This window comes from Epinephelus moara, chromosome 19 (genome assembly GCF_006386435.1).
Source record: "Epinephelus moara isolate mb chromosome 19, YSFRI_EMoa_1.0, whole genome shotgun sequence".
NCBI lineage: Eukaryota > Metazoa > Chordata > Actinopteri > Perciformes > Serranidae > Epinephelus > Epinephelus moara.
This window is the reverse complement of record NC_065524.1, coordinates 22,612,329-22,684,417: the sequence shown is the minus strand read 5'-3', so window position 1 is coordinate 22,684,417 and position 72,089 is coordinate 22,612,329. Positions and strand designations below refer to the sequence as shown.

General features: G+C 42.1%; 1 protein-coding gene across 15 annotated transcripts; it reads right to left on the bottom strand.

Moving 5' to 3' along the window:
- Window positions 1-19,061: 19,061 nt before the first annotated feature.
- pax2a (paired box 2a) lies at window positions 19,062-48,919 on the bottom strand. 15 transcript variants are annotated; one of them, XM_050071473.1, is made up of 12 exons: window positions 48,302-48,919; window positions 46,673-46,850; window positions 45,379-45,576; window positions 41,780-41,865; window positions 41,502-41,621; window positions 40,548-40,592; window positions 33,357-33,532; window positions 31,206-31,326; window positions 24,693-24,908; window positions 23,590-23,691; window positions 22,035-22,121; window positions 19,062-21,842 (listed from the first exon to the last, which is right to left on the bottom strand). In XM_050071473.1, the coding sequence occupies exons 1-12, from the start codon at window positions 48,342-48,344 to the stop codon at window positions 21,766-21,768; spliced, it is 1,449 nt and encodes a 482-aa protein (XP_049927430.1). In that variant the 5' UTR covers window positions 48,345-48,919; the 3' UTR covers window positions 19,062-21,765. The 15 variants fall into 15 exon arrangements, with proteins under 15 accessions (XP_049927430.1, XP_049927428.1, XP_049927429.1 ...); XM_050071471.1 differs by having other exon boundaries at window positions 19,062-21,823; XM_050071472.1 differs by having other exon boundaries at window positions 19,062-21,823; window positions 46,673-46,838.
- Window positions 48,920-72,089: the final 23,170 nt, after the last annotated feature.

The window sequence follows — 72,089 nt, the reverse complement described above, 5'->3', positions numbered from 1 at the left end:
GTGTGTAAAAACTCCCTCACGGCCTTCTGGAGTCACCCTGAGAGGAGTCAGTGGTCTTTGTGTATTGGCAGCCCCGCTTCCATGTTATAATGATAGGAATGGACGTAGACCATTTAAGTATCAAATCAATAGCAAATTAAATTTTTTAGCAGTGCAAGCTACACTCAGAATCACCTGTAATTATCCCTGACAGACTCTGGTTACGCTACTTTGATGTCACTTTGCTTCCAATACACACACTGCTCAGACCTACTCACAACAGCTGCTAATTATAATTCATATCTAATTAGAATAATGCTTTTTCTATTTTTGCTTTTTTGTTTTTTTCCCTGGCGTATTTTATTGACTAGCTATATGTTCTTTATGGGTGCAGATAAATGGCACATGTATTCAAAACACTACCTGAACACCTGAAGTAGGTTAAGCAGAAACACATGCGTCTAGCCTGGTGGTGTGGTTCGGAAAATGGGCTGGGACCTGATTTAGATAAAAACACGATGACCCACAGGCGCTCCTATAATGAATAGTGTGTCCTCCGAGCCTTTTCGTTTTCCTCCAGCTTACCACATTTGTCATCTTCATATGAATAAACAGGCCTATTTAATCTCCCTGTCCTTTCATGGGATTTTGTGGCACATATACGCTAACAGCAGGCTATGTGTAGCCTACAAACATGCTTGTTTTGTCCTGTTTCCATTGAATGGTTATCAACAGAATCTCCATTGCAAATGAACTGCAGAGAGATGCAGTACCGATCCGTCATTCTCTGAATTTATGTGGAAACTTGTGACAGTGTTTGGAATTAGATCAGACCCCCTACACGTGATCAGTAACACAGTTTTTGTAGCATAAACCTCAGTAACAGCTGTAGCTTAAGCATAGAAAGGCCCAGTAGGTTCAACTAAGGCGGCTGAGACACGCAGGGAGATGGTAGAAGTGTTGATGCTGACCTGTCAGTCTCCCTGTGCTCACTTCTGCAACACATCGACTGTTGATCAAGTGGAAATTAACTGCACCTGAATGACATGCCATGCTGGGAATCTGCACGTTGGCTCTGCCTTTTTAATAGACTTACACCTCATTTGGCCTCTAAAGCCTGTGAAGCCTCCCATGGGATGGCCTGAGGCAAAGACACACACACACACTCACACACAAATGCATGCACATACAGAAAGTCAGAGGGAGGTATGTGAACGCCAGAGGGAAAGACTTAGAAAGATGTGGAGAGAGAAAAGGAAGGTAAAATATAAAAAGCAGAGACAGAAAGAAAGACGATTTACTTGCAAGAGAAAGATCAGGAGGGAGACAGAAATGGAGACGGGGACAGACAAAGAGACAATGGTGTATAAAGGAGAGGACACAGAATGAGCTTGTGCTGTCTATGTTGGGCAACAGCGACAAAGCCTGATTAGGCCATCGCTGCGCAGTCGGGGAGGGAGCGAGGGCTGAACAATGCAGCCCGCTTCCCCTTCATAACAACAGACCTTCCTGTCTGACCCCATAACCTCTGTCACCGGCAATACGTGTCACAGCCGCGACGACACCCTGTCAGACCCACCCCTCCCTCCCTCTCTCCATCACCCACCTCCCTCCCTCCAACCTCAGGTCCGTCAGTCCAACCTTGTCAGCTGATGAACCCCAAATTATTCACTTTTTGAACAGCGGGTGTGATAACAGGAGATCGTACATTCATGGTGTAGGTTGCTCAAAAGGGTGAAGTACGGAGAAGTTTCAATTTCCTCGTTGATATGACCACTATTGGTTGTTTTGGGGTTTTTTTTGGCTTCATATCGGAGTATTTTAAGGTTCAGAGTTAAACTCACTTTGAGAATGAACTAAAACTAACACTGAAGAAAACTGTGTGTCCCTGAAACACACTTAAACCCAAATATAATGAATGCTGGAAATAACTCATTATAACATTATTAGAGCTGCAACGATCATTTATTCATTGGTCAGTTGAGAGAAAATGAATTGGCAGCTAGTTAGTTAATCGGTTAACTTTAACAGCAAATACTACACTCTTTTTTACAGTTCTAGCTTCTTAAATGTTAGCATTTGCTGCTTTTAACCGAGTTATACCGTTGGATATTTAATATATTTTGTATTCAGATTGTTGGCTGGACAGAGCAAGAAATCTAGAGACATCACCTAGAGAAATTGTAACTTGCTAATTACAGGCATTTTAAAGACCAAATGATTAATCACGAAAAAAAAAATCATCATGAATCAATAATGAAAATAATTGTTAGTTGCAGCTCTAAACATTACGACCCAATATATTCACTGTTTCTGCCCCTATAGTATTTCTAGATTGCAAGTTTACTACATTCACCATCTTTACATCATCTTTACAGCTACATGCTTTTTTCATTTTGCTAGAGCCAGAAGAACAAGTCATGCCCTGACTTTTTTTGAGTGAAGGAAGTGCTACTGTTTTGTTTGCAAGTTGTAGTGAAGCGGTCAAGGTGCATGGTGGGTGTAAAAAGTTTAGGATGCTGAAGACTGGGGCCCCTTAATCCTGTGTCTGGTTAAGTTTAGGCAACAAAAGTGCATTGTTTAAAGGTATACTATGCAGGCTTTGTTGATTAGTTTGTAAAAAATATTACCAGCGAAAGTGAAAGTAAAGCCAACCCCAAGTCACTATTTGTTCTTGTTTGCTGCATTTGTTTGGCACTGTGTCTGCTATTTTTTGTAGTCCTCTCTTGGATGTGTGCTGCTTACAGTCTGGCACCTGGTTGCTACCTTTTTATAAAGCTCTGATCTCACCCAGGCACTGTGCCCAGGACCATCCTCAACACAGCAAAATAAGAAAGTAAAAAAGATAGTAAGAAAATACAGGCAGAGGGCAGAGTCTCTGCAGATAAAAACACTGCCACACTCTTGTAGATCACAGGAGATGATTGAGAGGGACTGGATTTGTATGAGTCTATACATTGTTTTTTAGGAACATCCTGCATAGCATACCTATACATTATAAAGAAATATATAATGTATAAATGTGATTTCTGGGAGAATACCTGGGCTGCAACAGCATGAAGTACATTCTCCATACTAATGCTAGTTAATTTCCACCAGTTTGTGTTGTATTCACTCTGTGCAGTTTGATGTAATTCCAGCAGATGGTTACAGCAGAGTTTAAAATCTGCTGCAAAATGGCATCCCTCTATCAGAAGTTAACAGTTAACGATTAAAGCGATTCTCCAGTTAAACCAGATCTAATTAGCTTTTGCCAATTTCCCCCCTCTCGTACCCCTAAACTCTCCATCTGCTGCATTGGAGCTTCTGATAGTGAACTCCACTCCTAGGAAGAGGAGCCTCTGTAAAGCTCTCTCACTGCTTTTTTTTTCAGGAGCTGGTTTGAAGTCATCTTTTGTCTGGTGAGGGGGGGTTATTGTCTACATATTAAGTGAGGTTCTGTAAGGGTTTCAGCAGCATCTTGACTCCCCTAAGCTGAGGAGCAGCTGAGGTTAAGTGGTCTCCTCGCTCATGGCACCCATCTTCTTCTTCACCGTGACAGCTGGGGACCAGACCGTTGCCATAGATACACTCTCCACCCCCAGTCGACTGCTCATTTGAAGTTGCACACACACATATAGATGTATATGTATGCTGCGTACAGTATTAGATAATAGTGACTGATCCTTTTCCAGCCCTGTGATCAGTTTCATGCGTTCTCCTTCTCTTTATATTCTCCTCTTTAAGCAACTTAACTAAAAAGTGAACACTGAACAACATGGATACTGAATCTGAGAGCAGAAAACTCTTTTCCTTTCATGCACTCCAAGGTTTAATTGTTATCTATTAGAACTGATTATGAAAAATGGAAAGTCAGTTTTTGGAACAGTAAAAATAAATTTCAGTCACTGTACATGACTGCATTTCTGTTTGTTTTGCTCAAATTGCAGAACTTTTCACTGAAGGTGGAAGAATTCCAAGAGATAAACCAGTGATCAGGAAAATAATTTCAAATATTATTTTCCAATAACACACTCCACGGGGCAACTTCTTGTGTGCCAGGCTACAAAAGACACAGGTCTTGTTCACTGACTGAACGGACCTGAATTTGCTTTTGTGCAGAAACTTCTCTGGGTGATAAATTCTAAGTTTGAAAGTGTATGAATACTATAGGATCATTTATTTCCAAAGCCAGCATAATTTATGTTTGTCTTCAACTGCATCAAGTATATGTAATTACTTTAAAGTATAAAAGATGATAAACTAAAAAAACATGACCCAGAAAGTAACCATAATTAGTCCTTGAATAACCAAGACTGTTAAAAATGGAAGATAAAATACTCTTACGTTAATACAGACTCACCAGCACAGCTCACTTCAAGCTTCAGACATTATAAAATATGTTGCTTTTCTTGCAGTGACTTAAATTTGCTGCTCACACTGAGGTTGCAAACAGATATATAGATAAATATCTGTATGTGGTAGACCTAAAAGGCCACTCAGCCTCAGTGAGCATTACAAGCATTATTTGTCATATCTTATAAGAAGTCATGTTCTAAATAATTGCTCATGTGTTGACAGATTTAACTCAGAGCATAATGTTTGTGTGGTAAAATTATGTTGTGAATTGCTCTTTTTTTATAATAAAAAAAGAGAAGAATAACAATTAAAAATCCAATTGAGAAACTTCTAGCAACATCATAAACTTAATAGGGTAATAATGAAGGTCAAACAGCCTAATGTATATGTTAGTGTACATAAGCCTTTACACTGATAAGTGGCGGGCTTGTATTCAGTTTTGTACACAAAATTTTGTGATTATTGTACCATGTCTCTGTCTTTACTGAACCTGCTAGCCTTACTAGCTTAATATAGACTTTTCTCAGCATTTTGGTTTAGAGTTTAACTTCAAATTCTATCTCTTTTTATTGCCAAACCAGCTTCCAATGATGTATAAAAGAGTAAGCATAGACTTAGCATGTTAATTATACATATATGAAACATGAGACGAGGTATGCATGTCTTTGTCAGGGTGAACTCCAACACAAAACACAGTTTTGGTCTCTATAGCTAATTTCAAAACTTGTGACAACTGTATGGGGGGTGAATTTTTTTCATAACTCACCGGTTTACATTTTATTAAGGCCCAAAGTTCTGCATATTTAAGTGTGGGGCTGCTTGAGTGACAGGCTGGCTGCGAGGCGTCACCACAATCTGGAGGCCAGATCTACCCCTCGCTCCTCCACAGCTCCACCCTCTCGTCCAAATATGGTAACATCTGGCTCCAAAAAACCAAGGGAGCGATGGCTGCATTGTCGAATTTGAGGCTTCAAAACAGCAGTCCACAAAATAATGGGTGACGTCATGGTCACTCCATCCATTATTTATACAGTGTATGGCTAGCAAACACGTATAGTATGCTGCTTCACATACAAGTGAGTTAAAGAGTGAGTCTGCTGCGTTAACTCTGCCTACCTTCTCTGGTGGAACGACCTGTGCTGGGTGATAGAAAACACGTCACTAACTGTGCGCTGCTTGTGATTTTTCCTGTGAATGTAAACACAGACACCCAGTTGGTAATATGGCAAATGCAAGGGCTTTCATCAGAGGGCCGTGGGCATATTTATCATTATTTAAATGAAAATACTTGAGATTGTTACTTTAAATAATTTGTTTACAATCATTGTCTCGGTGTAAACATATTCCTAATAGATCATTTGCTCTATACTCCTGGTCACTTTAAAAGGTCTCATGCAGGTGGAGCTGCTGGATCCTGATGCTGCTGTGGCTCCTGTGTTGGTGTATCCTGTTTACACTGTCCTGTGAGACCACTTTCTAGGGTCAGACCTTAAGATCAAAAAGGCAAAACTGTTTGGATGGGACAACGAGGAGGCCCCACCCAGGACCCCAGACCAGCAGGCTGAGATTAGAGGACATTTGTTCCACAATATTGCTGCCTCCTGGTTTCCTAAGGCTGGTGCGTTTGCACAGAAGGTGCAGGCAGATATTTGGGCAGCGGCCAAGGCCTTTCCTCGCTAGCGGGCCACCTCGCTAGAGCTGCAGGTGCTGAGAAGGACTCCCCACTGCTTCCTAGTGTGGTCTGCGACCCTACAGGCTGATGGAACAAATGCTGGTCTAGGGAAAATAAACTTATCTCATTTGGATGACAACACATAGCCTCAGGTTACTGTGTTGTGTTGCACCAGTTTTGAGAAACAAGTCGGATGGGGTCAGTGGCTCATCTTGCGCTGTGAAGCAGAGAGACTGATGCAAGTGATAGTAAAGGGTTTGTCTTTGTATTAATATCTGAACTTTTTTGTAAAATCAATATATTGGTGCAGATTGCTAATGCACTAAGACAAATCAAATGAGATATAGTAATGATTTTGTTCTTTGGGAGCCTTTGGTAGGTAACTGGAGGTATTCTCTGCGGAGGGGCTCTCTGCTGGCTGACCTGGCCCTGACCCCTGAGGTGAACCCCATCACACAGAGGTGTTAGCGTGCCACCCAGCGTGATGGATCACCCCTCGGATCCCTGTGATCTAACAATCGCGGCCAATCATCGAGACTCTCACTGTTACTATAATGATTGGCAATGATTCGGGCCTGGAGTATTCAGATGATGGATGGAGGCTCATGCCGGGTCCTGAGAGAGAGCGAGTCAGCCTGGATAGAGCCAGGGCTCAATGTCTATTGACAGCGTTTGGTAGGCTGGGTAGTTGTTCACATCTTTATCATAATGAAGTGGAGATACTTAACCCTGCGGTACGTGGGGGTCTCTTAGTGCCTTAACACTGATGTTTAAGGTGACCCCCCTCAGGGAGACGCCCACACATTGGCCAACCCTTTTTGCCAGATGATATGCTAATTTTTGTGACCTTAGATTGAGCTGGGTTACTCCCACCTCTACTGAAAAAGAGGGTGATGAGCTCAGCACGACATGTAAGGGATTCAGATTTTATTTACATGCCTTTAACTTGGATTTAACGTCGATTTTATCAGTTATTTGAATCATTAAGCAGAACCGCACTTTGATTTTCTAGTACAATATTTCCTAATATATACAGAAGATCAAAGTAACACTAATGTATACAGCACCAGCTCCATTTGTATCGGGAAAAAAAAGCATTTCTGCAGCGATAGAATGTTTGAAGCCGGGTTCTGTACTGTATCTCTATATAATACATGCAGCGTCTATGTCTGGCCTTGGATTTGGGTAAAGGCTGTCACAAGCTCACATGAGTGCATGCATCACGGAGCAGGGGTACTCATCCAAACCCCACCCAAAAACCCACTCCCCCGGTGCGGGGAATTACTGGGCCTCTCCCAGCTCCTGGTAACCCCTTCATTATCCACACACCAATGGGTCCGGATCAGATTCAGCCTTTCTGCAGGGGGGAAAGAAATGGAAATTGGGAGGCAGGGGCTGCAGTCCATGCATCTGAACAATGCCTCAATGTTTAAGAAATGGCCTCATGGATGGGAAGTGATAGGGTTCAGTTGTACTTGGTCTGGAGCTGGCTTCCTTGTTTTAATTTAATGAGAATCTGCTTAAATTGTTCCTCTGAATCTTTGGCTATTTAATTATCGCAAACGTAATTAGCAGGGCAGAGAAATAAATATCTGATGTTATAGTTTGCTTTTCCCATGATCTGTGTTGTCTGTGCTCAGCCCTCTCTCTGTCTTCATCTCCTCTTCTCTCTCTATGTCCTCTATTCATTTTTAAATTAACCTCCTAATGGACCTCATCTGTCCAGAGAGAGCCTATTAACTAAAGCCCTACTCTCATCCAGGGTGACTGCCACAGAGGGCTGCAGACTCCACCCACACGAACCTGTCCCTTACCGCCCGTCAAACGAACAGCCTCGCACATCGGGAAACAAAAATCAAAATGTGGAGGAAACCAAGAGGTAACAAAAGGATTTCATTATATATAATTAATTACCTACCGGCCCTTTTCCGAACCGAAGAATTAGAGGGCTTTAATTGCTTTATCACCTGGGCCTTGTGAGCGCGGCAACTCAGCAATCAGCCTGATTTGTTTTAAATGAGCTGCCATGGGATGAGGTGGACGTTTGATGCACTCTATCTGCCCTCCAGCACCTATAGGTGAAGCAGTGGACTGAAGGGGGTGTAGAGTGAGGCTCCTGAATGGTAAATTGAATGTCTGTGAATGAATGGAAATCAACAGTGTCAGTCCCTGAAGCTCCCTAACATTTTGTGCCGGCCGAAACAGTTTCCAAGAAACAATATGTTAAAGGGGCTCTTTTTTTTTGTCTGTTTCAAAACCCCAACACACAAACTCCCTCAGGATGTGGCGGTAGCCTTGGGATTTGAACACCAGTGTTACTGAAGCAATTAGCATATTCCTGTATTAAAGGAGGGAAGCGTGACAGTGTTTTCCAGGATGTCAGTATGTATCATTAAAAGGCATATTTTAATTAGGGACATGTTAGTTCGTTACACTAAATGGATTAACATTGCTTGTCAAGGGTAGAGATATGTTTTACATTTAAGTCCACTGGGGAACAAGGTCTCAATTTAACAAGACATCTTAAGTTGAGATGGGTCTTGTTAGTGGGGATTCAGAAATGGCACTTAGACAGTTTAATATTTTGAATATGTGTGAAAATGCCGTATCGCTGGGCGGCTGTTTGTGTGTAACTGAGTGTAAGAAGTCAATTATTATATCGCAAAAAGTCTGCAGGCTGTGATCTGGAAACAATACGCTCAGAGGGCAGACAGTTTGCTATCATTTGCAAAGTATATTATTAACAAAAAGACGACTCAGATTGTTTTAGTTTTACATTATCATTTGTAAAACAAACTATCTCAAAGCATGTTTGTCCCTTTCAAAGTTTATGAGGAGAGATTTAAGAGCGGGGAGCTTGACAGCACACTTTCTGACGATGCAGCGAGTATAGGTTCTGCATGACCGTTTGGATCAAAGAGTGGTTATCTCTCCTATTGAGCTGTTCTCACCTCTGTCTTCTCTCATTATGGGGTGGACAACAAGAATTTCCCTCCATTAATCAGAACCCAATTCCCGGGTCAGCCATCACAGAACTCCTAACAAGCCAAAATGCAAAAAGAAGTGTGGAAATAAGTAAAATAAAAACAAGACAAGCATCTCCTGAATGTCATAGATGCCCGAGAATTGATTTCTTCCCTGTTAGTGGGGAAAAATGGGCGAGAAACTACTGCTTAGCCAGAGGTTCTACTAAATTAGATTCACTTTGTGTGTGCAGTCAGCAATCAGTCAGCAAAGTCAACTTGAACTGGTTGTGAAGTAAGCACATATTCATATAAATTGGCTTTTTTCTGCAGTGAATGAAATAATCCCCGACCTGGCCACAGTGGATCGCTCTACATACATTTAGACAACTTGTTTCCATCCATACATGAATAATGGCCTGTATTAGAGAATATATTTCCAGAGTTTCCATAAAGGGTGCGTCAAAGGATTTTGAGACTATCAGGATGGTTATTGGGATGTGAACCCTGCAGCTGTGTTTTTACATTTCTTACACACCTGCTGTGCTAACAACACCCCTGCAAGGATTATCTCCAAGAGGATTTGCAGGCGTATGGTGTAAAAAAAAAACACAAGACGAAAGTGCCTGACGTGCTGTACACTTTCACCAAGTTCCCACTAAAAGATGAGATTAATTCAGACTTGTGCAAATGTAGACATGAGGACTGATACGGAGCATTTCTGAATCAGATGAATGATAAAATACATGCATCCAGGACTTGCTGTGCTCGTTTTCCATGAGTAAAAGATTGTCTTCAGTAGAATATCATGACTCCCCTCCTCTGACTGTCACTTAGCCCCGTCTAGGTATAATGTCCTGCCCTACTTTGCCAGTTCTTGATTAAAATGTTGACTTTTTGCTGGGTAATAACCTGATTAATGTAATTGAATGTAAAAGGGCGTAGCTCAGCAGCACTGCTGATCACTGGAGATGGATTAGGAGAGAAGGCTTTCAAATTGAATACAGTTCTCCCTCCTCAGCTTGTTAATTGTGCCGTTTACCACTACCTGAGTCAGTGACCACTGCTATTTAGTCTCTCTAATGATGATGCACAGTCCGACCCAACCACAGATAATTAAAAAAGCCTTCCCCGCACCAGCCCCCCATCTCTCTCTGTCTTGAGTTTGGTGTTGCATTGACAAGCCGCACTAAGGCTAGATATTGAGCTGTCCGCTTCGCAGAGTCTTGGCTGCAGGACCATGTAGCCTTCTAAATGCTGTTGTGCTGTGTGTTTTCTAGAGGGAAAGTTAGGTATAGATCCTTGGTGTTTGGCTGTGATTGACGGCAGAAAAATGTGAGGTTTCATCATGTTCTTCCTGTGAAAATGGTTTCCTCCCTTTGTCTCACTTATACTAAAACAACTTCATGTGTGCTATCATTAATTCTAGCATCAAAAAGAAAAGAAGCGTCCTTTTAGAAACTTCCAGTTGGATGTGTTTAAGAACTTGAGGTTAATTAAAGATCAACTGTGTGGAATTCAGGGCATTCAGGAGCTGTTTATATCTATATCTAGGTTCTCTCCCACAGAGTCCGCCATGTTGTACAGTATCCCAGAATGGACAAACCAAACACTGACTCTAGATAGGGCCATTCGGTTTTTGTGTTAGCTACCATAGTTCCCTTACACGCTTGCCACATGGGAGAAGTTTAAGTTCTGCAACTTCACCGCTAGATACCACATAATCCTACACACTGGACCTTTTAATCCCCTTCATACAATGCCATAATTATAATCTGCATATTGGTAAATTGTGATGAAATCAGCTAATTTTGTTCATGCAAAGTTACAAAAAATGGTCAACAGGCCCACATTACACTTGGTCAAATGTGTTTTTGTATAGCTTTGTTGCAGTGCAGAAGCTTGCACACCCTGTAAACCCCACATTAAGTTTCATTGGAGGCATTACAAGCAGTGTGCTGACATGGGTTTCTAGTTACAGTGGACAAGTGACATTTATATTTATGGAACTGTACAAAGAAGTACTTAACCTCATTGTCACGACCTCTCTGCACGGTGTTGGCTTTTTGGTCTGCTTTTACTTCTACTCTCTGAAAGAACTCAGTGGAGAATAGCATGGACAATGCTAAATGCTAGATGGTCCTACAGTATGCAATCTTTGTAACTTGTAAGGGCGTAGGCGTCATTTCAATACTGGGGGGAGGGCAAACATGAAATTGGGGGTTGGGGTTTCTCCCTCAGGAAATTTTGAGTTTCAGATATTTAATTTCCTGCATTCTGGTGAATTTTTATGCACCGATTTATGGTGGAATTTTTTTCTAACTTTGTCAAAATAAAAGTCCTCTATTCTTTTCTCGCTTTAGTTGTGGGGGACAAATGCACATGTTGTAAAATCAAAGGGGCCGTGCCCTCTGTATCCTCCCGAAATCTGCCTATGCTAGCTAGCAACACCATTTGTGACTTTCCTTTTGATGTTTAGGCTGCAACTAAAGATTATTTTTGTTACTGATTAATCTAAAGGTGACTTTTATTGATTTTTGATTAATCATTTATTCTGCGAAATCTCAAAAGTCCTGATTACTATTTCTTACAGTCCAGATGATGTCTTGTTTTGTCAATCCAAAAGTTCAAAATCTAAAAATCCAAAATCAGCAAATATTTGGGATTTTTGCCTGAAAAAATATTTAAATATATTATTGAAAATAGCTGCTGATTCATGTTCTGTCAAACAAATTTTTCAAACTCTACTTCATGTTATCCTCAGTTGGATAAAACACAAATTATTGTATAATTTCATTTGAACGGTAGACTCAGTCATCTTTTAAAAACGTCTATTTTGCCTTTGCACCGGGGTTAAGGTTAGGATTAAAAATCAAGACCTGGGTAAGGTACCTTTTTCGTCACACTGTTCCCAGTGTTCACTCGCTTTAACGTAAAACAACATCTTCATCTGCACAGTAATAAATATAACAACTTTTTAAAATATTCCCTGTTAAGTCAGGTTCTACATTAAAGATGCCTTTCTGTGTCTTTTGTCCACATCAGTTTGATTAACTAAATAACTGAGTAACATATAATTCATTAGGAAATCATTCAGTCTATTCCAGTTGAGAGTATTTACCCCTACAAGAAATGTTGACTTCCTTCCAATAAATTTCCTCGATATCATATTCAAACTAATCCTTTTAAATGTACCCTGTTGCAGCAGCTCCAGAATGAGGAGCTTTTTAAGAGGTCTGAGAGGAGGAAAAGCAGTCTGTGAATTTACACCGCTAGCAGTCTGGAGCAAGTGCTAAAATAATTAGGGGAGAGAAATCTTTGGCTTGTGCAAACTTCTTTCCACCATTGCAGAACAAAATAATAAAGAGAATGTGTGTGAGACAAAGGCAAGAGACCCCCACGGTGCCTGGGTCTCTGCTTCCTGTCAGGAGTATTCCTGCGGGGTTTCACATGACAAAACGCAGAAAGTTGTTTTGTCCCTGTGCCTGTCACGATACACCCTCATAACCGCAGCTGTGTGTTTGTGTGCATATGTGTGTATGTGTGTTTGAGTTGTGAGCTTGCACATGTGTGTGTGTGGCTATGCTTTTCTTTTTTTGTGCTGGCATGTTGTCTCGCTGTCTTCCCTGTCAGCTCCTAGCCTGGCACCTGCTCTCATGTTCCTAATTAGTCTCATTTAATTAATTATATTCTACAGCACATCTCCTCTCTGTTCATATGCAGAGTCTTTCTGTAGGTCTCACTCCCGTCCCTCTACTCGTCTAATTCCTTACACTTTATATGCAGGGAACATAAGAGTATTTATGTTGTCTGTTTCAGTAGTGCGGGAGTTTGCCGAGAGGCGGAGGAGGTGGTTTTAATGGTTGAATCAAGCACTTTTTAAATGCTAACCATGATAGCTTTTTTAGTTAAATGGGGAAAAAACACTTCCTTTAGTTCACCGTGTTATCATACTCTCAAAAGCTGCACTTGGTAACTTTTTCCACCTTCTCAAATCTGATGCTAAATGAGCGTTTTTGCCTGCGAGACACGCTGACAACCAGCTGACTCACAGACAGAATCTCTTCAGTAAGCTGCAGGAAAACAAGTCAAGTTTCAAGCGTGGTGAGTAAACAGAAATCAGGAAAGCACTTTACCTGTGACAGTTGGCCTAAGCACCTCTTTCTTCTCTGTTAGCTTTTCTGTTCCATTTGTCAGGTTCACTTGCCTTGTATGCCAGCGTTGTCTATTAGGTGTATTTTCACTGTGCTTAGCACTACAGTAAAGGACTGAATTGAGAGCAATGAAAGAGAGAGTTGAGTTTATTAGCCCCTGGAGTCCCTGGGGTAATTACTCATCATTTGGCCACAACAAATGTGAGTTAATAGTAAGGAATATTAGTTTCAGTGATTGTCGAGATACTATCTGACAATTAAATCATCAAACATGCATCCTAACATCACTTTTATGTTGCATGAGGTGTGATAATACCTTAAAACCAGGTGATACTAAGAAGGGGGCATCCAAGGTACACAAGCCCATCAATGAACGACAGTGGAAACAGCGTTGAATTTCACTTCCTGATGTCAGAGAAGAGGGGCAGCCAGTCGCAGGCAGCCTCCCAGCTGCCCCTCATCCCGTGTTTTCCACTAGAGTATCCTGGGCTTAAAGAAAAGATGCTCTTAATAATTCAGTGCCTTGATGAACACCACCCAACACCGCCACAAAAGACAAGATCAAACTTTTGGCAAAGCTGGCGCCGCAGCGGGCCGATAGTGTTTCCCTGCGTAGCACGCTGTACGTTGACCATATGGACATCATAATCACCCATGGGATGAATCAGCAGATTCTTGATCTGAAGCCCAAAATCACACGACACCTTAATTAGCTGGTGTTGATATCGCCCTTCACAGTGCTAATTTGTCACCGCCAACAAAACAGCTTCTGGCAAGCACGGTTCTGTTGGATTTTGTCGACGCTGCTAAGGAAACAGAGATGGAGCATTTGAGGTGACAAATATTTGAGTTATGGGGGTGAAGTCCTCCCCTGACAGGTAGCTCTACTCCGCAAAGCATTTCTTGTATCAACAAAGATTTCACATTGGGTCATGTTGCACATCAACAGCCAATTATGAGGAAATAAGCACAAGTTTGTCTTGGTGATATCCTGAATAATAATAATATGCAGCCATCATTAAATTATTTGGAACCGTGTTTATTCCCAATGACATGCAGTTCCCAATAAGGTGTAAATAATTGCTGCCCTCCTTGGGAGGCGTAGCCACCATGAAGCAGTGAGTTGAAAAGGTCAGACGTGTTCTGCACGCCAGCTCTAAAGTGGTTTATTAGCATCCCAACGACATATTCAGGAGATCGTCGGAGACATAATTACCTGGATAAGGTACAGATGAATACTGTATTTGGGGGAGAAGGCAAGGTTGGTTGGATATTGGCTTTGTCTCCATTAACCTGGAGCGCGGTGTTAAAGGATCTGTTTGTGGAGAGAAAATGACAGGGAGTCGGGCTGACGGGGCTGGACTGAGACAGTTAAAGGCCCCTCGCTGCATAGGATAATTAATAAATAAAATACCAGGGGAGCCCCTGCCATGCCTTCGTCTATGACAGGGGCTGTCTCCAGTGCGCTAAAGCATTAAATGACCAATTTCTGTCAGACTAACTTCCACCACGCTCTCTCTCCCTCTCCTTTTCTTTCTCCCTCTCCCTTTTTGCTTGCCCTCTCGTCTCCACTACGCTCACCCCTCTCTCCCCCGTTCCCTCCCTCGCTTCCTCGTTTTCTGAAGTGGGGCTACTTTGCTCTCTTTGCACTGAGTTTTTCAGCGACTGATGGCTCTAGTTCATTTCTGCTGAATTAATTGGTCCCTGAATGAATTCTGTTGACAGGGCAATTCATCATGTGTTTGGCCTGACAGTGACTGGGTGTTGGGTAGGGGAGGGGGGTGGAGGCGTCGGGGAGTGTGTGTGTGAGTGTGTATGTGTGTGTGTTGGGGGGGTGAGGCGGTGTGGGGAGCCAGTCAGAGGTGGTGGGGGTTGGTGATTGTGGCCTCCCACTTTTCTTTCTCCCCTCTTTGCCTCATCTCCTCTTCTTCCTCCATCCTGCTGGAGCTGCAGAAGGCTAGATGCTCTTGTTGCACTGTTTCCCCAAAACAGTTGGGACTCAAACAAATCAACCCCCCCCACCTCCTCAGGCTGAGCTTCTGTCAGACAGAAGACCCTCTCTCAGCTTGAAGGGGGCACGCAGGTCAGTGCTACCCCATTTTACACATTTTGGCCTTTTGTTACGCCCCTGCACACTTCCTGCCCAACCTCGAATCCCTCCCCGCCACTTGATGTGTGCACACAAACACCATCTCTCGCCCCACAGCTCCTCAGCCCTTTTGGAGAGTGACATAATCAGGTAGCGAGGCATATTTAGTGCTTAATTACACAATGTGTCGCACAATGGCCATTCAAAACGATAATTTAGCTCCTGAAGGGGAATCGCTCTGCACTGCTGACTGATCTAACTGGGATGGGAATGGTATAATAGCATATAGTTGGCAGATGAGGCCTGGGTTGAGAAAAAGCAGCAATTGCATTTCTCCAGACAGCTCTCCGACTGCTCATTATTCTAATTGCGAACTATGCTACAGTACAGGATGCACACACAGAGCCTGAGCATCCTTTGAGCTTGAACATGGAGGAAACCTCTTTAGGCTGTGTTGAGTCAATCAATGCTCACTCATTACAAACATCACAAAGTCATGTTCTTGTCGCCTGGATGGTCTCACCCGCCGACAGTGAAAATAACCTCATAATCATCGTTCTGTCAGGATCAGGATCATCAGAGACTGGGCTTGAACTCTCCGACTCCCCTGCCACACTGAAATAATCTTAGTATGAGATGATGATTTATTTCCACAAGGACATTTTCACAAACCTTTATTTTAATTTTCAATTTCGTTCATCCTTGGACCAGGATGATAAACACGCTGTTGCTTCCTCAGGGACACTTCAAGACTTTTATATCTATTTGAAGCATATTCACTTTCAAGATATAAGCAACATGAGAAATAACTCTTTTCAACACGTCAAGTAGCTTCACATTATACCTCTGGACTGCTGTAGTGCTTCCTCTCCTCATCCCAAATCCATTTGGGATTAACAGAGTTAACGAAGGCGGCGTTGTGAACAATACTGCGCCCGTGCAGCCACTAATTAAAGCCGCTTCTAATGAGGGCTCGTTGATTGACACAGCAGGGTTGGCCTCTCCCCTCACCAGCATCAACTATGACAGCCACATGATGAGGCTGATGACAGGCTCCCATGCAGGCAGATGACAGGACGTCACTGCTAGACCACCACCACTCCTCGTCTCTGAACAATACCGCGCTCGTGTCACACCTCGAGCGAGATTCACCGAGTCTTGCTCTCTGGTCAACTTGAGGATGTTTACACAGAGACAGATCATGATGTATTGAATTATTGGTGTTTTCGCTGTACTTTGTCACTGTTTATTCTGTTTGAAGGAAACGTCCTGTCAGTTACTCGTGAAAAAAAGGAATACACCAATACCCTGGTACAACTAGTCCTGCAATCAAAAGTTAAGTTACATAAGTATCATCAGCAAATTGTACAACTGTATTTTAAGTATCAAAAGTAAAGGTACTTAGCCCTTGTGGCTAATAAATGATCATATGTCACATTATTGGATTGTTAATATTAATGCATCAGTGCAAGTAGCATTTTATTGTTGTAGCTCGTCCAGGTGCAGCTAGTCTTAACTGCTTTAAACTGAATACCAGTGTTGGTGAAGCTACTTTGAAAGCAGAGCTTTGCAAGCTACCAGTTACCAAACATGGGAAGAAGTTAAACCATGGCAACAACTACAGGGAGAAAGTTTGGTTACCTAAAGCTTCTTGGAAAAAGTAGCTCAAACTACTTCATAAAGAGAATGATCAAATTGATCGCAAAATGTAATACAGAATAGTCACATGCCAGCATTAAATGCCACTCAGCTCATTGCAAAAAGTGGCCACTTTTTCAGAGGTCATATATAAACCAAGAAATTGAAACACCGCTCTTTTCATGGGGAAGTTCGGAAACGTTAGCTTTCGTATACAATGTCCATCATCAGTGCTTATTGCACCAAGCAGGGTCACTCAGTTAGCATAGTTAACTTCTTAAATAGCATGCAAGAATATGTCTTAATAAATAGGAATAATCAATATTTAATTGTGGTAAAAGGCTCAATTACAGTACAGAAGCAATGGTGAAATAAAATAAAAATGGCCCAAAATTGTTAACTAAACAGAGATTAGCAAAAAAAGTTATTTAACTACTGAAATCACAATGTATATATGAATATACAACATGAATGTTGTTAAACAACTAGGGAGCTACTGCAAAAGTAATCCCCAACACTGCTGTATACTCTGGTAGTTCAGTCCAGTGGTTTCCCATTGACAGAGTAACACGATAAATGTGGGAAAGATGGGAAATAAGAAAAATCAAAGTTCAGTTACACAACTTTGTATACATTTTGGAATTGTTCCCCGATGTTTGCTTTTTGTGAAATTAATCTCTTTGGGCTTTGAGCAGTTATTTAAATAAAACCATCTAAAAAGTTTAGAAGGGAAATGTCTCCTTGTCCTGACGACATCTGGAATGTGACAAGGGACACTGCTTGTATTGTATTATCAGCCTTTCATGTTTTTAATGGAAAATCTTAATGAAGAATTACTAGTGAGTACAGCGATCAGATAAATGTAGTAGAGTAGGAATGGAAAGTAGCATTAAAGGGAAAAACACCTGAGCACAAATACCTAAGGAATTGTGCTAAAGTTGAATAAATGTACTTTCCACCACTGATGTAAGCTATCAATCTTATTTGAGATCCTTACATAGAAGTGAAATTTTAAAAATATATGTAGAATTTAATGCAATAAATTGCTGTCTGAATGAAACTTTGCAAGGGATTGCTTCAGACTGTGTCCACCAGCTCTTTACAGTGGGCTTATTTCACTGTATATATTACCAGTGACAGACATGAATCATGCCAAAGAGGCCTAGCTGTAGGGCATCACCAAGCCAAGTTGACAATGAGGGTGAAGTGTTTGAGTAAATCTTGCGCGAGGCCCATTGGCCCCCGTGGCAGGGCCCCTCCGCACGGGGTTTTGAGAAGCCCCGAGGATGACAGGTGCTTTTCGTAATGCCTAACTGATGAGAGCCAATCAGTGCGCCCCATTCTGCTGGTGTGTGTCTCTTCTCCTGTTGTTGTCATCTGGCCCACTAAAGTAAAGATGAGCTTGACTGACAGATGCATCCGGGTTCACAGTTTATTGGTTTCTACGAGAGAGCCAGATATGCCAATTTAGACAGGGTAGTGACAAAAAAGTTCCCATCTAAATGGAATAATTTTACCACTGGGAATTCTCAGCTGGGAGAGGAAGGAGTGTTAGTGTGTGTGTGTGTGTGTGTGTGCTTTATCTTTTAACAAGGCCTGAATGACAAACACATAGGACAGTTAGGGGGCTGACAGAAACAGCAGCTTTTGATGCTTCACAGGGGATCCATGAAATAAACAATAGGCAGAGGAAGCAGGGAAATTGAATTACAACAATTGTGTGCTTCAGAGTAGAGAGTGTAGAGAGGAGGTGAGGCAGCAGCAGTGTGGTATAGCAGGATGAAACCGATGCATCATTAAATATACTGGAGTCAGAAGCCGGGGCAACGCTCTCCTGCCTTCCCAACTGTCCTGCTTCTTTGTCTCACCCTCCTGTCTCCCTTCCTTTTTTCTTTTTTTTACTTTCTCTCTTTCTCCATCTGTCCTGCACTCACACAAACACATGCGTTAACATAATGCTCCTTTTATCGTACTACTTTTAACAGGAGTCATAATGTGTATGATTTCTCCAGACATCCACACTGATACGCACAAACAACGTGCTCTGCATCTATCATGTGTTTCATATTTGAGAGCTGTAACCCGTATGAGTGCCTCTTGTAGTCCTGACTGTTCATAAAACCAAACATCAATATACGAGCAGCAGGAACGCTCCCCGGGAACCTTGAACCCTGAATCATTTTCTTATGGGGTTAATAATGAGGGGACACCGAGTCAACGACTGACATATAAAAGAATTTATTTCTCATGTGCACAAAAAGAATTGGAACAGAACTGAAACAGAACAATGATTGAGGCCACGAGGCTTTCTGTATAGATTTTCATCAGAAATCCTTTTTTTATGTCCATGACACATCTCCTGTATCATCTTTACAACAGCAGAAGACCCATTCCTTCAGAGGTGCTCCGCTTCCTAAAGCAAAGACTCCGCCTGAATGACGGTGGCTTGCACTCTGCGCCAGTGTTTCATTTTCCGATATGTCTAGCTACATGTAGACAGAAATAGGCAAATCCCAAGTGCAATTTGTAGAGGATAGCTTCTCCTGAAGAGCAGGACCGCAGTCTGTTTCTCTGTTATCCGGTGCCCTCGGCAACGACAGTTAACCCTGGTACCAGATGATGTATTTGCTTGCGTGGATTTAAAGTAAACTTTATCTTGGATGCTAAAGAGTCGTATTAGTAGAGAGAGTGGAGGGAAGGAGGGAGGAGAGATGGGTGACTGGTAATAAGTGTGGATGTGTTTCTATACATGGAGGCACAGATGACTGTAATTTGGATTAACATAATGAGCACAACATCTACTAACAGCAAACAGGACAATATCTTTGATTGTTGCCAAGGACTTCAGTTTGATCGCGTCGTTATTTAAGGGAATTTGTGGAGCAAAAGTGAAATGAGAGAGAAACCATTTCACACTGGAGGTCTTTTTTGTACTTGTTAACTTTTATGCCGTTCTCCATGGGGAGTACTTAATCTGAGCCCAACAACAAAAGATGATACAGAAAGCCATTTAACTCATTGCATAGTGACATAAAACATCATCATGACATTATCATGAAAACAAAATAAATGACAAAGACAACCTATGTGATGTTAGCATCTGAAACCTGCTGCTACAGCACATGTAGCCACAGGTTATACAGTTGTTGTGCCTTTTTTCCTCAGAGCACAACATTACATTAAGACACAAATGTAATGCATGTTTTTTTTTCAGTCTGTATATCTACAAAGGGAGCCAGTACATTAGTATGATACTGCAATGGTGTGTGTGATATTATTTACAGAGAAGAATTGTCTTCACATTATTCACAAATCATTCTACAAAGCAGCATTTTGTTGCAACCGATGGAGTATTGAGTCACTGACCTTTTTCGTTACAGTCACCGCGTTGTTCGCCTGTCGAAAAGTCACGACGCACATGTTCAGTGTCGACTACTTATTTAAAAGATAATACTGCTTTATTTATGCATACATATACTGTAAATAAAATATTAAATATCAAACTAAGTCTTTGGCAAATGTAGTTAAAAGTACATTCACAAAATATTTTCCAAAAAGCAAAACTGAATCAGTATTTCCTTTCAGTCCCTATGGAGAGTAGAACATAAATCAAGGAGGGTGGTGAGAATGTGTTCGTAAAGGCAATTAATTTCGTGGAACAGGCATGAATTTACGTTGAAAAAACAGGTTTGTAAGGCAATTGTTGAAGCTAATTTACAGTTGGATCGCTCAACTGCGTACAGCTTTCTAAACTGTGTAGGCATCTAGTGGTATGACTAAGTAGCTGAATGGATTATAACCCAGGAGAATTTGTCGATGTAGCCATAGGGCTATGGCTTACAGCCTCCTCACACAAAAACATGTCTGTCTGCTTTGTGTTCTTGCACCTACACTATCCAACATAACTGGTAGGTTAATTAATTTTAAGTGAATGTACCAAATAAATTAAATAAGCTGAGGTTATAGTGCAAAAAAAGAGCAAAGGACGATCATGCATGGACACGGACATGACTGGAAAATGAGGGCAATGTGACAACTACTCTGAAGGAATCTTTGATAGCCTTTTTTTACATTAAAAAATAGTGACAAGAAAAAAAATAATTTAAAGTATTTAAAATTCTGGCGAGGCCGTTTTTTTGTGGTCACCATGTTTTTAATACTTTGCAAAATGATTTACATTTTTACATCTGATTGTTTGCCACAGGGAGCGTGATGTTGCCATTGGTCTATATAGGGTCAGTAAACGTTGTAGGACATGCTGTGTTTATCCGATAATGTGGGTGGGACAGGAGAAATGGGAGCAGAAGACGTAGTCAAAGCACCAGAGTAAAGCCCGCCCTACAGCGCGGAGCCAGTATCTCATTAAGTGTCAAAGAGGCCCCGCAACACTGGTTCAAGCCGCTGCATCATCAAGCTATGGGACCATTGTCATCTCCCCTGGACTTCTCTCTTTAGAGCAGAAAAATACTGCAGTTCATCACATAAAAGGAATGTGAGGATCCATGAATAAAATAACAACAACAACAACAGCAACAAAGAAACAAAAATAAAAACCCACAACATTTTTTTCCACATGGTATTCTTCACACTGTTTTTCTTCAATTTATATTTTATAATATATATATTTATATAATCTCTTAAAGTCATTCTGGAAATGTTCGGGCCTGTGAGAGAGTGAGGGCATGATGGGTGAGTTCTGAACGCCCGCGGGCCCTTTTGACCCAAAAGTGTGTGACGCTGAAGCTGGGCTAGGTGCACCGGCGTCGACCTCGCCGATCCTTCCTCCACATCACGTAACATCACGGGGGGTGGGGGGTGGGGGGTTTCCTTTAGGCTTCCACCTCGCTTCCCTTTGACCTCAGTGTTTCTCAGACGGGGACAATATGGAGGCCGAAGCCCTGGCCCTGCAGTTTGAGCTGGTCTCCATGGTAACTAGTGGCGGTCGTAGGCAGTGGCAGCAGTGGGAGGTGCGGAGCCACGGGATGCGGCACTATAATAATAAGGGGAACCTGAAAGTTAACAGAAGAACGAGCCGTTGGAAACCACGAGGTTGACAGTCATGTAAGATGCATGTGTGTAAAACTCCAAGCACAGAGAGCACATGGAGCCTGGAGATTTTTATTACTGTTTATGAATATGATTTTAATTTGGAAGTTTATTAATGTTACAGTATGTTTCTGACATAAGAGAAAGTCCCTTACTTAGTAATGCTGGATTGCTGAACCGCCATGCTTCGTTGTAAGTGGTGTATTGTGGATGAGAGTAGGGGTTTCCGGAAAAGTCCCCTCCTGGAGAACAGATCAATAAAAACAAACATTAGCAAAGAGCTAACAAACTGAAATGACTGACAGCTTTTGTAAAATTTTAAGCTGTTAAAAAAATGTCTTTATACCAAGTTACATCACAGTTACATTACAATCTAGTGACATGTTTGCTGCACTTTTTATCCCGGCTGCTTGTACAGCTTGTCTCCGCAGTCCCTTCAGGTGAATTGATTGTTTTATTAATCCTCTGTTAGTCTTTAGGATTTCCTCTTTTCTCTCCTTAAGTGAGTGCTTTTCCCCCTCGCGTTTAAGCGACAATGCTCCGCTTCAAAACTCCCTAATAGGTTCTCTGAGGCTCTCATTCGCTCTTTGTCCTCCCTGTGCAGGTCGTGGTGGTGTAAAGGACGGGAGGCTGAGGGGATGTCAGAGAGCGATGCTGTGGGTCCACAGGTTTCCTTCTTTTACGAGACTATAAAGGCTGGGTTTTATATGAAGCTGCTGAAGAATGGCCTTTGCTTTAACAGTGTTTGGGGCCGATCACTAAATCTTAGTCATTCGGCACCAGGTGGAAAAAAAACTGCAACCTCTGGATTAAGGTAGCAGTGCTTATGTGCTTGTGTGAGTATATCCATAAGCACTCTCCAGTGGGATATAATCCAATAATGCATAAGTAATTTTCTGAATTTCTAATAGCAGCTTTTACCCGCATGTATATCCTAAAATGTTACCTGAGTTCACTTGTAAATACTGCTCGCCTGCTGTGATTATTGGTCAGTGTGAGAGGTACATGTCTCTGAGCAATAAAAGGAATTGTGTTTTCAGTTGTTTGGAGGAGAGATCTACACACGCTGGCAGCTATAGCATCCCCACTGCTGGTCGTGTAACTCGAGCTCATCCCTGAGAGAGATAGTGATTTAAATATTTACAGGCCCTCCACGCCTCTGTGTTTTGACCCTTAACTGTTTGCTGTGAACCTGAACTGCAGGTTAAGTAGAGGGGAAAGAGATACGCTCTGCAGCCCTGGGTGTCCGGGGAGGCGAGGAGAGGAGCAAAAGCAGTGTTTATCGACGGGGCTGGTGAGAGTGCGCTGTGTGGACACGGCGAGGGTAATGAGCGCTGGGAGCTGGAGTGTAACTGAGAGGAACTGTCCTATCACACGGCCACTGATTGTGGTGATCGCCTATCGAGTTCATCTAATGTCCTCGTCCGCAGACGCTAACCACACGCTAACCGCAGTCTAACAAAGCTATAACAAGCTCACTTCAATCCTTTGGGTCAAGAGCAACGCTTTAAGGTTTCTTTAGTCTCTCAAATAGCAAATGTGTTTTTGTGTGTGTTACATGTATACTGTTAAAGACGTCGCAGGAAAGCATTACCACTTGTTTAGCTTAAAGTGACCTCAACAAGATCAACTGAAGGGGACTACCTACTGAAAATAAAACCCGTAAAAGTAAAATTAATGGCATCATAAAAAGGGAGTAGTGCCACCTACCAGGAACCATTCCAGCGAGTGTGGAGGTGGGGTAGCTGCCTTGTCCTGTGGGGGGGACATGAGGCGGGTAGCCAGGTAAGGTGGTGCTGGCCATGTCTCGACCTGCAGACACACAGAAGCAAAATCCTTACAAGGATGTTCGAACACACAAAAGCTGAATGTGAATGTATTTTTTCTATTTTTACTTGATGGTAAAGCTTAAACACATACATCATTTTCCAACCTGCTTCATAGCGGAAAATGATTTCTCCGTAAATGCTGCAATTATGATATTTCATAAATGAGAAACACACTAAAATCACCGAAGTGAAGCCATGCATATAGTCACCAAGAACTGTGAGCAATAACAAGCCGCTGTCTGTCATAATGCACCACGCCATTTAATTTCTAACAGTATGCAAAATCGCTTTGCAATAATCTGAAGAAAAATAGATGCAAATGTTGCCGCACGTTTCATGAAACTGCATGATGTCCTCCATTTTTTAAACTTCTTATCCAGTCGGGTGTTGCAGGGAGCTGGAGCATGCACTGGGCAGTAAAGTTATCATCTTATCAGAGACTACAACTCCTATAACATTAATACACCAACGTTCTATGCAGCTTTTAAAACTGGCAGGAGCATTGGGCCAATGAGAGCTCTCTCTGCTCCACATTCAGTCCTGTAATTAACAGTGACAGTATCGGGCCTGGGCTGGATGAGGGGGCACCCAGGACAGGGTCCAAAACAGCATCAGCCCTACATCTCTGCCTCTGCATCCCCCCCTTTTGGCCTCCTCTGGCCCCTCAGACTTTGCGCCTGTCACGAGGCTGGAGGGACCTGGAGGCCTTTTGTTAACCCGAGAGACGAGCAAGGGGTCAGAGCTGGAGAAAAGCAGGGTGGAGAGGGGGACAGAGCAGTCGCCGTTAATGAGGGGCAAACAGTCAGTTTTGCCAGTGTGTACAAAACAGTAGCGCCACAAAGCATGATGGGATTGATGGCTTTGCAGCGTGAGAGCTTTGATTCAGTGTGTATTTGATAAATGAGCACAGAGGTAAATCAGCTGAAGAGGGTGAGCTTGATTGGGTTTTGATCTGGTTACAGGGCCTTATGGGTAAAGATGTACCTGCTATAAAGGGCTGGCTGGCATACTGGCTGTAGCAGGGGCCGTGGGCATGGGCAGGGTAGCTGGGAGTAGAGGCATCTACAGAGAGGCCGGACTGGTGGGGCAAGATGTCGGCTAGAGCAGAGTCCCCAACAGAGGAGGGGGTGAAGGGGGCAAAGGATGCCTCATGGGGCTCTCGCTTTACACACATGGAGGGTGGATGTGATGGGTGAGAGTCTGCCAGGTGGGAAAAAAAGAAAAAGAAAAACTAGATATGATGCAACTCCACACATACTGTACATGCATTCACCTCAGTCATTCAGATGTATGATGGGTTTGTTGTATAGCTTTCTGAATTTCCAAATAACCAAAGCTTCTTTGCAGACGTAGAAACAAATCTCGTGTTGCAGCAGACGTTTTTAGATTTGCCATGCATGTAGCCGAACACACCACAACAGGATATCCTTAGCAGGTTTGTAGTATGAATTTAAGGGAGCCTAAAAGATGAGGAACACTACAAAAGGTGCTACTTTACATTAACTTCCAACTCAACTCCAGACATTTCATATGAATACTGAATAGATAAGCAGTTGATTTGTTCATTTACATAGCATATAATAATAATCTCATATGCACCCAGCAGTAATTCATTCAACTAAGTGGAAACATACACCAGTGAAATGTTGCAACAACACATCGCGCCTGATCAATCAAGCTCAAATGCGTAAAAAATTTCCCCAAGGTTTTGGGGAAAACAAACAACATAATCTCACGGCTGCTTTCTCACAACAAAATCACTCCCACAAATAACCAAACAATCGGCTCGCAGACAGTTCAAAACTCCACACTTTGATCTAATTTGGCTGATGAGTCTTGGCATCTTTCATTTCACCGGCTCTGCCTCTTGAACCTATGCAATCAATGTGAGCTCTGTCTCCGGCCGCTCCACGTCTGCCGCAGAGCCCGCTCTGTTCGCTGGGGCCTGTAGGGAGAGATGGCTCTTTCCCGACACCATGATAGCCTCATTAGCTGCTTCCCCCATCATTGTTATTTTACAACAGGACTGTGTGTTGCGATTCCTCATTAAGATAAGGGCTGTTCTATGGAAGGGGGATGCAACCCTGTCAGCCCCATGAACCTAATGCCAGGGAACATAACTGACTGCTTTCCCATAGAAATCTGCAGCAGGTTCTCCAAATCTCTTTGTCTTTGTGACAGCTGGAAATGTGGATTTAGACCGAGGTACTGCAATTACACACTTTCATCTTAGTGAGACAAATAGCATCGCTGTGGAGTGAGCAGTGCAACGTTTAACAATGTAAGTTTTTAATTTATGATCAAATCATTAAAGAGAGTGGTTGCCCGAATCTCTGGCACGAATAGAAATATTCTAATGAGTGGGCTTTGCATTTAATTGGATGGACCTAAAGTTTGTCACATGCACTGTACAAGTATGTCATGGATTTATTGGAAACAAGGTACGATTGCAATTGGCTAGCACTCAGTTCAGTTCTTCAGTTAATTATATCTAACATGTGCTCTGTTAAAGTATTTAAAGTTAAAACAGCTCTCAAAAGTTCAGTTTGCCAGTTAGGTGGATTTGGTTGCAAAACAACCCCAATCGACCTCTAGAAAACAGGCCTTTGTTGGATTAGCCTCTGTCAGAAATGCCATAAAAGCACTGTATTCAACATACACCTTGATCAGCAGCATTTCGGTTTTTACTCATGAGCACAGAGAGCCTAAACGAGTAAAAAACATATGCTAGAAAAGACATAATCCACAAGTAATAAAACATAATCCAATGACTACGTGTCACGATTTAGAAAAGTGGATTGTGTGTTTGTTAGTGAACCTTGCTCATGCAGGTACAGTATATTATTGTTCTATGGAACACTTACTTTTTGTAGAGTTGCCAAAAATATTGATTTATCTCTACATGTTGATTCCCCTATAACAGCTGTACTTTCTCGCTCTCTCTTAATGTTCATGACAGTCATTCTGCTGTTCTCTGCTACTAACTAAGAAAAGATTAGTAATTGCTGCCATGTTATAGTCTTGTTATATTTATCTTATGATAAAAAATTTAATTGTATGCCCTCAATGTCAGTTTTTCCCCTCGTATTGAAAATATTATCCAAGATCAACATTTTTCAAGGTACTGAATCGAAATTCCAGTATCGTGACAACACATCATGGCCCACCTAACTATTGGGACATTAATCTGAACTTAAGTAAAAGACTGAAGGTGCCAAACATGAAGCCCAGGCCACGTCTGTTTACACTGTATGTATCTGAGACTTCCTGCATACCACTGTAGGCTTCTGTTTTCTCAGCGCCTGAGCAACCGTTGTCAAACAGACAGTGGTTACGACGCAACAACAACCGATACAAGCGCTGCGTTCAAGACCACTGAACTCTGAAACTAATCAGACATGGTGTTGCTTATTGTCCTGGAGACGAGGCAGAGCCCGGGTAAAGGGAGCCTGTCAAATCACAGGCCCTGATGATGGAGATGGAAGATAAACTCAGGGTCCTTGGGGACTCTTCTCCCCAGCAAACACTGCAAGAGCGGAGACGCTATAGAGTTCTCCAACATCTGTCTCTGCTCCACCACTGATACCACGTCTACAGAACCCATCAACCATAGAAATGGACTGTTAAGAACCTACAACGGTCCTCGGAGTGATGCGTCCAGATATAGCTACAACAGCCCGCTCTCAAGTGAGCATTTCATCTTTAAATGCACACCGAGGAACTTCGCGGCGAGAACCATTTACTGGCAGAACTCATGTTTTCAAAGGCTGACACTCAGTCGACAGAGAACTTTTTCATTCCTACAGAATGAATCAAGATCACAGTGAAACTTGTGTCGGCAGGTCAAAGTCCTCCAGAGTAGAGTCTATGGAGGATTAAATGTTAAATTCACGTTTGCAAGTACAGCCTCCTGCATGTAGAGGTGGTCAATTATAACCACTTCAGAAAACAACAGCAGAGTGAATATCAAAGGCCGCATCCAGTTGTGTGTAAAGACTATTTGCAGGGCCAAATAGCTTGAATTCCCCATCCACAGGTTTAAAGTCATTCATTATCAAATGTGTGCTCAAAGGTTAGCGTGCTATTGTGGGGGGTGATATAAACATTAATTTCCAAGCTCGGGGCTGCAGGCGTTAACTGAGCTGAGACACACCGTTTGTCACCAGGCCACACACCAGGCACCGCAGGTTAGGTGGCTGCTTGTTGTTTGCCGCCCAGCAGAGTATGGCAGGTACTGCCAAGTCATAAAATGGGCTCAGAGTGTGGTGTACGTTTCAGCTGAAATTAATCTGAAATAAAACAGGGTTTTCTTTCCACCTCATCTGTACAGCTTTATCATTATTCACTCACAGGGAGAGAGAGAAATAGATAGGTAAGATGGCAGATAAAAAGAAAGATGGAAAAGCATTGGATCTTCGCATCTGCTAGAATTTTAGTAGGTCAGAGGGGTGCCCATTTACACCCAGCCTCCCCACAGGCTGTGGTGAGAGTGATTATGGAGCCCAGCCTTCACTGAGACAACTGTACTCTCATTGGGTGTAACCCTATTTAAGTACTGATAAGTAGCTGCAATATCATGCTATGATTTGTTTCATAAATTAAGCTTGTGTCGGGATTAAAACAGCCAAAGTCATAATGGACCAGATCCTTTACGTTGCATAGAAAACTGTGCAGATACGTAAATGCTAGATCAGAGCTAGAGACCAGGGGTTAATCCTGACATGTTGTTCTAACCATGGATGCACTGAACAGTGCACAGTGTTCTTCCTCTGGATGCACACACACAAACACATACTCCAAAGCTTACATAAAAACCAGAAACAAAGTTCCCTGTTTACTTTTTACCCAGTCGAATATGCACAGTAAAAGTATAATCCAGTTTAATATAATCTACTTGCCAAATTAGCAAGAGGTTGCATTTGTTATAGGAGAAGATAATTTCCATTCAAATAATTATTGACGACTTAATTATATTTTTTAATAAAGACGGTAACATTACAATGATTTTCATCCACATGTTTAACATCTAAAGACAGCCATGTGCATGGAGAAGAAACCTTTTCTAAATGAGTGGTGCTTTTTACTGAGTCCCAGCGGTGCGTTTCAGTGCCCTGAATCTCTCTCTGACTTGGCTGCCGCCCTCCTTCCTACAGTAGGTAACCGTCTCTTTCACACATCAGGGTAAACAGAGGACACAAAAGATGGCCGACATTGCTTTCGCTGTAGCGCCCTTGGAACGCAAAACTGAGCACTTCATTAATCATTCATCTTTAATAGATTATGCAAATTCCAGGACATAAAAATCAACAAGATCAATAACTGTATGAATTTTAATTGGGAGCAGAAAACATTTAAAGAATGAATATAATCTTGCAGCTCCATCCAGTATGAGAGCATAATTTATTGATAATTGGATCCCAGCCTAAGTGAGGAAGGTAATTTAGCATTTTTCAGCCTTGGCATACATTCCTATTTACAGGGTTTGCTAATGGCAGAAAAAATAATATTATGCAGTAACAACCTACACCCAATCAAAGGCTTCATGCATTACTTTGCATAGTCGTTAAAATTAAGTAATAAAAGCTTACTGGATATTACTTCTGAGTTTAATTTGCTGCTCAAAATACTCAGACGCATTTTATAATGCTCACGCTAAAGTGTGTTGTCATATTCCACTCTTACAAAAGTTTTCTTATTTCGCCTGCTCATTATGCAATCTGTGGCCCTCACATGTATCGCTTTAGGAGGCCCCTGGCCCCCAGGTGGCTTGAAGGCCACCTGCTATGAGTGTGCTCCCCAGAGCGAGACCGCTTTCATAGGAGGAGCCCAGCATAAAAGACAAAAACACACCTTTCTTCTCCTGAGGCCCAACTTTCTGGGGCAAATCTACCTCCCACATATTCAGGAATAAAAAAAGGGTCTTTCTTTTCCCATAGCTCTGTGTCTGGGTCCGGGGCTGGACTGTAGGGATCATTTGAGAAGGGCCACTGCAGTTTTCAATCACGCTGTCCTCCTCTTTACTTACTCTCTCTCACATACACACACGCACACACACAGTGGACTCATTGACTTTGATGCCCACTGCATAATTATGGGTGTTTTATTAAAAGACTGGCATATTACTCTCCAGTCAGTGTGGCCATCAGTAAACCTAACCTCTCCTGGGAAAGAGCCTCAGCAGCTACATTGAAATAACACTTCAATTAACCAGGCGGCCATCAACCTCGACAGCAGGGCAAAAGAAGCCATAGTGCAATACAGGGTGGGTCAGTGTGGGTTATATGATACAGATAGTTAATACGACATGATATTCAATACACCGCACCTGCCATTACCTGTTGGCTCCCAGTGGAAGTTACTATTGAAAACAGCAGCAGTTGGAAAAAAAACTGTAATTTCAGAGTTTCTTTCAGTGCCTCATCTGTATCTGGGTCTCTCTCTCTCCACAGCATGAGGCAGCCAGCCAGCCACGGTACTATTCCAGCCGCTGTCAATCAACAGGCTATCATAGCCTTTGATGACAACGTCGTGTCGCGGCGAGAACAGCAGCTGTCTCTTATGAGAAGTGCTCCCAGTCAATCTGTTAGCGGGCCAATCCGGGCCAACACAATAGCCAGTTAGGAGCAGCGTGTGAAAGGCCTGTAGGATTTAATGGGCTCAGATGATATATCGCCTCGCTCTGTCCCTCAGAAATAAATACACAGAGTGCTTCAAAAAGTGGGCTCAAAAGAGCTTTTTCATTTGGTGATAAGAATTTAATATGGCTGGAAAATGTGCGCGCCATAAGGAAGTGCCAGTCAAAGTCTTGATTACTCAATAATGATGCAATATCAAGATGATTTTTTACAATACTCCGTCAAAGTTGGCCAACTTTGAGGAATCGTTATAGAAAGTTAATTTAAATCAGTGGAGTTCTACGTTTTAATACTTTAATCCAGGAGGATAACAGCTCAGAAGCGATAGCACAAACAACTGATTATCAGTGTAATCAGTTAGTATTATTAAGTGAATTAAAGTGTAATCTGGGTGTAAAACGATAGTATGCAGTGTATTTTCAGTAAGTTCAGGTACATTATAGCTTCCTTTGTCAGCTGCTCCCATCTTTAACAGCTGCAACAGTGTGCACATGTGGCCTCTAGTGATTATGGGATTGAATTAGACTGATTTGTTTTAGCGCAGGAAGATGAGGAATGAGTAAAATTTGGGAAACAGTTCATCAGATTCACTTGGCTGGTGAGATGGGGCGGATAGGAATTCAGAAAAATGAGTTAGAGTGTGTTAAAATTTACTATAATCATGACTCTGATATGCTTGGTTTTACTTAAAAAAAAGGTTTTGAGAGCAGTTAGGAGGACGCCATGGAACAATATGGCAGAGCTAAATACACTGTGTTTGTGTTCTCAGCGCCAAGTTCGACCACCTCGCTGCAGATGTCTTCGACCTGCTGCAGCTGTGTGTATTCTTTTAGGGATCAATCTAGCGTGAGTCAGATTGTACCTGTCACAACAGAGTAGCTCTGGGAGACACTGGAGGCGAGGTCGGAGCTGGCGCTGGTGGAGAGGCTCGGCTTCACGTCATCCAGGCCAGCGTTCAGGGATGGGAGGGAGTACTCATTCGCCTGTAGACAAATACACAACAAATGCAAAAATATGTCAGTGGAGAAATGTGAACGTGAGACAAGCACTTCAGACTTTTATAAAAAAAAAATATTCTCACTTTCCACCAGATTGTGTCATGATCTGGTTAATATTGCTCAAACACTTCATCCAAGCGCACTTTGGGTGTGAGATTTAGAGCAGCTTTCGCAGTTCTGTATGAAATATGTCTGAAGGAAACCCCTAGTGTATCAGAGGAAGCTGTCTGTGATCCTCTCACTGTGTTTTCTTCTGAATATTTCCTGTGAATTCTGTGAGCAACGCGCCCCCCCCCCCCCCCCTTCCTCACCAACCCGTCCCGACCCTGCTCCCCATGCTTTACCAAGACCTATGATGTATGCATGCATTAGGGCTTGTCTGAGGAGAAGGCAGAAAGAGAGAGAGGGATGAGAGAGGGATTGGGAGAGGAGTGAAAGGACGGGGTGTCAGCTGGCTCTTTGTGCTCCACTGCAGTCATCCCTGTGACCAGTCAAGGGAGGAGACATTCAGGGCTTTGTTACAGGAGAGACATGTGGTGTGGTTTTTTAAAGGGGAGTACAACCTCAAAATCAACCTTTGTGTTTCGCCTCTAGGATGAACACATAAAACTGGGTTAATAAAATGCTAAAATAGCGTGTGTTGTTTTACGCCTTTCATACTTTTATTAGTATTTTTTACTTACATTGGAGGGTTTCATTACATATCTTTTCAGCTGTGATACTGTGCAGCTGCAGCCATCTTTCATGTTTTACTATTTCTCGTTCAAAAACTTCCTGCAAGGGTCAACTACCAGTGGTCTTGAAGTGTTTATTCGTTTTAATCTCAGGTTCAGACTCTGCTAGCAGCTGTGATGAGCCCTGTTTGTTAATGAGATGACACTTCCTGACCTGACTCTTCTTCTTTGAAAGGATAAGTGTGTGTGCACACATTTGTGTCTGCGAGTGTTTGTGTCAGAGTGCGTGTGTGCATCTGTTTGTCTCAATGGGACTGGGGGTCCCACAGGGGCGAGCTGGTGACCCCAGTCTTGTCTGCCTCTATCCCAGATAAACTCTAATTGTCTGCTTACAACTGTTCCCTGGCACTAGGCTGGATGTTCCTCTCTATTCCGCTGGGCCTCAGCAGCACAAGAGCCATTTTGTCATGCAGATGGGCTGTGGGCAGGGCTGGGCAGGGCTGGGCGGAGGGCGAGTGGCAAGCACAGAGGGGCCTGAATGACCTGACCACATGGCTGCCAGAAGTGTGGGAGGGATGAGGCCTATTCAGCCTGGCCTCTTCAAAATGGCTTTTTAATGCCCTGACGCAGACACCAGACAAGCCCCTAATAGCCTAATATCCCACCTTTTCACCAGTTTAAGAAAAGGAGGGGGTGTTGGATACGGGGAGAGAAAAAAAGGAGGTGCACAGAAAGAGTGGAAAGCAGCCTGATTAATATTACATTAAATTAAAACTGATTTTTCTGGACCATTCTGATGCCGTTTTTCTCCCCCCTCCTCCACCTTCCTCGCGCCTTTTTAATACCTTCTCCTCCACTCTTTGTGATTGCAAGTCATTTCCAATTCGTTTTGGTATTGATCTTGCCGTAGAAATCACTTTGGTAATTAGCTGCATTAGGGGCTGTATAGCAGGCTGAGGGGCTGTCCCTCTGATTTATCGCCGCTGTAATTCCCCGCGATCGCGCAGAGATGAAAATGAACTCAATTAGGGCACTGCTAAGGCTGCATGGGCACCCACATAGAGTTCCAATGGAAAAATTAATAGTCTCTTGTTGTTTAACAGTCTAATGAATGTAAATAAAGGTTATCCGCTGTAATAGGCTCTAGGCTTGCAGGTGAAGTTGCACAGTGCTTTTTGTCACCTATGTCAGTGTGCGTACCAGTTTATTCTCTATATAATGCTAAAAATCAATGTTAATTATTCTATTGTTGGCTACTACAACTTAAGGACAAGAAACTAGTATTTCACCGCAGGCTGGGCTGTAAAATTCAATGTGTAGAAAGAAATCTGTGTGGCCAACCTGTTCAGGTTTGATGTGTTCTGAAGTGGGGAAGACATCAGGGTAAGAAGGACGTTCAAACACACGGTCCAGGGCCTCCAGCTGCTGTTGGGTGAAGGCGTCCGCTCGCAGGTGCTTCCTTAAACTCTCCACACTGCCCTGAGAATCGCTGCCCGGGCCTGAGCCATCAGAGCCATCTAGAGAAAGAGGGAGAGGAAGAAGGGAAGGGCGACAACACACTGCATCAGGGCATAGCTCCAGTCTTTTCACCTGATATTATTCTAGCAGGCTAGCAATGTGAGATAAGCATTTTTTCTTTTAGCTCAACGGGTGTGAGAGTGATGGCATGAGGAGCAGTAGTAAATTCAGGGAGACCCACCAGCATGTCTGCTTTTTATCTCCCTCCCTGTTTTTCACTGTCTCTCTCTTTCCCTCTCTTCCCCTCACACACATACACTCACTCAAGCAGCTCCCTGCCTCCCCCCCACCTCTCCTCGTGGCCACCATCAGCACGGTCATCATGTGATAGGTCTATGGTAATTGATGGATTACCTTCAGTGCAAATATATACTTGTAAGGGAGAGCGTGTATTTCAGGAGGAGAAAGTAGGGCTGGCGATTACATACAGAGCCTCTCATTCTGCCAGCGGGAAATGGAGGGCCATTATTTAACTGTACTATTTCCTCCTGAACATATTACCCTTCCCTCTCTCTGTCTCTCTTTCTCTCCCTCCATCCCCCACATATTGCCTGTCTTCTGGAAAACAGAATGGAGTGGGGACGGTACTCAGGGCCGAATGAGGACGGGGCGTTGAGGGCAAGCGTATGCATTTCCTCACTCGGTCACACTCTATATAAACAAATGAGCCTATGCTTCCCTCGTTCTCCTGATCTCTGACCCTATCAACTCGGCCAGGGAGCCCACCGCTGCCGCTGCAGCTCTCCCTCTGCTCGCTCATCAAGTCCTGAACACTGAAAGGGGGGGAAAAAAAAATCTGCAGCTAAAACCTCCAGCCAGCATCCCAGGAACCTCCAGTCGACTGCCTGCCTCCCGCCTCCCTCCCTTCCTCCCTATACCCCGCCGCCAACAGCGGATGAGGGCTTTAGCTCCCATACAAATCTGTCATTCTAAATTTGCAGCAGATTATGTTCTCTCCTGGGCGAGCCAGCGGTGATATATGATATGCAAGGCCGCTATTGATTGCCTGATCCGCCAGCAGAGGAGGGAGGCGAAATGAACTTGGAATGAACATCATGCCTCAACTCATTGTGCGTATAATACTCTACTTAATCCCACATTTTTCTGTGCTATGGAATTCAATTGATCAATCATGTTCCACTGATGGTACCATTTCAGGGGCGTTATTGCCATTCTGCTCGGCTGCTTGACCTTTTTTCAATGGCTGAGGCCAGAGGATGAACCCGACTCGCACCAAGAAATAGATCCATGGAGAGAATGGAATAGAGGACTGCAATTGGGTATGAGTGTGTGTAGATGGGAGCCTGTGTGTACATGTGTGTTTCACTGCTAAAATATATTGACTTAAGCTTTGTGTAACATTTATGAAGGAATCAGTTTTTTCTCTTGCCACATGTGTTTTTCCTACCATCAGTTAACAGAATATTTTAGCACAGGCTTTTTTTTTCTTCCCCCGAACAGCTCCCTTGGGTGGAGGGTCGGGGTTGCAGCATTAGTGTTGCTGTATGAAACTCAATTGTTGTCTGTGGTACAGAAGAAAATGGAGTCATTAATTACCTCGTATCAGCTGGTCTGAGAAAAGAGGCAAGCTCGATCAATAGCAAGTGTTTGTCATTCACTATGGAGGAGCATGCTTATACTCAGCACACCCTCACACACACTTCATCAGGCCCTCTGAACTGGCTGTAAAAGGACGTAAATTACCATCATAGAGTAGTTTTTGGTGCAATTTCTGTGCTCTAAATGTAAACAAAAGCCTCACTAGCACAATTAAAAACCCAATTTTGGAACCTGCTAAATGATTGGCAGGTATTTTAACAATAACAACAACAACTAAATCCATATTAGAAACACTTTGTGGTGTCGTTAAAGGTTTGTTTACACCAGTAATGGTTTAAAAAGAGGCCTAATTTTTATTCGTGTTTGGGTTTTTTCCATCTCTAACTCCTCAGCTATGTATGCTAATATATTTCAAATTTATGTGGTCAAAAGAATTACTGATTTGGCCTTTAAATCGAAATAATACTAAATCATTTATTTTCAGAAATCGCCATTAGAGGTTCATGTTTGACATATATCATAAGATAGCTGCAATAAATCAGATTCATCCTTTGACAGTCAGCGTGTCAAGTGGAGTGTGAAGCCCGACTGTCAGATCGTGTCTGTGTGTGTGCGCGGGCGTCTGTGTGTGTGTGTGTGTGTGTGTGTGTCTCATTGACTTGCTTCATTTTCTCAATGTTTCTTCAACCCCTTTGGGTGTCTCAGCAGGTATTCTCTTATCACTCCCACAGCACCAGCTGACTGCATCTCTTCGTTTTAACACCGAAGTGTGAGCAGACAAACCAAGATAAAAACAAGACTCTCCAACGGTGACATTCACACATCAACCCCGAAGCGATGCACTTTCTGGTTAATACTTTCTTTGATCAGCTCGAGCAGACTGACGCTGTTTGACCTTGTTGCGTCCAAAAGTTTTAGTTTTCATAATGAATGTGTTCAAACATTTTAAGTGGACTTTGTATCAGAGCTTCGAAGACAAACTCAACCAACATAAAACTGCTCTTTTTTTTAGCAATACTGTGATCAAAGAATCCTTTCCCAACTAATATTCACACTCATGCAGTTTCAGCCAGTTTGTACACACACAAATGTACAGCGTTAACCAATGACAGTAGCTACTGTGAGACAGACCACAATGGCATCAAAAGCTGTTCTGTTTTGCTTTGTCTCTAAGGGGGATGTTAACGTCCTGCGGTGGCATGGTGGCACTTTATGTCCTTCTTTCATCTCCCCTGTCCCCCTGATAAGATAACTCAGCAGAGAGTAAAGGTGGGGGCTCGTTTGAAAGGCAAATGAATTCCTACACACCGCCTGGCTCTCTCCGTAAATCAATGACACGGGCTTTCCTAGATCAGAGGCTGCGAGTCCTCTGCTGATAGGTGAAATGATGCTATCGCAAATTGTGGATCATTTGTTGATGTTTTTAAAAATGCAGTTATGCTTGAAAAAAAAATAAAAGAGGGAGAGAGAGAGTGCGCAAACAAACTGGTATACCCAGAGGGTGAACACTCCTTCCCTGTAAGCTAGCTATATTTATGAAACCTCTGAAGCGGAAAGGAGAGAGGTGGGTGGGGTGGGGGAGAGAGAGGGAGAGAGGCAGCAACACTGCCATGGCTGTTAAGATCCTGTTATGTTGTGGCGTGTTTAAGAGCTTTATTAATTCGATTTAGCACCACCAACCAGTGTACTGACTGTCAGCAGGCATAGTGATGCTCATTTGATATTTGCACTCACTGCCAGCACTGAGGCTGCGGTGATAGTATTTTGAAGCACACTAGTTATTTTATTTACTTTCATTTAAATTCTGAGATGCAGGCCAAAGCAGAAAGTTTATAATAAATAAATAAGAGCATGCAACTGTTTGGATACAGTTTAGGAGTTTATAGCATTAATAAGAGGGCGGCTGTAGATCAGGTGGTGGAGCGAGTTGGCCTTTAGTTGTAAGGTTGGTGATGTGATTCCTGGCTACTTCTGTCCGCGTGTAGAAGTGACACTAAGCTGCTCCTGATGTGGGTTTATGGGGGAGAAAAAAAGGGTCAATTTGGACAAAATTGTTTGCAAAATAAATGTTAAGTTATAATTGCACGCTGCATAAAAGTCACTGCAAAAATTGTTGTGTTATCAAATCAAAATATGTCTGTGCATTGAGGCTATTGCAATATACTCTTAAAACTGCTGCACCACAAACTGTATTTTAAAAAAAAAAATTACTTTAGTTTGCAGTGGAAACAAGTCTAAATAATCTTTTTTACCCCTCATATTAAAAATTAAGTCATTTAAGGCTCAATTATAAGGGTATCTTTGCAGTCTCTCTCTTCAGTCTGACTCTATTCCCATCTCTTGTTTTCCTTTGTCCTCTGCTTTCATCTCTACCCTCCTCTGGACCAGTCTGCCGTTTAGCGTTGCCACCCTGTGTGGCGAGTATTTGTGGAAATGCAATTAACGTATCCCCTCTTTTCTCTTGCCTTTTTCTCCCTCCTCAAGCTGAGTAATGCATCGCTCCATTAATTCTCGGCATCGCTGTCCGTAATTGACTTTTCTCTGACATGATTCCTCTCCATTGAGTGAATTCCCTCTCCTTATATTTTTTTGTGACGGATCTCATTGTATATTGTTTACAACTATACGTGGGGTCTCGCACAGCCATGTTGCTGAATGCAAATGGTTAACCCCGCAAGACTTGGGAAGGAGAGGGGGACGATAAGAGGAGAAATGAAATGTTGAAGGGAAAGAATGACAGAGATAGAGCAGAGGAGGAGGAGGGGGAGAAATGCAGTGTGGACCCTTTTGTGTCCTCCTCTACTGTCGGGGCCCTAACAGCTTCTTGTCTCTATGTTACGCTCTGTGGCCCCTCTCAAACCTGGGCTTTTCTCTCTCACACACACCCCATCAGGGCCATCATGGTGCTCATGATTCCATTTATTTCTGTCTCGCTCTGGATGCATTTATTTTCTAAAGTGATCCTCTATTGACTCATTGTCATGGACTGGCTTGACTAGCCAACCAGTGTAGGCCCAGGTTCAAATCCATACACTAACTGATTCAAACTCCACAAATGGGTCATATGTGTTAAAAGATACACACCGGACAATCTCCAAAAGGGCCAAATATCAAATGTGAACAAATCAAAACAGTGACTGTATTCATTTTTCCTCAAGCTATTGAACAAGGCTGATATGACTCTGGCTGCTTGCGTGCGATCGTTCTTTTATGTCATGAATGAACAACGTGCTAGGCCATATTTTTTTTTCCTCCGCGCTCACACACTCATCAGCTCCTTCTACACTCATCCCACACCCACGCTACAATCACAAGTTATGACCTTTGCTTTCTCTATCTAATTTATCACTGTGGCTCCCTACTGCCTGTCCTCCCCAGAGCTCCACTGGGCTCCATCCAGGACACGGTAAGCCAACGGTGAGGGAAACATACAGTTAGGTCACATCAACCTGCGTGCATACAGCAGCAAGGTCAGGAGTAACCTGTCAGTGTGCGCTAAGAAAACAGTGGATTTACATAAAAGCTGCAGCTCTAACACAAAACAGCATTTTCCTGCTCTAAAGGGAACAAATTAGAGCAGGTATGTCGCACATGATAATTAGCTCAGAATCATCTTCGAGAAACGACTGGAATGCCCAAACTTTTTAAATGAGTGCATGGACTTCTCGCACTGTAATACACAATTGACAATCACACAGCAGTTGTCATCCAATCCTCTCTGTCTTTTCTTGGCTTCCACTTCCACCATAGGTTTAAATGACTGAGTGAGAGCATGCTGTACAACAGGCTAATTTCCCCACTTCACTATTAATGCATTTGGCAGGAACAACATTCCATTTCCTGTAATGAGATACACAAATAAATCTGGCTATGGATAGATTCGGGGTGGGGTGGCGGTGGTGGTGGTGGTGATGGTGGTGGGAGGAGGAGTGGGGTTTGTTGGGGGGGGCAAAGGAGGGGGCGCATTGAGACGCATTCTCCCAGCACTGGCATAATTGGTATCGCTGCTTGCAGACATGCAAACCAATCTCTCCACAGATAGGGCTGAGACTCTCTCTTTTTCCCCCTTAAGGCTATTTCTTTTGTCTTTTCGATAGCTTGCACATCCAAGATAGAGGGAGGGGAGAGGGGGGGAGATGTTAATTTGTGAATTAATAGCTTTTCTCTGCAGAATTGCAAATTCTTTTAAATGTCACTATGTTCAGTGTGTGAGGAGCATCTGAAGCCACAGAGTTACAAACAGACCCACTTAAAGGCACACATTTCCGTGCATACAGCAGGTGTGTGTACATGCACGCACAAATCCTAAAACTAATTCTTGCTCAACTCTCATTGAAGATGCCAGGACCTCCTTCTTCCCTCCTCCCCTTCATAAAACCACTTTTTTTTCTCCCTCTCTCTCATTCCGCCGCTCCTCCATCTCTCTTTTACCTCCTCCCATCTTCACTCGAAGGCGTCCAGTGTAACATGCTACTTTTAATTTGCAATAACACATGACAAGGACAGATTAATGGCTCTTATGGCACCTCTGTCCCTGAAGCTCGTCTTACGGGGACCCGGTGTACATAACGCGTGTCACACTACATTATCTCTACAGCCCTCCAGTAATGGGGACCTTTTTCTTCCTCAAAGGGCAACCGCTGACTTCAGCCACACCGGGATCACACACGTCCCACCACCATCACAACACCAGCAGAACAAGGACTGTGCAGTGCTTTTTTTCCATGTTCATCGTGGTCAAATTATCACAATATAGGCACAAACATGAGACGCTTTCAAGCTTAGAATCTTTGATTAGTTTACAGACATGCAACAGAGTCTTGTGAGTCATTTGTAGAATATTAAACAACATGAAAACTCTTTGCTGCGCTAAAACTCCCCTTGTTTAAATGTATATATTCACTTATTTACTAGTATTCAGTGACAAGGTAACTTTCTGTTTGACATAGTCTTAGCTAGCTCAGGATGGTCCATCTGCAGCTTTACTTTTTAAAACAACAATGCTGAAATAATTCTAAAAATATGGGCAATTGAAAATTAAATATATATCACAAAGGCTGTAGAGGGTCTCTTGACACAACAGTCCAAATTAAGGGAAAATTAAATAAATACATTTTATCTTACAATAAACTGTATCTTGTTGTTGTTAAATTAACAGCCATCTTTGCCTGAAAACAATTCTAAACAAGCTACACTGTGCATTACTGTATATTGAATTGCATGCCATTACATGGAAAATATGATTTTCCACAGTCACTTTAGCTTAATTTATTTTAATTTCTCAGGAGATTATTTATTGGAAAAACCTTTCCCCCGCCTCGTCCCCATAAACTCATACCCCTGGAAGAGCAAATAATAATAGATAAAAAAACAAAAACAAAGCAGTAATTGAGAGGAAAGTATTGTGATCTGATTGACCAAAGCAAAAGAGAAGGTTGTCTAACTTCAACTTACAATGTCCTATTTTCCTTCCATCCAAGTGGTTGCCACTCCAGAGAACTAAAGAGACAGAAACATAAAAGAAGGAAGTGGCCTGTTTTGATGAGTGCTCTTTGAGATCATTTTCAACCATTTCATCCCATCAGCCACCTCAAAGCAGTACACACACACACACATACATACACACACACAAACACACACAGGCACACGCGCAGCCCCCTCCCTGCCTCCACCGGTCTGTTCCTACACCTGTTCAGGCCTCCACCGGGGACATGTTAATTCATAGGCATTAAAAAAGCCAATTGTTTGCAAAACCGATAATCTATTAGCCCTGAGGCGGTGTGTGTCCACTCTCTTGCCTTGCCTAGGAATGAGAAATTCTGGCTTGGACCGGATAGGCTTCCACTTAATCTCTGAACATATCTAGGTCTGTTTTCTTGCCCTGATAGTAAAGTATACAGTCTTACAAAAATACTGTATTATTACATGTTTTAATGCTGTTTAGAATAAAATAGAATGCAGTAAAAAAAAAAGGTATGTATAGTATATTAAATGTCTGGTGTTTAACTGATAGTATCAAAGACAGAGCTTCTTTTTCTGCGTTTTGTTACGTTATAAAGGAGCAGCAGCCCTGATGCCTTGCCAAGGGGGATTAGAGTTGTATGACAGCTATATGGGATATCTACAGTACGTCTGAGCATGGTATAAAATTGAGATGCAGCTCTGTAGGCGTATGGTAAAAACGCAGGGCATCAAAAAGCTGATTGAATCGCAACACTCTCTCAACACTTGCCCTGCCTGATATACAACATAACAAGTCACTGGAGACAGCACACAGAAACACACTTGGCTGCAGCGCTGTCATAAATGCCATCTTCTTCACACACAGGAGAGAAAAAGAAACGTAGGAGACGAGTGATGGAGAGAATTAAAAGGATGGGAAACAAAAGGATCTTGTGTTTCCCTTACCATCGTCTCGTTTCCTCTTCTCGCCGTTGGAGCGGGGGATACCCAGAATGCCGTTGATGGAGTAGGATCCTACGGGATCGTTGGAGGCGCTGGTCACAGGGGGCGAGGCGGTGCTGGGCACTGATGGAAAAAGCTGAGTTAGTGTGTGTCTCATTTATGTGTGTTGAATCAGGTGTGTGTGGAAAGAAGCATGTATGTGTTGAGGTTTAGGTGTTTCCCTGCAGTTTCTGGCTCATTTGACTGCGCTGTAATCTGTGTGTAGCCTCATTCACGCTCACCTATGGTGTGGCCGGGCGTGGAGAGCGGCGTAACAGATCCGTCAGGGGACGGGTGGAATTGCTGCTGGACTTTGGTGCGGATAATCCTGGTAAAGTGAACAACAGACACGGATCAATCAATACTGCTTCCAGAGCATGGAGATTTCACACCAGCCCAGCCGCCCCGGGACACTTAAACACGGTACATCACGTCCACTTACGCTCGTGCATGTACAAGTGCTCCATCGTTTGGGGGCGCTTGTATCCTCATATTCAGGCCCCTGTCACAAAATAGCCAATCTCAGGGCTTTAGGGGCAATCTCTGTGCTCCTGTGTGAGGCTGAATAGGGGCTGCCCCCTGAGATTGTGGATTCAATCTAGCTGGATTCTGAGGTTAGAAATATGATAAAGTCCCCATACCAGTAAGATGTGATGTGGCGGGAAAGTCTTCATTGCACTTTGGTCTGAATGATCTTGCAAACAAAGCATGAAATCACATCAATTCACCTCAATGATCAGCTTCACTGGCTCTACCTGGCCAACTCTAATAATCTCCCTCTCCTGCTCCCCACTCCCTCTTTTCTCCCCGCTCTCTCTTTACTCTCTCCATCTCTCAAACCTGATCTTTCACTCCTCCCTCTCCAGAATCTCATCCCCTTTTCTCATTTCTACTCCACTGTCAATGTGCTCTCCATTTTACTGTACTTTGTCTGTCTTCCAAACCCCTCACTCCCCCACTTTCTTTCCGTCTTCCTACCCTCACTCCTCTCCATTTAATTTCTTTATTCCTCCCTGTATTCTCTGTCAGCTCTCCGGTGTCTGTTGTAGTTTTTTGGTCTTGTTGTTGCTCAGTGTAGCACACAGGAAACCTCCAGGCTCACTGAGGATCAGAGCCTATTGATTGGGACTCCGGGATAGAAAAAGTTGACGACGAATGGCGGAGAGGAACAGCAAATGCAAATGGTGATCTATAAATTATATGTGACAGGAAAGCAATAGTGTCTTATTGGCCCAACCTGAGACCGCGCTGCCACATCCGATGTATGTGGTGCACTTTGAAATAAATAAGTAAAAAATAAAAGAAAGCATCGCAATAATCTTAAACTTTGAAGACGACAAAAAATGAGGCCTCAGAGACGATGCTACACTTGTTAAATTGAGGATTGTTGTAAAGGTACAGTGGGATTTACACAAGCGCAGCTTTAGCTCTTATGGGACATGATCGCATTACATTAAACCATGACTATGGTAATCTTTTGATTGACAGACGAACGTGAGATCATTGAATAACAGGCAGCGTTGTGTACCAACAGAAATCCCACATGGAAGCCCTCTCGCTCGAGAGGTGTGACAAAAACAGACTTTTACAGACTGCAGATGAGGCGTTCAAATGTGCATGCAGCACCAAGCAACGAGCTATCAAATGTGAATCAGGCAGCGATGGGGTTAACTTCCTCGGGGGCAAAAAAAATGTACATCAGACTCTTTTCATTCCCCTCACTATCTCATGTGTCCTCCATACTCTCTCCTTCAGGCAGGGCAACAAAGGCTAGCAGCCTCCTCCAGAAAACACACATCAATATTTTATTTGAATTTCTAACATCTCACCACAACAGTTATCTGACCTCATGACTCGAGGGAGCCTCATAAATTCAAGGACTTTGTTTCAAGTCTATGTTGTTGATATTGAATAAGCAATTTGGATGGGTGAATTAACGACTTTGGTGTTTGGGCGTTGTAAAAAAAGAAAAAATCCCCAAAGAAAGATTAAAATGTGGATCAATATGATTGAAAGCCGCTTAGGACCTTATGGGTACTCCTCTGTCCACTGGGCATGTTGCAGCGGGTGGAAACTCCTCTCTGCGGCAACAAAACAAAGTGCAACCCAGTCTCTGTGTAATCTTTAATAATTCATGCAGGAAAAATGTGTTTAAAGCCAGGACATCCTCTTTAGTCAACAGAGCAGAGGTCAGCCCCTTAACCACAGAGACCACCAGGGGTCTACTGTCTCCTCTCTCTCTGCCTGCCTCTTATTCTTCTCTTCATATCTTTCCCAGTCCTTCCTTTAATAACACCAATAAGAAACAAAAGTAGCTGTAGACATTTAAAACAGCCTGTAATGGGAACATTTTAGTCACTTGAGTTAAGGTTAGACTTTATAAACATTTCAAAAATACTCATACATTTTTACATGCTGCAACATCAATATCAATTAACCTTTCTCCACTACTAATATATGTTTTCAGGAATACATCTCAAAAGTAAAACCTACTGAGCGTTACTGTGATTTGTGATGCCATTTTTTAAGAATATAAAAAAGCAGTTTGGTGCCACAAGCTCATGATGTTAATAATTAATATGCAGGCCAACTTAGTTTCACAGGACAACATTTCTTCTAATAGTGCTGTTCCACTCAGCTCAAACACCAAGCAGATGGTCAGAAATGCTTTCTAATAGTTACCCATAAAACACAGCCTCCACACACCCTTAAATACATTTTCCTTTGGTTATAGGAACAACAGGTGAAAACAGAAACCGGCGCCAAAAGACCTGTTGAAACCACCATTTCCATACCAACCTGATTTGGTAATTATTCTTTCTCTTTTTTTTTATTTTAGTAAAGATTCATCCATCTCCTGCATTTAGCTGGATGTGTTATGAGACTCTCTTCAGCTCATTAAAATGTAATGCCGATGACCAGCTCTCTGGAACAGTGCCTCCTAACCAAAGTTCATCACTCGCAGGCACTATGGGGCTTTTTTTTTTTTTACTTTGCACACATGCAGTGGAGCTTTTCACCCGGCGTCCTCTGTCTAAAGACACTTTGTCCACTGCTGTCCCGCTTCATGTGGAAAGGTGAAGGTGTAGGGTGTCTGCTGCTTTAGCTGCTTCAGTGGAACAGGAACTCTTTTATAGTGCATTTACCCATAAGTCAACACTGGTAGGACAGGGGATTTTCTGTGGTCTGTAATTTTATAAACGCATCTTATTCTACTAATACTGTAATTAAAACTAATTATAATTAATAATAAGATGAATATAATATTAATATAATGCGTGATTAAAACCGGAATAATTTCAAATTGTCCAACCACACTATAGGAGCCTGAATGTGTTGTCGCCCCACACTAACCTCGGTGTTGGAAAACAGAGCAATTGCTTGGCAATAAAGGCATGCTGCTGCCGCCTCTGTCGCAGTGTGGTCCGCGTATTGAACGACTTTGTTGGGTATTTCCCTCCGCCTCTGGATCTGGTTACGCGGTATTGATCGGTTTTTATCGAGACAGATGTGATTCTTCGTGGCCCCAGCCTCAGCTCCCGTGCTGGCTGTGTTGTGGAGGGCCGCACAGGAGATTGAATTGCACATGTGAGACCACCCCGGATAGGCTCGGCTGGGGCTGACTATAGCTCAGGCTTATGTGTGGGGATAAAATTTGCTAATTTCAGAGCTGATTCATCCCATTTACGCATGGATTTCGTTGGCTCATTTAAACATCTCTGCACACGTTTAGAGAGCATATTAAAAAGCTTTATGTTTGTGCGTAATTTTACGCGCTTTGGAACAATGCGCCATGCTTTTAAGGATTTAAATAAAATGAAAAACTGTTATTTCCACCTACCTGTTGATGGATGAAACGCTGGGGACGGTGTCGTTGTCGCAGACGCCCTCAGCCAGTAGTCGGTCCCTTATCTCCCAAGCGAACATGGTTGGATTCTGGCGCTTATAGTCAGCAATTTTATCCACCACTTTCGGAGTTGCAACCTTTGGTTTGGAGCCACCAATGACTCCGGGTTTAATACTGCCGGTTTCATAGTACCTGCATGGGGACAGAGTGAGTGTTCCTGAATGGATCCCTCCTTAATTTAAAAAAAAAAAATCCAGTCTGATTGATGGGAAAGGTGGCTTAAATATCGTATGTGTGGAAACAAATCTCCGCCGACCTTCTGCAGTTACACTTAGGGTTTAAAAAAAAAACCTACAAATATGATGGCGACTTTATTGTAATAATTGGCGTGGAAGTGTGCTGTTATATGGGCCTAATTGAGTGTCAGCTGGAAGGTGAACAGAGCGGGTTTTCAACGAAAAAGCAGTGTAATTAAAATCACACAATATAAGCAGTGAGACGGACAGAACAAAGGACAGTTTAGCTGTAAAAGCACAGTTTGGACCTCATTTCCAGTCTCCATGAGCTTACAGTAGCATGCACGACATGCCACCATGACCTATAGGTAAATGTTGGTGACAAACATTCAGTGTGTGTGAAATGAAATACCTCTGAAATGCCTTCTGATAGCTGAAAAAAATATATTTCAAAATATTATCTCACAGCATTTGTGCTCTGAAGTTTAAAAAAAATGATGTAGAGCTAATTTATCAGGTTTAAAGTTTTACACTGATGGAAAAATATAGGAACGTAACGTGTGTGTTTATGGTATTTTTTCTGCTGGATTATGACACTCAAATGTGAGTTTATGTTGGCCGTGGAGTGTGTGGGTTTTCTTAATCTGCTTGTAATATTCCAACTCGTGTCTGTGGACCTGAAAAGTCAGTTTCCAAGTGACCTCATACTTTACACACTTTCTTTATCACAGTCTCCTATAATATTAATACAGCCTCATATTCCTCGGAGATATTTTTTATCCTTAATGCTCAGCTGTAAAACTCTCCTCCTAAAATTTATTTCATGATTATGATGCTTTTATCTTGCAAGGCTGCAGGTGATGGATAGAAAATCTCGGACGCAGAACTGCTGTGTTCAAGCAGAAAAAAAGAGAGGAAGAAAGAAAAAAAAATGACCTGCCTATATAACCGATGACTGAGGCTGAAATAGAGCTGGGTGCGCATATACGAGCTATAGAAGATTGATGTTTGACACACATAGGGCTCTGTTGGTAGTGGATCCCCCCTTTTACCTGCCGAGGATTTTGCTGACACAGCCGTGACTGACCCGTAGCTGTCTGGAGATGTCGCAGGGCCGGACGCCCTGGTGGGCCAGCTCCACGATCCGCTGCCTCACCACGTCCGGGAGGGGTCTGCCGTTCACAAACACCCCGCCGAGCTGGTTCACACCGCCGTGCCCTGCGTGGGACACAACAGCAGCACAGGGGGAGCATAACATTACATACCTGGAGAGGACACGCTCTCTGTGCGTGGCTGTTCATTTTGGCTGCTTTTATTTTCTGGGATGCTTTATTTTTAGTCTAAAATATTAAATCATATTAACTCACATATATGCAGTGTAATGTGCATGCATACACACGCGTAAAGGCACACACGCACGCACATTGTAATTTTTTTTAGCAGTCTTTGTTGCTGCAAAAATTCTGAAATAGCTTTTATTAGTAAAGGAATTTTAAATAATATTAACAACAACAACAATAATAATAATGTAGGGCACCACATAATAAATAAATGGAAGCAGCCTGATTGTAGAATTTAAGCAGGATTGTGTTGCTTTTAAATATATTATTCCAAAAATAAAAATTAAATACACAATATTAAATATAAAAATATTTAAAAACATCCCACTTGCTTTTTTAATAGCACAAAAATTAAAAAATAAAACTCCCCCCTCCCTGCACATTGGCAATAGGCAATATTTTCCAGGAGCACCTCCTCCACTGCAGCCTAACACATGTCGCAGATATTATGTTTCAACCTGTTTAATTTTCCTCGCACAATTATTGTAAATAATTAAAATGAGCTTTGATAACTCATATTACAAACGCGGATGGTGCGAATGAGGAGGAATAAATAATTTACACGCAGCCCGGGTCTTCTTTTACCCATATCGTATGGAGAGGAAAAACATGAGGGAAAATGAACAGTTGGAACCAACCGCGTCAGTTTTTATTCTCAAGCACCGAAATCTAAAGTGAGAGATGGTGAATAAAGTGACACGTTTTTAAGTCTATTTACACACAACGTGCCCCTTGTTGTGTCTCTAAGGTTGCTGTCATTTCACAGGTAATAAAAGCTTTGTATTTAAATTGAGGAGTTTCTGTTTTGTAAAATGTAAATGCTCACAGGAGGCTACATTTTCTCATTTTTATGATCCTCTGAGTCAATAAAGCTTTATTTAAAAAGTCCTGAAAAAATACAAAACCCCAAACTCTTTAGTGAACCATGTGCTCTTAAAAATAAGTCAAAATATGTATGTTTTAAAACATTTTTTGCAGCCAGCCTATAGGGTTTTCTCTGCGTTTTATTCTATTTTTATTATTAAGACAGTTAACAAAATATTTTAAATGACTCCTCTGACAAAACTTTGCCACTGTTTTTAAGGTTTTGCAAAAATGATTAAAGATACATTCATTTTAAATATTGAAAGCTGTGTTTATCTGCAGTACAGTAATAAAAGGATGGCATATAAGGAGCATTTAATGACTATTTAAAAAAAAATAAAATAATTTACAGCACCTTTAAAAATCTTTAACAGCGTGTTTCCTAATAAGACTGCAGTCATTGCACACATCTAATTCGTGCAGGGATTAAAGTCACACCACAGAAATGCTGTCTGCAAACTACTTCAGTATACTCACGGTGCATCGCCGAGAAGGGGTCTGCTTTGCAGTGAATATCCATGGGATAGCAAAGGAAAGAAAGGTAATCGACTGAGGTCGCCGTTTCGCCTCGGTGATGCAGCTTTAAAGGAGTAAAAAACAACAACAAGGATTTGTAAATTTGGTGCAAAACAGTCCGTGTGCGAGGAGTCCGCGGGGCTGCAGCCGGTGGTCAACTTCTTGTTACGATGCTAAGTTTTCCTCCTGTTTCAAGTCTGAACTCAAAAGTCTCGCAGAGAGGAGCTGTCAGGTGCAGAGCATGACCCACGCGTGTGCAGAGCGCACCAGTCGCAGCAACATTGACTCAAACCGGGTCAGTGTTTGTGTTTAAAGGACATCATGAGGAAAGCAAGAAAAGAAAGAAAAAGAGTCTCCACGGGGTCCGCTCGGGAATCGGCGGCCGCAAAATCCCTCTCCTCTGGCGGCGTGGAGCACAGGCAGGCTCTGTGGTTTAATCAGATAGGGGCGGAGATGACAACAACATGGACACGGCGAAGTACAGAGCAGTGCGTCCCCCTCTCCTCCGGAATGGGCTGTGCCTGAGCGAAGCTTTGGGCTGAGAATGAAACCCCTCTCCTTGTGTGTCTGTTTCTAAAAGCTGCAGTCCCACAGATCACCCCACCACCACCACCCCCTCCACCCTCCTCCTCCTACCTCCATCCCACAGATCCCCTCGCATAGAGATGGATGACTTGTCAGACAAAGGCAATAGATTCCAACACTTTGTGATTCGCCCACGTAAAAACCTGCAGCTCAAATGAGGAGGTCCCTGCATCCGACAGCCAGGAAGGGGAGGGAGACGAAATGGGAAATGATGAGACTTTGGGGTGAAGAATCAAGGAAATTAAAGGCAGGGGGTAGAAGAGAGGTAAAGCACTGTCAGGCTGCTGTATGTTGTTTAAAGCGACGCCTCTCAAATGTTTTCATATGAAGGACTCCCGGCAGAAACACATGATGGGACTGAGACTCACATGGGAAGATTTTTTCTTACTGGCACTCAATTTTTAAAGAATTATTGAAGAGCCTAAAACAAAATATTTAAAATAATCCAAATGATAAATTCTCTATACTTTCTTCTAATTTAATTATAATAAAATTGAGCTATTTCTCATTTTGCATTTTGCAAACACCCACATAATAACCTACTTTGTGAGCCCCTGGATCAAAGTGTAAAATCTCAGTATCACAGCTTAGTTATTTTGTGCAAACATCAGTAGAAATAGGAAAAGTTTTTGCATTAAAATCTACTTAATTTTGGAAAATATGTCATATTTTTACATGCATTTTTCTAGCTTTCTGTAGCACTCTTTACAAGTCTTTGCATGTTCTGAGTTCAGCATCATGACACAAAACTAATTTCCAGTTACCAAACAAACTGTTCCTCATGTCCTGGCTGCATTTAGCTGTTTGTGGTCAGCCAGGATGTGTGTGTGCACGGTGCAGCTCGCAGCCTGCAGAGGGAGAGTCAGTCAGTAGGCCATCATCATCATCATGATCATCATCATCATGCACTCACCGCGCCTGTGTGCTGCATCGCTCTGTAGATGGCGCTCATACAGTAGGTTACACAGCCCGCTGTGCTCGTGCAGGCAGTGAGGAAGGGAGGCAAGGCAGGTAGGCTGATGCTGCCGGGGCTGGTGGGGTCAAAGGTTGGGGGTAAACCTACTGTAGCTGTATTATGCGCCTGTTAATCTCTTCCGGTAAGAACTCAATCTGAGAGGAAACAAAGAGCAAAATAATCAGAGCAGATTCATAGATTTAAAAGTGCTTAAATTGGATGTAGCATGAGGTTAACAATAACTTCTGCATGTCTGTAGCTGTGGGCTGTTTTGCTGAAGTAGCCTAGCTGCAGTTTTTTTCCTGCATAATAATAAAAAATATTTCTTTGCACTGATGGTATCTGCACAGTGTTTGTGAAGAGTGGTGGTATATGATGCGTAAAACTGCAACCTGCTGTAATTTACTTCAATTAAATATATAAGATATTACTTTACTTTAAAAATAATAATAATGATAATAATGATGATGTTATTTAAAGGGGTTTGTGGACTCCATGGGCTCCGTGTTGCGTCCAGCTGCCCTCTGGACAAGTTTGAGGACGATTCCTCTTTTTGTTTCTGCTTTTTTTGGGGAGGGAGCTTCTGGTACAATATGTAGCACCATGGGCTGTAATTTCACACGTCAGTGCACTTTTGCCCTAAAGCTGCTGCTATTTCCCCCACAACACCCCGATTTGCCCCCCGTACCTCTCCCTGCACTGCCACGATGACGTGCCCGTGTCACGGCGCTACAGCAAAACAAACGGCGTGATAATTAAGAAACTGTTAGTCCTGACTTCACCCCGTTTTAAAAGCGCAGCCACCGAGGACCTAATGCGATTATTGTTTTCGATTTTTTTTTTTTTGCCTGCATTATACAATAAAGAGCCTCGGCATAATTGTCACTATAAAAAACAGTTGTAATATATTTCAGACACTAGAAATAATTACAAAAAGGTTCCAGCTTTCCAAACATAGTGTTGTTTTTAATTGATATCAGAGGTGAAATTTAGGCCTGTGTTCTCACTCATGTTTCCTTTAAAAAAAATAAATGTAAATATTAAGTAATATAATAATAAAGCATTTGTTTTTGGTATTTTAATATGGATATTGAGGTGGAGAGACAGCAGACAGGGCGGGAGGGGAGGATGATGAATTTCCTCGGAGGACAAAACAAATCCTTTTCTTCCGTTTTGTGAAACATATGGCCTGTAACGCGCGTCCACGTCAACAATCGATACTGCTGTTTTTTATCCTGCTGCTGTGTCTTTACTGCGTGTTGGAGACGGTGCAGGGGTGCACAGGCACTTTCATGTCAGCATCACAACCTCACCAACCTCCATTAATTAAAAAATATATGAGGAGATAATGCAAATATATGCTTGTAAATGTGGAAGTTGCAATTAGAGAGTAAAATAAAATATTGATTTTATTTTATTTTTAAACATTTTTTTTTACATTTTGCTTGACCTGGAATATTTTTGAGGTCCCCTAAGGTCCTCTGACCCCAGTTTTGGAGACACTGCAAACTCACTGCAAGTTCAAAGTTTAACTCTGAGTGTGTGAGGCTTACAAACCAAAGTTTCCTCCTGTGCATGCATTTGTGCATAAATGTTGTATTATTGAGGTGTCATTTTAATAATAGTTTACTTATTTATTATTACAAATATGAGCTTTAAATATATGCAAACAATTTTTGTATAGTACTTATAGACGCCATTATCTCATTGAGAACACGCCCAGGTGTCAGTGAAGTAAACACTCACCTGCTTTAGGTGTGATGCATCAAACACTCTCAGCTCTTGTGCTTATAAAAGCTAATTCTGACAACACTGTAATTCAGCACACATCTCCCCTGGATCTATTTTTCCCTATTAGTCAAAACATCCGCATGATATCGGGAGTCACTTGTAATACCCCACAATGATTTGGTGTCTCCTGACACCCACAGCCATATGGGTAGGCTATGCCAAACTGCAGGATATCAGCTGCGTCCTTAGATTGCTTATTCATGTGCTTTATAACGGGAGCAGATGGATATCAATTTGACTCTATCCTCGACACCATCGCAGATTGATTTTGTACTTGCTTTTAATTTTGCCATAATTAATTAGATCATTACAACTGTTTTCCATTGATCTTCCCATCTAAACCCAAAATTGAGAGGTGAATTAGATTGTGATCTATGTTTTTCAATTACAGCCTCGAGCTTAGGTGGTGTTGATAGACTATTGAGCAATTATTTGCAACAACAACTATAATAATAATAATAATAATAATAATAATAATAATAACATCAAAATAGAATTTCTTGAATTAAAATCTGACATTATCCAATAATCAAAACGAAGTAGAAATGCATGAAGTCTCTGCACACTATCGAAGAAAAAGGACATTATTTTTAAAAAGAAAAGAAAAAAATATAAAATAAAAATCCACACACGAGCAGGGAGCCTCCTCACAGTTTTGTCCCACACAGTGCAACCATCACACCTGCAAACAAACACTGACATTAGTATGAGGCAGAGGGAGAAATTCTTACCTGGTCGACCAGCGCTGTGAGGCATGGCTCTCCCCTTGTCTAATGGTGCGTCTCCCCGATGCAGCCCAGTAGATCTGTCCGGCCTCCTGCGCTCCCTCCCCGGCTGGGCGTCGTGCTTCTCCCCGCTGGTTGTCAGAATCTTTGACCGATCATCCAAAACTAAACGGTTTAGGCGACAACAAAAAGCGGAAGCAACCCTGCTCCAATGAACTAGGGATTGATAAAGGAAGAAGAAAAAATAGAAATAGAAATCAAAGAATACAGAGCGTTGCAGGTGCTGAATTAAAGGGAAGTGTAAAACTTGCTTATATTGGGGTTTAAAACTGGAGTTTAGGATTCAGACAGGCAGCAGCTGGAGCAGTGTCTCACTCAGCACCGTGGGTATACATTAAAATACAATATATTTCGCACTCACTGGTATTTAATTTATTTTTCAAAACTTGTCATCACTTGCTTTTTCTTTTAAAAGTCTAGTTTATTTACAGTGAATTTATTGAGTTGGATTAAAATGCTGTGAATTTGTTTATGACAGTTTTTGTAACATAAATAATACATGCATGAAATTATCAGAGAATAGACGTGGTGAAGTTTAGAAGCCCCCAAAAATGTCCCACCCCCATGCACACTCAAAATCGATGATAATAATAATTTATTAAAACGAGAAATTATAGCAGAGTTAATGACACGTTCACGTGCAGGGTTATAACAGCTCTGAATACTGGTAAACATTCACAAAATAACAATGAGTCTCTCTCCCTCTCTTTCAAACAGACAGAGACACACACACACACACACACACACACACACACACACACACACACACACACACACTGGTGGTGGAGGTGGGGGCAGAGAGGAAAAAACATCATTACAAAAGTGAGAATCAGGATTCAATTAATACTTATTTATTAATTTTCAGAATTTAATTCAAGTGCACTTTGTCACTCAGTGGTCCGATCACATCTCTTATTTTGAGATTATACATTTATTTATTTTCCATCTTATCAAACACCTTGACCGCTGCCTCTGAAACACTTATCTCCAAGTGCTCCCCTCAAGAGATCCAGTCCAGTCAGATATCACACAGATACATAAACTTCACACTGGAAACTTTCTCTGTGTGTTTAACAGTGTGAGGGAATACAAAAAAAAAGTATAAGGGAGAGTATAAAACTTAGTAACTGGAACATTAACAGATGAATAACCAGTAAAAATGCAATATTACAATATCCACAAGAACGACAGAGCGTGGTAAAGCTATAAAATTCAACATTAAAAGATTATAGCTTCTCTATCGGCTATTTAACAAACATTTTGTATTATAAGACTCTTTACAGTGCTTGAAGTTCAGAAATGGTAATAAGGCTGCCACTGGACCAAGGACCAGTAATGGATATTATGGAACACTTTATATCTAAGATACTCAGCTTAAAAAGAGCTGCTCCTTACTTACTCCTCACGGAAATGGCATTTAAACAGCAGCTTACTTTGCAACTCTGAGTGCTGTCTGTGTTTGAAAACATGAGATTTTCACAAGGTTTTTATGACATTTAAACGCCTAATCATGTCTAGAAAATATATTAGTGCATCTAAAATGAATGTAAATGCATAAACATGGGCCAAAACAGTGAGTTTTACATGTGTGTCTCGATCATTTATGAAGTACAAAATTGTCAACTTCTCCATAATAATGCACAAGACAACATGTTTAATTTATGCCAATTCACAAACTTGGACCTACACATACACACACATGCACATGCACACACACACACACACACACACACACACACACACACACAACTGCATTGTTTTTACAGTGTTACTGTTTATTGCGATGAGTATTAAAATTACATTTCCAGCAGTAAGAGCTGACTCTGCCTTGGTAATCTCCACATTAATGATCTTAATAAGTGTTTCTTTCCCTCTATCTGTTCAGGCGACACACTTGGGGTCTGCAGGAAACATCCGAATGGGAGGAACCCAAATCGAGGAGCTTAAATGGCCATAAAGCTGTGTGGGCTGTCAGTAATGGAACCTAAGCTCTTCTCAGAGCCACACACCACATTTACGGGTTATGACCGGAGTCTGCAGGAGAGGCAGATTGAAAATTGAGGGAGAGGAGTGATTTTGGTTGGACGGCGTTGTGGGGGGAGAGAGATCTTATGGCATAGTCCATTAGACTGGTCAATGGTATCTACTCTGTCCAAGATTGCCAGGGGGGCTGAAAGGGAGGGAGTGTGTGTGTGTGTGTGTGTGTGTGTGGGGGGGGGGTTAATGTTGAAGTATGTATCTCCAAACCCTCTCTTCCTGTCTCCTCTCCACGGACAGCCAAAGTTCTCACCCGCACTTCCACCCTTCATCCTCCAAAACCCACATGCCACACCACCTCCGCCCCTCCTCTCCCCTTTTTAAAAATAGTGTCCCACTTGCTCATGGGCTGAACATTAAATAAACCTCCCTCCTTCACCCTTCGTGCCCCCCATCTCTCCCTGGCACCACCCCCCTCTCCTCACTCGGAGGCCACTGTAACTTGGCTGTGCCCATCATTTATCACACGGTACACACCAGGGCTGAGGTGTGATGCGTTTGAGCTTTTTTTTTACCTAAACAGTATATGAATTTTCAAATCTGTATCACATTTCTTTTCCTCTGATGGGAAATGGACGGCCAAACTAAGACAACAACGGGACAATATGTTTCCTGCCTGGTGTCTGGATGGTTTGTTGGAAATCTGGGCTGAGCGACAGCCAGTATCATCATCATCAACTCTTGCCAGCTTTTCATATTTAAAGCCAGCAAGGGTTTAATTACCAAATGATGACAGTGTCATATGGTACCATGATGGCACAGAACGAGGGTGTGTAATGTGCATACGTGTGTGTGTGTCTCTCTCCCTCTGTCTCTGTTGTGCGCATTTGTTTGTGGCAAATGTGAACACCTTTGTGTGTTAACATCATGATAGCAGGTAGCTGAGGGGCTTGAACAGGGAGACAGACAGCGGGCAGGAGGTGTTGTGGGAGGGGGAAAAAAACACACAGTAAAACATCTGTAATTTGTAATTCTCTAGTATTCAATGGCTGCTCATGGATTAAAGATTAAAATCTATTGTCTTGACAGATGGGAGAGAGAGGGTAAGGAGAGGGGGACACTCATGCACATCCCATTTCCATTTGTATATGAGCAGCACAGTTTGGCTAATCACAGTGGAAAAATAAGCTGTCTGCTTGCCTCACTCTGGGCAATGCCACCATGAGCCTTCATTCCAGCTGTGGAGACATTAGAGACAGCGGACTCGTTCTGTTGTGATGGGACTGTGTCAGCCTGCAAAGAGTATTTGTTTATTAATATTCCTGTGGGAATAAAGCGCAGAGACGCACTGTGATCAGCAGATAGGAATGGCAGTACAATACAATAACTCCCATCTTCCCAAAACATTAAACCAGCTGTGAGGAAATGAGCTACCAAGGTGCTGTGGATTACATCAAAAGAGAGCGCTGTAGTCAGATGTCAAGGCCCAGCAATGCAGCAAGAAAGGTGACCGTCAAACTGTGGGTTGTTAATGTGAATATGATTTTTTTTGTGTGTGTGTGTGTGTGTGTGTGTGTGTGTGTGTGTGTGAATTAAATTTGTCATTGGCTTGTTTGAAATGTTAATTTTGCACAGAAAGAGCACAAGACGCTGCATGGGTGAATTTCTTGTTTAGTTTGTGTGGTCTGCACTGAGAGGGCTGTGTATGTGTGTGTGTGTGTGTGTGTGTGTATGTGTGTGTGTGTAGGGGGGTAATGGTCTGGTCAGTGGAGTGAAGCAGACCACCTGAGAGTTGTTTTTGGGCATTAGTGTGTGTTCTTTCTCTCTCTCTTTCTGTGTGTGTGTGTGTGTGTGTGTGTGTGTGTGTGTGATATATGACACTGGCCATCTGAAGGAGGTGCCTTGCTCTCCCTCTCCAAGCTGCATGAAAGGGAGCTGAGAAGCCTGATGAATTAAAGCCTCTCTTCAATAAAACATCAGAGTCTTTCAGTAACACACGCTTGAGATGCCCCAGTAATTGACTTTTGGACTTTAGGATTTACATGAACCCTCCAAAAGCAGCTTACCTGTGCAGTGATGCCCCTTGAGTCCGCATCCATTCCCTGCTGATGTGGATTTCCATAAACTCATGCAATCTTTTTTTTTTCCTTCCATCTCTGATAAATGCAAAACTATCCACTGTAGATAATTTGAGGGATTTATTGAAGTGTTTGAATTTATTCATCTTGAATACGAAATCTTGCCAAATAAATCTTAATCCATCAATATTTGGCACATTCTAATGTAGTCGGCCTACAGATTGCACTCAATGGCTGTTTGCTCATTTATAGAATTACCATAAGTATGAACATTGCTCCGATTTTATTTATCTACTTGAGGCGATTCTATACTTGCAGTACAGTCTGTTTGTATATTAATGTCAGACGTCATTCAAAGGTAGAAAATGATCATGTTTGGCTGCATAAAAGCTGCCATTTTTAGCCAAATTGACACAAGAAAAATACAACGTATGTCATAAAAAACATCTTATTGGAGCAGAAAATAAGACACACACTCATGCTGGACAAGTGCAGTATATTGGGTGTCAAACACACACATTTGTGACTGTCTGTCAGACCAAACATTATTCATTGCAGTCGGTCAAAGTAGCCCAAGAGGCTTTGGTACCTTTTTGTTCTCTCACAGCCAGAACCCAGAAGCTATTAAAGAGGGCAGGGCTGGTGCGATGTACGATTTATTGGTCCATTCCTCACAAGTGCCAAGTAACATTTGCTCCTTATATCTTTCACCATATATGAAATGTGAATTCTGGGCAGAAATGGGAGACTAGAATTTTAATATTACACATTAGAACGTAGAAATCTGCGTGTTGGAGAGATGCAAAGTTGTGAATTTACTCCTCGTCTCACACAGCACATAATAAACTCTTTAACAAGATGGGGAAAGTAAGAATGAAGGGAGATCTATGGGAGGGGCAGAGGAGCTTGGCAGATTTAATTAATTACTGCATATTAAAATGTTTGTTTACAGAAGTGAGCAGCTACAAGAGGTCCGATGTTAATTAATTTAAGGCGTACTTCCCCCCAGCCTCAGCGATGTGTCACAAGCTGCAGAGCTACTCCCTTTGGCAGGGACTCTGCGTCTCATTGGATATCCATCAATTGCTGTGAGGTGTGTAAGAAACAAAGATGCACGCCGCACAAATTAGACTCAATGTTAACATTATTGCATATTAAGATTTCTAATTAGCAAGCAGAAGGAAAAGGTGAAGTGAGGAATATGTGGCGCATGGATGGCCGTTCAGGAAACGCAGCAGCTGAGGCATGGATGTTTATCTGTGGAGTATCTACATTATTTTCTGTTTCACTATTGAAATTACTGGTCCGTGCTAAGCAGCCCAGACGCTCATGTCCAAAGCATTTGTTGACAGGTTCAGCGACTGGACAAAGTCAGACTGCTTAACACGTGTGCTGCTTCTGTCTGGTCTCCAGAGGTTCCTCTTCGGACAATGATGTATCTGACTCCCCTCCGAGGTCAGCTGGACTGAGTCCAGAACATCACCTGCAATCAATAGTGTGGGTAAAGCAGGCCCAACTGAACGCATGTGAGGGCAAAGACTCCACTCAGAAGCCCACTGTGGGAAAAAAGGCCTGCATGGCCCATTGCCTTGCTAAAACCAAACCACAGCCAGGTTTGGACGCCTGACACACTGGTGTCTTTAGGATAGAGGTGGAAAGATGGTGAAAATAGAGACAGAGACAGACAGAAAAGTGTCTCCCAGAGGTAAATTTTGCTGTTCACAATCTTCTTTTCTTTGTCTCATCAGAAATAAATCAGCTTTTTTTTTAAAAATTATTATTACATTCTGATCTGTTTATCCTAACCACCCTCTTAGGATACATAAGGAACAAAAATCAGCAGGAGTTTTTTTGGTGTGCTCAAAGGCTTCTCAGAGGTTTCTCAACTCTGAGAACAGATAAAATACACTGAGTTGAGACTTGAATTTGATCACTGTGACAAAATTCTGAAATTGTGCAGGCTCATTTATAAGACAATCAAGTTTTCTTCTGGATTTTACTGTTATTTCAAGGGCTGATTATTTCAGACAAATAAAGATTATTGCAGTGAGAAAGAGAAAAAGAGCATTTTATGATATGAAATTAGGATCAAGCTGAGACAAGAGGAAGGCAGCTTCTCAGGGGCTGAATTTAAGAAGCATGAGAAAATGGTCAAAATCTCATATTAGTCTTACTGAGCTCAGTTATGTCTGGGAGAATCAGGCTGGACTGGGGTGTTTTTGAAAAAAAAAATTAAAAAAATTACTGACAAGTTTATATGAGAGGTGAGAAACAAAATCAAAATACACTTTAAAGGTTCAGTGTGTAAGATTTAGGGGGATTTAGTGACACCTACGGGTGAGAATGACAGATTGCAACCAGCTGAAACTTCTGGTTAAAATTCCTTCAGTGTTCATTGGTCAGGAGGTTTTTACAGTGAGCCAAATTATCTGCAGAGGTCTCTTCCTCTCCAAAACAAACAGACCACGTAATTTAACGTAGTAGAAATACTGAATAAAGCAGTTTCCCGTTACAAAACAGTGTTTCTTCAGTGCTGTTTGGCATGTTAGCACCTGCTAACGTATGCTCAGTTTTTTCACCAGTAGCTTAAGATCTAGACGTTCAGGAGCATCTCACCAGGCCTGGGTCGCCAATTTCCCATCTCCAAAATGTTTGTAAGCATGGGTCAAAGTTTATCACATCAAGTCTATTTTATTAGATGTGTGGGAAGTGGCGTACGCCTCTTTCAGGTCTCATTTTGTGCATATGCAGTGTTTATAAATGAGACCCCTGGTGCTTTAAACTGGTAGAAACACTGAATAAAGCAGCTTCACATTAAAAAACAACAACAATGCTTGTCCAATGCTCTCATTGAGAAATGGATTCTAAGTATGGTGGCCGATGCAAAAATGCAAAAATGTGAATGGCTCTATCTAGAGCCAGTGTTTGGTTTGTCTGTTCTGGGCTACTGTTGAAACATGGTGGTGTAACATGGTGATCTCCATAGATGATGACCCGCTCCTCACGTAGATACAAATCACTCATTCTAAGTTAAGGGAAACACAACAATTCATATTCTTATACTAAAGAAAACATACTCTTTATATTATATTCCATTTCTGCCAATATATGCCCCTAAATCCTACACACTAAATCTTTAAAAACTGGCTTTTAAAATATCAGTATCTAATAACAGTGACTGTATATTTGTTGCAGAGGGCTACATGAGGACACATCGAGCACACCATGAGGGAGAGAGACCCAGAGAGGGGTGTTCATTGAGGTGAAGAATGGCTGTATTTGTGAGGATGCGTGTAATTATTTCACTTCTTAGAGTCATTATTGGCCCTGCTTGCTGTACTGTCAGCGGCTAAGAACCTTACATCTACACGCGGAGCACCAGTGTAATGTTCCACTGTGGCAATCTAACATGTGTTTCCCTCAAATTGCTCTCTTACCTCTGATCATGATTATCAGACCAGAGCTCCAAATAAGGGCAAACACCTCCTCCATCTTATATAAATAGGGAACAAGACAAAACGTGGTTAGAAACACTGTGAGACATGATTTCAATTTTAATGATGAAGACCCTGAAAATAGTGGTGGAAGGAAGTGAAAATTTCAGCTGTATTATTAATGACATACATTATTATTTTTGTACTTATCTGCATCTCATCTTCATTTTTCCTTAGTAGTGTCTTAAAGGAACAGTGTGTAAGAGTTAGTGGCATCTAGTGGTGAGGACTGAAGACTGCAATCAGCTGAAACTTCTCCAGTTTAGAATTCCTCTCAAATCGCTTGTCCCCAGCCTTCACTGTCAATATAGAAAATACTACATCCAGGTTTACTGTACTTGAGAGGTCAAGTGTCCTTTTATTTGGAAGCACGTGAAACCCAAATCAGTGGGATGCCAAACCTTCAAAAAAAAACAAAAAAACAGAAAGACAAGAATCCAGCCAGGCGGTTTGAAATTATTCTGTACAACAATACCACCTCTTTCTTGCTCACTTTCTCACACGCAGACACACACACACACACCTTTTCCTGCAAAGAATGTGACAAAGAAAAACTAACCCATTTATCCAATATAGACTCGTGTTGCTTCTGCTCAAACAGCCATGGTGTATTTTTTATTCTTAACTCTCAGCTGCCGACAGAGCTGCGACTGCTTCCTCAATCAAGACCTTCGAGTGCCTCAGTGCAGACTCCACCGCTGAAGATACTGACGCCTGGGACACACACAGGCTCAGGAAAGTGGCAGATGCTCTGCTGTGCATGGTGTGTATGTGTGTGTGTATGTGTGTGTGTGTTTGTGTGAACTCCTACTGTAAGTGGGATTTGAAGAATTGGCACAGTCATCTGAGCAGCGCTCCGCATCTCTCACAAACAAATGAAGGCCCAGAGCCTCAAAGTGAGATTGATATCTCTTTCTGAACTTCACAGGGAATATTCTGAATATGGAGAGGGGTTCCTCAATCCCAGGGGATCCAAAGGGCGCCTCTCCTCTTTTCCCACCTCCACGCCAACAATAACAGGAAAAAATGGCCCGGGTACATCTTTTGTGTTCATCAATATTCACTCATTCATCGTGTGTCCTGGCAGCTGAAATGTCGACAAGCACGGCACAATGGATGGGCCAGAAATCCACTTTGTCGCAGCGCGGAGGATGTCTGAAATTGAGTTTGGAATTAAAATAGAACAATCCCCAATTTTTCTGGACCGGAGGCAGAGCCATACATTTCACTTAGCGACTGAAAACTTTTCAATTTGTGCGGCGGGTCTTCAACAGAACCCAGCCATTAAATAGGTCAAGGATGGATGTACCCAGGCTACATTGCTCTCTGAGTCAAACAAAGAAAGTTGGGAGCACGTTTGCAAAACATCATTTGTTTCACACAGAAGGAAATGCTTGCAACTAGGGGTTTATACACATAAGCAAATAATGCATTAGATAGATGTATGAGTTAGAGGGTTTTTTTTAAAAGCAAGAATAAACACTGTGCAGGAACAGCAGCTAACTCCTTTCAAAGCCGGCTAGCTTTTACTGGAAAATCCAAACGCCACAACACATATTTCCAGTGCAATGTGTAGTCACAGGAAACCTGGGGTGGGATTCATCATGACCAAATATAACGATTATCACCACATGATGACTTTGACAAAGCTGGCCCTGATCTGAGTCACTGACCTGGTCCTGCATGGGTCACAAACTAAGCAAAAGTTTACGACACAGAGGCAGCGGACCTCTGAACATGTCTCTGTTAAAACCTGTCTCCGAGAAATGTGGCGATATCTATGAGGATCAATACGACATGCTGATATGTTTTTAATCATGCACAGTTGATGCTGATTTGTCATTTTCATGGTGGATGCACATAGTTGCTCAAAGCACATGTCCATTCACAGGGTCACCGATTTCTACTGTTTCAATATTAATTAACCACCGTTTTTTCTCCCACTACCATGATTTTTTATCACAATTATCTTATCTTTAAAATCTGATTTTAATAACTGACACATACTTGTAAATAATTGCTGGAACTCCAACTACTGTATTTATAGTTGCAGACATATGCTTGTGCCCACCTTTATAACACTGAGAACATGTACAACTGAAGCTAATCCCCTTTTGCCCCCTTTTAATCCCACCCTCCCAAAGCCACTTCATAATGATCTCCCTCTGAAAGGTAAATCAATTATATAACGACGACAAAAGAACCGTTTTGTCATAAAATGGTAATTAGTTTGGGTCCTGACCTCCCTCTTGGCACCTCGACTCCCCCAGCTGAGGACCGGGGCAGGTCCGCAGTCCACACTTAACGACAGGCAGGCGTAACACACTGGCTGAGCATTGTGGGGTCTTTGTCTTCATTCAGGGGGAGATGAAGTTCTCGCCGCCACGTTTATCAATCATGGAGGGGCTCCAGCTGTTCCACGGGCTTCGGCCTGGCGTCAACAGCCGGCCTTACAAATTGTCTGTGAATAGCAAGGAAAAGGGACCCCCACCACACACACACATACACACACACCCCACCATGCGCACACAAACAACATTAGCATCAACATGCATGCACAGCCATAATATATACTCATGCACAGAGCAGCATCACATGTACACAACCGCACCATTCACTTTGATTTAACACACCACTACAAATTCATACAAAAGCTCTCATCGCACGTGCAGATGCACCAAAATAACATAATGCCTCCTATTGTTCACGTCTGGTGACAAATGTTTCTCTACAGCCTTTTCACAGACACGACCAACCCTGCCGTCTGCTCGGCGCAATTACAAGATGGATTAACAGCTCTTTCTAACACTGTCATCATCACCTTGCATGCCTTGGAGGAATCTGAGGATGCTGCATTCCTGGATGAGAATCACGTCCAATTACAGCTTAATGAATGAAGGAGAGACATATACTACTGAACAAACCAGGCATACTGAAGCCACCCTGTATTAACTTACAGTGTAGTTTTGAGGGCATTTATCTGTCTATAGATCCTAAGTATCGATGGCACAGTGTGTCAAAGATCAACTAGCCTGCAAAATCAAATCCTGCGAGTAAAGAATTGTTATTGTGTGTTTGCATGAATGATTTGTTGGCTCTCACTGAAGTGAAAAGTTACACGTGTCAAAGATATAGATAGATGAACATATGAATTAGTTGTTCTCCAAGGTCAAATAGTGATTGCGTTGTTACTCTCACACGCCACGGTGTCAAAGCGATCTGCACTCTCACTTTTTCATCATATTCTGCACATCAACAAAACAGCAAGAGTATGAAGTGAAGGAGACAAAGAGAGAAAGAGAAAATGAGAGAGAGAGAAGAAGAAGAAAGAAGGAGAAAGAGAGAGGGATACAAATTGATCGTTTGGTGGCGAGATCAGTCATAGTCATCCTGGGCGGATGGATGAATGTCTTTGATGGCCACTGCAGGTTCAGGCAGGGAGAGTGTCTGAAAACAAGAGAAATTGGTTTGGGCCCTCGGGAGGGGAATCAATGTGTGAGGGGCATGTAAGTGCTGTAGTGTTGCTCTGTGCAGGGCTATGGGGGTTGTCCAAAGTTTGAGGGGTCTTGAATGTGACGGCTGAATTCTCTTTTGAAATGTCCGTGTTTGTTTGCTTTTTTACAAAGAGAAACTTTTTGAGTTGAAATGTGAAGACTTTTAGGGTCAGTTTCAAAATTTGTATGTGTAATTGGGACGTCTCCAGGCAGATTTATAACATTTAGACATTCCTATTTTATATCAGAAATCTGCTGTGTATGCCATAGAGGCTGTTCCTGTAGGCTGTATTTAACTCTCCAAAATAAACTGTACAAAAGCTAACAGTAACTGAATGAAAATATTATTCTGTAGTTACAAAGAACAACACTACAGCTATAGCAAACAATTTAATGCTGAACCATGATCAAGCCAAGAAGTAGTGAACCTCATGTACTTAATTAACATTAAATTCATAGTTTTTAAAGGTGCAGTAGGTGATTTTGGAGTAAGATTATTTATTATTCCCAGGTCAGCAAATAATGATGCTTTGGGTTGGTAGCTGGACCAAACCACCAACCCAAAGCATCAGTATTTGATGACCTGGCAATGAGCGTCAACAATTAACTATCTTTTTCCAGAACTGCATACTGCACCTTTAATACAAAGGTGAGTGTCTCCTTTTGGTGTCCACATATCCAAAGAATTGTGGAATTGTGGAAAGATTGTGGACGCATTGTTGCATAACCTAATAGCTAGTAGGCCTTTACATTTGATAGGGCTGTTTTTTTTATCAAAGAGAGTTCAAATAATTGAGGACAAGCATGTAAAGCTGGACATATTTGTGACCTAATTCAAATGCAACCCTCATTCTAAACTGTGGCAGACGTGCGTTGGACCCTATTTTTGCTAAGGGGGTCTGGTCAGTATAAATGTGTGTGCATGACTATAGGCTATATATGCACATGCTAACACACTTTTCTTTAGCAAGGCAGCACTTTTGCACATTACTCCGCACATTGTTTGGTGATTATTGGTTCAGCATGGCTTGCTAGGGTGTAGGTTTTGTTTTGTTTTAACACTGGGCGGACACATATGAACATTTTTAAAACTTTTTACCAATTTGTGCCTTTTCTGCATCATTTCATGGTATAAATGTCTTTAATTTGGTCTAAATAAAGGTCCTCTGCTACTTTCGTGTTTTTATTGGGGGGATAAATGCACGTTTTAAATATTGAAAGGAACGGGTCCCCTGCATCCCCCTGAAATCCACAGCTATGTAACAATGATGACAGTTTCCAAAGCATGACCAACTGCATTAATACACTGAATTTTGAATTCAGTTAGATTGAAACAGATTGGGGGTGGTAATTTTATCGTTATTTGACAAAACACATTTTTTGTGATAACATTACAAAATATAGCATCACCACCTTTTGTATGTTAGTTATAAATGCAATAAACTATATTTTTGAGAGCAAGACAAGTTTTTTTTAAGTGTAATATCCATCCTTTTATAGTATTTATTTTAGTTTCATATTTATTTATTAAACAGTGCTTGTTGTCTGTCTTAATTTGTCTCATTACTTACATTTATTGTACTGGCCAGAAGTAGCACTCCTAATTTTGCTGTACTTGTACAATTACAATAAATAAAACATTTTCTTCTCTTATAACAAATATGCATCTCTAATGTATCATCTAAATATATCTAAGGGCTATTCAAGTATAACATAGACATTGGAGTTCACATTAACTTTCACTCCTCTGACACCTGCTGTCCAGCAGGCCCGAGGAGGTCAGCAGCTGGCACAGTCACCATATTTCATTTTTTTCTTTCATGGAAAATCTTGCAGCTCCAAATGATGTCCCTTCATCTCCTTCAGGTTGTGGGGCTGCAGTTTTTAATCTTTGACCAGAGGTAGTGGGCGAGGAGTTGGTGGGGCAGTGTTGCACTAAGAGTGAAAGAGCCAAAATATAATCTATCTATATCTATCTGAAGGAAGTGCAGCTGTACTCACAGGCTTTTTCACACTAATGGCAGCCAGTGTCTCGTTCACAGTGGCAGTAATAGAGTTTTATTAACTGATTAGTCTCTATTTTCAGGGTGGAAACAAGAATCAAAATCTCATGCTACTTAATGGGGCCATTGTGACTTGAATAGTTATATGTGTTGGATTATGATTTTTCTGCCAGACAGTCTCTTTGAACGATGATGCAACCGACTGTCACGTCGACTGCGCTCTGGTAATGAGTCATATGACAACTCCTGGGGTTTCTCCTAACTATCCAGGCAAATGTCAGCAGTCTACCCCCCATTCCCTTTGATGACCTATTAAATATTATGAGGACCCCCTCCTGCGTGCACTGTAGTCTCACTCATATCAAGATGGTGTTTAATGCCCATGAGACAAACAACAGACAGATTAAAGCTATTATACCCTGCTGCACTCCCACATTCACCCTCTGCAAAGTGGAGTTGTGATGAGTTGTTTAATAGTTTTGTGGCTTAAAACCAGTTTATGCAGTAAAGCACGATGTTGGGTTATAAACGACGTCTGAGAATTTATTGTACAGCGATCTCTCAAAACAAAAAGAGATCTACTGACCTCTGCAGCAGCAGTTCCATCTCACAGCGCGCCGCTCTTAGAGGACTTACCTCCCTCTGATCCAGCAGTTGTTATTAATAAAGCTACTGAAACCTAATCAACTTCAAATACTGCTTGTCAGAGAGACAATATATTAAGACAAATGATGATTTTATTCTCAGCCAAGTGACAGGCTTCAGATTCCTCGAACATGGTCATTTTCTGGCCTGTGAGTCAAGTATAAGGACCTAATTATATGACGATCTGAGCAAAAATAACTTCTCATTTTCAAGAATAATGGGAAAGAAATGTTATAGATTAATGGCACTATTTATCTTTTTTAAATTTCTGTCTTTCTCTGGTGATGGCAGCGCTCCCCAAGGAAAATATTCATAAAATGAAATTGAAGTCATAACTTAATAGGTTATTAAAATTTTTGAATGCATATCACTTCTCCTTTTGCGGCGCTGTAAATTTAAATTGAAGTTTGTGGCGTTCGGAGACACCGGCAGGAGTTTTTTATGGTGGCACAAGAGAGGGAGGACATGCATCTCTGTCAGTGGGGTATTTGCTATTCTAATTTTATGGCAGGCCAGATTATCAGGCAGGAATGTCAGTGTGCGCAGGCAGACTGCTGACAACACCTCAGCCCTCAGCCATGTGTTTCCATTAGAGAGAGCCAGCGTCCAGGGGTTTGTTCCCTCTATTATTTTCTATTTCTGTCTTTTATCTTGATTTAAACTGAGACTTTCTGCATATTCCTCTCCTGTCATTTCTCGCCCTCTCTCGCCTCCACCCCTCGCACTTAGACTCCTGCTCTCTTTCTTCCCCCTTTCCCTCCCTCCTGATCTGCTATTTCTTACTCCCCTCTCTGTCTAGCGTGGCTCCTCAGGGGGGCCGAGGTCTCAGCAGAGACAGAGGAGACAGAGAGAGACGCTACACAAATCTCAGGGGGTCGAGGTATAGAGCGAGTGAAGGTGGGACACCTATCTTTAGCCTACTCTCTATGTATGGACACAGTGCCAAAGAAGGTAAGATGTATGGAGGTGATTGAATGAGAGAGGGGGAGTGATGGAGGCACACCCCCCACCTAGATGGATGGGTGGGAGGGGATTTTTTTCCTCAAGGTCAGGGGGCAAATTTATTTATTTCCCTGGAAGTTACAATGAAATTTTACTGAGTACTTTGCTCTGATGATGAGAGAGATCAGTGGCCATAAATTTGTCTTGCCATTTGGTTGCCAGTGATGAACCATTTATTATGCCGCCTTCAAGGACACAGCATGGTATTTGTATGATAGTGCTATTCTATGTAATGATATCCATTTCATTGTGCCATATAACACAAATGAGAAAATTAAGAATAAAACTGCTCGGTGCAGAGCAGGTCTAGCTTTATTCATAGCTATCTAATGGGATATGTACAGTAAATGTCACATGATATTTGTGATGCCCTTGTCCTGGTTTTACAGTAGCGGTTAAAATGTTGATGTTGTCTTGCCTTCAGAAAGTACCAAGGGCTTTTGGGAAGTGCAGCACAGGTGAGTTTTGCTCATAGAAAAAGAATATGAGTACAACAGACATCCCCATTCAAATAAACACAGCAGGTTGTTCAGAGTGGCAGCCATTTTTATCTGTGCTGCGGCAACTGCTGTAGCGGACTAACCTCTGTAGTAACAAACTGACTTGTGGCAAGTCGTGAGGTTTTGCAGTAATAACGAGCAGTTATTTCCCTGTTTCTATTGTTGCCATTTATTTAAGGTTTGTTGAAACGTGAACTGAAACTGTAGAAAACTCCAAAGAACAAGGATGAGCTGCTGCTCAGTTGACAGCTGAGACATAAAGACTGAAGGGATTAAGAGAATGTAGATCGGCATGTCTTCACATCTAACTGTGAATTAAGGATTTATTCTGACCAAACCAGAATTGGTGATTGTAGGAACAGTGGACTAACTAACTAGATGACGAACAAGACTAACTAAGACAGTTTTGGTGAGTTTGTTTTTGCAGAGTTTGAGTGAAGTGTGTTTTATGACGAGTTAAACATTAGTCTTAGTTCAATGAAAGAGAGAAACTTGGTGTACGGTTGTGTTTTTCTGTTTAATAGGAAAAATAGGTGTAAAAATAGGCTCAAACAATGTTCTTCAATGAGTGGGTAGGAAACGCTTTGCAGCCCCACTGGTTCAAGGTTCAAGGTTCAGTTTATTGTCATTCAAAGATGTAAAAAAACAGGACAGAGGGAATGAAATTTGTTACCCAGGTCCAGCAGCGTACTGAATAAATAACATTTCAGATAGACCTATGATAAATAATTAAGTAACCTAAAAGCCTATAATATGTGACATGTGTTGTCACTGTAACAACTAATAACAATCACAACCCGGTCTCACTCCGAAGTTGTCGAAATCCGGCGCTTGGGCCGTGACTTGCTGCGTCAGACACCGATGAACAAAGCCGTCCTTTAATGTTAGTATGATATGCAGCCGGTCACCATTATAGTTTAACGGCACTTGGGGGAAACATGGCGGGACAAGAACAAAAGGCAGCGAAAGTCGCCTTAGAGGGGTGGAGCATTGGTCCAACAAACACCGACTTTCACCCAGGAGAGCAGTGCTGGTGTCCTGTAAGAATATAAAGCCAAACCCTGTTATTTTTTCCTAACCCTAACCACGTGCTTTTGTTGCCTAAACCCAACCACGTGCGTTAGGTGTAGGAGGAAAAAAAAGGCAATTCGCAGTGTTGTACCGACGTAGTGTGTTTATTTTGAAAGAGACTGTATGTAAAAGGTAAATTTCCTGTGAAAAAGTGTATTTTGAAAGAAGACAATGCATGTACCAGGCAGAACTTGACACGGCGTTCCAGAACATTAATAACCAACGCACTCAGGGTAACTTTCACGTCGTATCTGGACGTGGAAAGTTCATAACCAAACATCGATATGTGACGAGGTTGGATCGAGGATGTGTTTTAATCAAGTGGCCACAGCAAACAGTTGTAGGTCCTTTCTAATCTTTCTGTTTCTGTAGTTTTGCTTGAGTTTTTGTAACTATATCTTTTTTTTCACAGCCATAAAACACAATGCTGCTGTGAACTTGTCCTCTGATAAATAAGATGATAAGACGTTACTTCCATAAACAACACATTCAGCTCATGTTCGGTTTCTCACATTCATCACTGACAAAGAATAGAGCTCTTGACTGCACATTTTTCCCCTTTTTGTGCAGCCTTTCAACACACAACAGACACCTCCAGGGTCCCTCAGAGGGCATGATGAACTAATGCTCTTTATTGATTGGCCATTTAAAAGCCTCTTGTAGCCTTGGGAGTATGTTAATGCCATGAGGCCCTTTCCCCCGCTGCCCTCTGGTCCCCAGGGCCCTTGTGTGTATTCCTCAGTGGGCTATCATAGGGAGTTCATTAATGGTCAATTACTAATATCTGATGAGGCTCATTGTGTTACAACGCTGCCGTAACTGGGCATCTGTCTCCCCTGCTTTTCAAATCACAACAACACGGCGGGATGACACACTTCTGGAAACCACGTCAAAAGGAACATGTTAGGGATAAGGAACAACGTACCATTATTTAAGTGTCTGTGGCTTTTATGCGGATTTAATGTTATTTATTCTACTTCTTATATCAAGTGATGTGTGTGTAGTTTTTGCAGAGGGGCCCACAAAGATACCTCAGGGAATTTTTCCACAGTAATTTTCGATTTCTGTTTTGTGATCGTGCATGGTGAAAACCTTAAAGTATAACATATTGGAGCGCTCACACGATCCTGACCTGTTTATGCGGAGGAGACTTGATAGGCTGTCAGGCCCCAAGTGGGAAGAGCCCCCTGAATGAGACGAGGCATCCTTTGACTGCCGGGCTGATATTTGTGGATAATAAAAGGAATAAATCAGACAATGGGGCTGAATATTTCATTTGTTATCCATATTCCTTATGGGAGAATGATACAGAAATGTAAAAACAGCAATTTCCCACCAGCCCCTGCTGGGATTGTGCCAGAGCAGAAGGGCTGTTTTCATGTCTGAAGATAAAGTGCATCTTTACCAGCCTATTCTCTCTGGTATAAATCTAACAGGCAGCTTATACATTACCTGTTCCAGTGCAACATGGTTCTGCATAAGTATGTTATTGTAATATGTTATTATTTCCAAGTATTTTCCTCTTCTCACTTCCTGTCTGTCAACGTGTCTCTTTCTCTTTCTATAACCGTCCCTTCGCTCTTCCTTTCATGTCCTCTATCTGCTCTCCAGAGGACAATATTCAATCTCTGGGACTTTGGGGTCGGCAGGATAACTTGTGATGACATTATAATGACCCTCACTTTTTGCTCCCTCTGGTGATAGATCCCCTGAGTTATCTGTCCCTCTGCTGAGAGGTGAAGATTATCTGAATGAAATGGACCTGTGAAGTGATAACCACCGTGCATTGTAGGCACCCGGCTACTTTACAAATGGCAGAAAATAAACACATTAGGGTAGAGTAGAGGTACTGTGTTCAGTTGGCTTCGATCCCAGACGCAGTCAAAGTTAGGAATGCAGTTTTGAATGTATCCCAACACTGATAAGAAGCTAATCAGAAGGTATATTAAACAGAAAGGGATACTAAAGGGAGTCAAAGGCCATGACTTAGCCACATAAATTCATGAGCAATAAAACTTTTGACATCTTAAATCACCAGTGAACGTTTTCCTAACAAATAATGATCTGCTGGCTGAAATGTAAATATTGTTATTGAAAAAAAAAGTCTTGATTTTAATGCTGTTTTTGGGCTCCATGCCCACAATGAATGCAAGGCAAAATGCAGACAGTAATGGTCCCAACAGTAAACTATTTGTGCAGGCTTCCGATGCCAAGAAAAAGGCCTATTTGGTGGGCTTTTTATGCCAACTCAGCACTCTGTCCCACAGTGCCCCGTCCCATCTGTCAGTGGACCCTTTAGTGGCGGGGAGCTCGGGGGTGGCAGGGGCTGAAAGCAGGGCAATTGGGATCAGTCTGTGTCCCACTGCCATTATCAGTTTTGCCCTGACAACACATCTACTTTTCACTTTCACCCCAGAAATAGGGGAGGCGGAGGGGGCTTCCACAGAGGCAGTGGCAAGAGCAGGAGATGACGGACATGAAAATGAGCTTCTTTTTTTTACCCCCCTTCACTGAGTGGATGGGAGAAAATGTGGTGTCGTATCTTGTCAGAGCTTGGCTCCTGGCCAGGAGGATATTCATGCTGAAGTATGTCCAGCCACCTCTCTGCTTCTGATTTCACTGTTAAACAAGATGAACTGGCAGGAAAGTGCTGCTTGTTACACAGAACTGTGATTATCAGAAGTTATTTCTGATTCATCAAAAACATGTGTTGCAAATGTTTGCATGGTAAGTTATGTTAGAAACTAAAAGAAAAAACAACATGGTCAGTTGGCCAACTTTAACATTTTGTTAAACTTCCTCAGCAACATTTCAAATTGGATTACAACTAATTTAAGTCTTCTATATACACATCAGACATTAGTGCAATGGTTTCCTCACCTGCCTCCAGCAGGTGTCTTATGGGCGGATCACTGTGTTTAACTATCTTCTATTACAATGGTACTTTTCTGGTCCACCATTCAGACCTTGAAATAATATGTGCAATAGTATTTGCCTTGTTTTGTTAATGTATCATGCATTTTGTTTGGGTTTTGATGCTCTTGAATATATCCAAATAAATCATGTGACACATTTAAGCTAACTCTGGTACAATCCAGCAAATGGAAACGTGTGTTTAATACTGTATATTGTCCCTTATAAATAAATCAGTGTACAAACCACACACTCATCTTCCTTTTCCAGGTGTTGAGTCCAAACTGTTATATCTGCCTCCTCTTGGATTCACAACACTTAAATAGTCCCTTTAAATGTTCTATTTTATCACATTACAAAAAGTTCAATGTTTTATGCCCATATTGGCTCAGAGGAATTAAACAGACTAAGGTGTGTGTGTGTGTGTGTAGGGGCGTTGTAGTGAGGGAAAAAGTG

Bases quoted from the DNA above. Each gene is read 5' to 3' on its own strand.
- pax2a (XM_050071471.1), bottom strand. From the start codon at position 48,344: ATGGATATTCACTGCAAAGCAGACCCCTTCTCGGCGATGCACC. The intron at 46,851-48,301 runs GTGAGTATACTG...GTGCTGCTGTTG, and splicing joins CCCCTTCTCGGCGATGCACC to TGTCCCACGCAGGGCACGGC. The intron at 45,577-46,672 runs GTAAAAGGGGGG...GTCCCCATGCAG, and splicing joins GTCAGCAAAATCCTCGGCAG to GTACTATGAAACCGGCAGTA.